At 45.2% G+C, this 71354-nt stretch overlaps 2 protein-coding genes and 1 non-coding gene across 4 annotated transcripts; all 3 read right to left on the bottom strand.

Annotated features, from left to right (window-relative positions):
• Positions 1-8725: 8725 nt before the first annotated feature.
• On the bottom strand, positions 8726-8888 carry LOC114691120. Its single transcript, XR_003734173.1, has one exon. It is a non-coding gene; the product is annotated as a U1 spliceosomal RNA (small nuclear RNA).
• A 7785-nt stretch (positions 8889-16673) lies between these two features.
• Positions 16674-49645, bottom strand: Rbm28 (RNA binding motif protein 28). The gene is made up of 19 exons (XM_028866229.2): positions 49152-49645; positions 46676-46834; positions 46328-46422; positions 44793-44868; positions 44294-44386; positions 42528-42599; positions 40944-41133; positions 40642-40781; positions 37696-37768; positions 34826-34935; positions 30889-30962; positions 30071-30206; positions 29092-29156; positions 26937-27095; positions 24203-24352; positions 23855-23929; positions 20147-20400; positions 19471-19573; positions 16674-17157 (listed from the first exon to the last, which is right to left on the bottom strand). The coding sequence occupies exons 1-19, from the start codon at positions 49267-49269 to the stop codon at positions 17023-17025; spliced, it is 2277 nt and encodes a 758-aa protein (XP_028722062.1). The 5' UTR covers positions 49270-49645; the 3' UTR covers positions 16674-17022.
• A 4028-nt stretch (positions 49646-53673) lies between these two features.
• On the bottom strand, positions 53674-64933 carry Prrt4 (proline rich transmembrane protein 4). 2 transcript variants are annotated; one of them, XM_028866228.2, is made up of 5 exons: positions 64570-64933; positions 62633-63355; positions 62423-62527; positions 61946-62071; positions 53674-56006 (listed from the first exon to the last, which is right to left on the bottom strand). In XM_028866228.2, the coding sequence occupies exons 2-5, from the start codon at positions 63282-63284 to the stop codon at positions 54178-54180; spliced, it is 2712 nt and encodes a 903-aa protein (XP_028722061.1). In that variant the 5' UTR covers positions 63285-63355; positions 64570-64933; the 3' UTR covers positions 53674-54177. The 2 variants fall into 2 exon arrangements, with proteins under 2 accessions (XP_028722061.1, XP_037059592.1); XM_037203697.1 differs by lacking the exon at positions 64570-64933 and having other exon boundaries at positions 62633-64243.
• Positions 64934-71354: the final 6421 nt, after the last annotated feature.

Below are 71354 nucleotides of genomic sequence, written 5' to 3'. Positions count from 1 at the left end.
GGCATTAAAGGTGTGTACCACCACTGCCTGGCTCCATGGCAAGTCTCATAAAGGAAAACATTTAATTGGGACTAGTTTACAGCTCAGAGGTTTAGTCCAATTGTCATCATGGCAGAAAACATGGCAGCTTACAGGCAGACATGGTGCTAGAGGAGTAGCCTAGAGTTCTAAATCTAGATCATCAGGAAGAGAGTGTCACACTGGGCCTGGCTTGAGCTTCTGACACCTCAAAGCCCACCCCCAGTGACACACTTCCTCCAACAAGGCCACACCTACTTTCACAAGGCCACACCTCCTGAGAGTGCCACTCCCTGTGAGCCTATAGGGGCCATTTTTATTCAAACCACCACACACACTATAAACCCAAATAAATAAATCCTAAGTGAATTGTGTCATTCCCCCAATGTTGAAGAGCTAACCCAGCGCTTGTGGATGTGACCTTACTTGAAACAAGGTTGTTGTAGATGTAGTAAGTGAAACTAAGATGAGACCATCCCAGATTAAAATAATGGGAATCCATTTAAGAAGAGGGCATATGGGGCTGGAGAGATGGCTCAGTGAGTAAGAGCACTGACTGCTCTTCCAGAGGACCCGGGTTCAATCCCCAGCACCCACAGGGCAGCTCACGACTATCTGTAACTCCAGTTCTAGGGAATCTGACACCTTCACACCAATGTGAGCAAAATAAAGTTATATAAAAAAAGAGGACATATTAGGTTGATATGTAGCTCAGTTGGTAGAGTGCTTGCTTAGCATGTGTCTTAGTCAGTGTTCTATTGCTGTGAAGAGACACCATGACTTCAGCAACTCTTATAAGCATTTAGTTGAGGCTTGAATATATATGATGTTGTATAATCAGAAAAAAATAAACATCTTTTTTTTTCAAATGCCTTTTTTTTTTTTTCTGCCTGTTTTTGCAGACCAGAGGAGGACACGGGGTGTTCTGCTCTATTACTTGAAATAGGGCCTCTCACTGAACCTTGAAGGAGGTTGGTAGCCAGCAAGCCCAGAAGCACTAGAATTACAGGCCTATGCACACCCACGTCCTGCTTTCTATGGGGATGCTGTGGATTTGAACTCAGGGCCCCACACTTGTGCGACAAGCACTGTCACCCACTGGCCATTGCCCTAGGTCCTCCCATTTCATCCTTGCTTGCTTTCTTTTCCTTCTTTCCTTCCTTCTCTCTCTCTCTCTCTCTCTCTCTCTCTCTCTCTCTCTCTCTCTCTCTCTCTCTCTCTCTCTCTCTCTCTCTCTCTCTCAGAGATTCATGGTGTAGCCCAGGCTGGAAGAGCTCCTGCCTGAGCGCCCTGAGTGCTGAAATGACAGGGTTAAGCCAACACAGGCAATGTGCCTCCCACTGCTTTCCTTTAGTATTTCTACGTATCCTAAGACATGGTTCCCGTGGAGCCAAGCAACAGGCCACTCATTTCTGTCGTTCAGTTTGGGGATTTTGTTTGTTGGGAAGGTCTTCCTCAAAAGTCCTGATTGGCTCAAAACTCACTACATAGACCAGGCTGTACTTGAACTCAACAATAATACTCTTGCTTCTGCCTCCCGAGTGTCAAGATTACAGACAGACATCATCATGAATGGCAAAATGACTGTGTTGGCATGCACCCAGGATTTGTTTTGATTAGCTAAGATGACAAAGATGACTCTGTCCTTTTGAAGAGAAAAAAAATCTTTCCAGATCTCGGGTCTTCAGGGCCCTCTCTTGGCCCCGCCTTTTAGGCGTAACAGTTACCAAAGCCTCACTGGGGGTTGGAACTTCCCGATCAAAGCTGGAATGGCTACCCACTACATCTCCCCCTTTTGTCTAAATAAGAAGGGTCTAACCTAATACAAGACTATATACAAAGGAATGGTTATCAAATATTGTCCAAGAATAATGAGGGATAATGACCTAGGTAAGATGGAACTACAACCAATGCGAACAATATCAAGAAGAAACATATACTAAAATCCAGAGAAGTCTAGAATGTAGGTAAATGGCATGTTAGAAAGATCATTCAAAGGTGTCCTATCCTAAAGAACCTGAATCTAATACTTAATATGTTCTATTTAAGAATATATATACTAAGTTGTAACTATAACTGCTAGTCTTCAATCCCATCAAAGACCTGAGAAGGAACATAATGGTACCTGAGAAATGGTAGATGGATGCAAGCAACTTTCGGGAATCTTGCAAGAGTAGACCGAGACAGCTGGCAGCCTGGACAGTCACCTAACGTTTCTCAGCATTGTTGGTACATTCAAATTGGCTACAGGCCTAGAGTATTTGACAGACCATTTTCAGAAGCAGGAATTCTGAAAGACCGTCTTACCCTGTCTTGGCAGAGTACAGTGGTCGCTTTCCTTGTGTCCCGCTTGTCCAGAAGGACAGCACTCGTACTGTCAGCAGTCAAGGCAAGGGCAGTTCTTTTCCCAGTAGGCCATTTTGTGCCAAGAAGACAAACTTCCAAATGGAAATGTCTTAGAAGCCCAACATTCTCTCGGGATCAATTGGTGCAGCCAGGAGCAATTGTGTCTCATGTCAACAGAATTCTAAGTTATTTAAATGCCATATCCTCTAGGTCTATGAAGTGTTTGAAGATTACCTGTCCATCCAACCTATGTATCTGTAAATCTGGATAACCTAACTGACGTAACTATAGAGATGACAAGCATAGGTGACTATAAATCTGTAAGTCTTATCTACCAAAATAACCTAAGGACTAAGGCTTCGTGTAAACAAGGTAAACAGTCTGTAAGCAAATGTACGGTAAAGGACGATGACTTCAAAATTGTGACAATACACAAGATATTTATAACAGAGGTAGGAATGTATAGTGCAATATGCAATATGACAATAATCTTAAATATATATAAATATACAGAATATTCTAAACAGAAGTAGAACATACATACAGTATGACAGATATAAATTTACATTTGTATCAATATACAAATATTTCAAATAAGAGTAGAAATATATGTACATTATAACAAATATAGTTCTGTATTTGTATCAATATACAAATTATCTTAAACAGGAATATAAAAATAGTTTATATTTGTATCAACATATAAGAATCTGTAACAGTGCAAATTATCTAAGGCTGCTATTTTACTAAATTTGTTTACTAGCATATACAATAATCTACCATAATATCTTTTTTTTTTTTTTTTTTTGTTTTTTTGAGACAGGGTTTCTCTGTGTAGCTTTGCACCTTTCCTGGAGCTCACTTGGTAGCCCAGGCTGGCCTCGAACTCACAGAGATCCGCCTGGCTCTGCCTTCTGAGTGCTGGGATTAAAGGCGTGCGCCACCATGCCTGGCTCTACCATAATATCTTTTTTTTTTTTTTTTTTTTTTTTTTTTTGATTTTTCGAGACAGGGTTTCTCTGTGTAGCTTTGCGCCTTTCCTGGAACTCACTTGGTAGCCCAGGCTGGCCTCGAACTCACAGAGATCCGCCTGCCTCTGCCTCCCGAGTGCTGGGATTAAAGGCGTGCGCCACCACCGCCCGGCTCTACCATAATATCTTATACCTATCCATTCCATTTCTTCTTTTCTCTTTTTTTTTGAGACACTTTTTCTTTTCTTAAGGAGAATACTGGAGTTAGCAAGAAGCCTGCCATGGCCTTACAGTTTGTAAGCAATATAAGTCTCTGTGTTTACTTGGTTGGGTCTGAGCGGCTGTGGGACTGGCGGGTGAGAGAGATTTGTCCTGACTGTGGGCCAGGCAGGAAAACTCTAGCTACAGATGACCACTGAAATTTGCTTGGCAAAATGGTCCTTCAGGCTCCTGCTTCACGGAGGAAACTGCCAGACACTGAGAAAAATGACAGAGAGACTCTAGCCCTGTGGGCTGAAGACAGATGCCCCAACTTTACAAAGGAACTTTAGGTGACTGTCCAGGCTGCCAGATGTCTCTGTCTATCCTACAAGACTCCCTAAAGATACTTGCATCCGCCTCCCATTTCTCAGGTAATATTATATCCTTCTGAGGTCTTTGATGTAGTTGAAGACTAGATAGTTATAATTTTCTTTAGTTATGATAAAAGATAAGTTAGATATGAAACCTTAGACTCACAAATATAGGATAGATAGGATATCTTCTTTAATTTTGCCATATACAAATAGACTAGTTATAAATAGACTAGATATTATAACTGTAATTCTTGATAATTGTTTTGTTATATGTAATTTTACTATGTAAAAGTTAAAACCTTCCTTTTTGAAAAAAAAGAAAAGGGGAAGTACTGTGGATATCGCTCTATATAAATCAAATGCTAATTGGCCAGTAGCCAGGCAGGAAGTATAGGCGGGACAAACAGAGAAGAGAATTCTGGGAAGTGGAAGGCTGAGGCGGAGAGACACTGCCAGCCACCACCATGACAAGGGAGATGTAAGGTACTGGTAAGCCACGAAGCCATGTGGCAAAGTATAGATTAATAGAAATGGGTTAATTTAAGATAGAAGTAGATAACAAGAAGCCTGCCAAGGCCATACAGTTTATAAGTAATATAAGTGTCTGTGTGTTTATTTTATACATGGGTTGCGGGACTGCGGGGCTTGGTGGGACCTGGAGAGAAGCCCTCCAGCTACATATGTGCATGTGAGTACAGGTGCCTGAGGAGGCCAGAAGAATGGATCCTCCAGATCTGGAGTCAGAAGTGGTTGTACATCACCGGATGTGGGTGCTCAAAACCAAACTGGGTCCTCTGCAAACGCAGTGCACACTCTCAACTGTAGAGCCATCTCTCTAGGCCCACGGCTGTGTCTTTGAAATGAAGACTCTATTATTTACAATTTCCAAGAAAAGGGACAGTGCAGGGCCATATGGGGACACAGGAAACAGATAGAGTAAGAGAAGGTATAAACCAGAGCCTTTATTGCAATTTCCATGAGCAAGTAGACACACACACACCTCATAATAACTAGTTGGAATAATTTCAACTGGCTCTAGAACTCTATCCTCTAGAGCAGGATAGCCTCTAGAAGTCCCTACCTAGCCTTGGGCAGGGAGATTTAGGGCCAGGAGAATATTGGCTTAATGTGTGAGTTAAAGGGAGTGACTGAGGATCTGACCTCAGAATAGATTTTTGTATATGAAAGGCAAACTCACAGGCAAGTCATTTAATCTCTCCAGGTCAGCAGGTTCTCTACATGGGGGTCACCTTTGGTGTTGAAAGACCCCTTCATAGGGGTCACCTAAGATCATCAGAAAATATAGATATTTACACTACAATTCATAACAGTAGCAAAATTATAGTTATGATGTAGCAACAAAAATGATTTTATGGTTTGGAGTCACCACAACATGAACTGAATTAAAGGGTTGCAGCATTAGGAAGGTTGAGAACCACCACTCTTGGTGTTAGCTAGCCACTCAGGGGTTGTCTCTCCAGGATCAGGAAGTCACCAGATGTCAAAGCACAGTAAACAAAGACATGTGGTTAATATAAAGATACATGTTCAAGGTCATTTTTCACAGAATTTCTAATACCAAAGGCCCAAAAGTGTGATGGTTGGTGTTGTCAGTTGGGCAAAACCTAGAATCAGCTGAGAAGGTCTCTGTGCATGCCTGTGAAGGATTTTCTTAACAGGGTTAATTGAGATGGGGAAACCCATCCTAATCAGCAACTCTGTTTCATGGAGTGGGTCCAAGACTGAATGAAAAGGAGAAAGTGAGCTGAGCATCGGTGTGCATACATTGCTCTGTGTGACCCTGGCTGTCCTGGAACTCGCTCTGTAGACCAGGCTAGTCTTAAATCCTCAGATATCTGCCTGCCTCTGCCTCCCAAGTACTGGGATCAAAGGTGTGAGCCACCATGCCTGACTTTGTTGGAGTATTTTATCACAACACGAAAAATACGGAGACAGAAACCAAGAAAATGTCTAGCACTTATGGAGCTGGGTAAGTAAATGTTGGTTGTTTTTTCTCTTTTGGGGAGCTTGCTACCCAGCTCTCAAATAAATCACACAGGGCTACTTATTCTTCATTATAAATGCCCACCCTTAGCTTGGCTTGTTTCTTGACAGCTTTCCTTAACTGAAATTAACCAGTCTACATTTTGCCTCCAGACTTTTTCCTTTTCTTACTTCTGTATATCTTACTTTTACTCTTGCCCTGTGTGGTGGCTGTGTGGCTGTATGGCTGGCCCCTAGTGTCCTCTTCTCCTTGTTCTCTTGCTTTTTTTTCTTTTCCTCCCAGATTTCTCCTTCTATTTGTTCTCTCTGCCTGGCAGCCTCGCCTATCCTTTCTCCTGCCTTGCTATTGGCTGTTCAGTTCTTTATTAGACCAATCAGGTGTTTTAGACAGGTAAAGTAACACAGCTTCACAGAGTTAAACAAATGCATCATAAAAGAATGCAACATATATTTGCATCATTAAACAAATGTTCCACCATACCAAAAAAAAACACATCTTAAAATAATATTCTACAACAAGTAATTGATGATATATCAAAGACATCTAGTGTTATGTAGCCATGAAAAACATTTTTTAAGTACCTTTATTTACAACTTTTTTTTTTTCATTCTGAAAAACTGTTACCACATTAGAACACAGTATTTGGAGTAACCAACATCTATGTGCCCAAGGCACTGTTACTCATATTTTGCTCCAGAAAAAAAAACTATGTCTTGAAATGAGAGCTATATTTTTGCATTGACAGTGCTTGGCACCCAATATGGGGCCTCAAGCAGATCCATTTTCATCAGAAGAGTCACCTAAATTATTATCAGGTACCCATGTGGGCCACTGTGCCCAATGGTTCAGCATTGCCTCCTTGAGTGGATGCCGCTGAGTTCTTTCTAGGGTCAGACCATTCTTGGTTTAGCCCATGGTCCATTGGTTTATTCTGGATGGTTATTTGGATCTTATTTGATTTTGATGTATTATTGGTTTTTTTTTTCAGAGCAGTTGGTTTATTTTGTTTTCAAAAAGTTCATTTATTTGCTAGCATTCAATCTTTCTTCTGCCTCTCCTCCAACATACAATTCTGCATTTTAAAAAAGATTTGTTAAAAAAAAAAGTATGCCTATGTGCATGTTTCTATGTATAGGTATATTGCTAGTGAGTAAAAATGCCACAGAGGCCAGGAGAGGGAGTCGGATCCCCTGGAGCTGAAGTTCAGGCAGTTGTGAGCTGCCCAATATAGCTACTGGGAACTGAACTCAGGTATTCTGGAAGAACAGCTAGTGCTTTTAACCACTGAGCCGTCTCTCCAGCCCCACAAGTTTGCATTTTTCTATAGCTTTTCATGATTATTACAACCTTGATGCCTTTAATTTAGTAATTCTGTGATCACCTGATCATAAATCCCAACAATGTGGACGTGTCAAAACACCCTATGTTTTACCTCATAGAGAAGAAGCCCAACAAAATCTGTCTTTCTGGGACTGGAAAGAACTTCATTGGCCCAGTTGGAAAAAGACACACAGGGTTGATCACCCAGTGTCTTGAGCCCTCTCATGTTTCAGGAAATGTGCAGGACAAGTCTGAAACACACTGGGAGGAACTGACCTCAGGATAAAAGCTGAGGAAGTGACTCCTAATGGTAGCATATAAACCAGGCCCTTGGCAGCATGGACAAGCATTTGGCTTTCAGGAGAAAATGAAATACAGAGATTCAAGGAAAGAATGCTTGGAGGAGAACTACCATTTCTTATTTTAACTGGTTTTTTTTGTTTGTTTGTTTGCTTTTGTTTTTGTTTTTCAAGACAGGGTTTCTCTGTGTAGCTTTTCACCTTTCCTGTAACTCACTTGGTAGACCAGGCTCGCCTCGAACTCACAGAGATCCACCTGCCTCTGCCTCCTGAGTGCTGGGATTAAAGGCGTGCGCCACCACCGCCTGGCTTATTTTAACTAGTTTTATGCTTGATAATTGTGTTATTTCAAAGCTCAAGTATTTGGAAAATGAGGAAATGCAACTAAATTAAACCTGTTTTACACTTGCCTCAGTAGGAAACATATGACACCCCTAAATCGAGTTTTTGCATGCTCCATTAAAATCTTGGGCCAGGTGTGGTGGTGCATGCATTTAATCCAAGTAGTTGGGAGGCAGAGGTAAGCAGATCTCTGTGAGTTCAACCACCCTGATCTACAAAGAGAGTTCCAGGACAGCCAGGGCTATTACACAGAGAAACCCTGTCTTGAAAAACCAAAAAACCAAAACCAAACAAACAAACAAACACCAAAAAGCAAACAAAAAACTTAGATAATAGAATTTTTTATTTTTATTTTTGTTTTTGTTTTTTGTTTGTTTGGTTTTTGAGGCAGGGTTTCTCTACATAGTCCTGGCTGTCCTGGAACTCACTGTATAGACCAGACCAGCCCTAAACTCACAGAGATGCTTTTGTCTCTGCCTTCCAAGTGCTAGAATCAAAGGCATGTGTCAGCATACCCAGCAGATAATAGAATTTAAAGACTGTGGATGGGCATTTTACAACACAATGAGAGTTTTATAAAGTATATCTAAGTTAAAAAGCTATGTTAAAAATAAAAATAAATAGATGGCTCAGCAGATAAGCCTGCTGCCAAGCTCGATGACAAGTTCAAGGCCCGGGACCTATGCTGTAGACCAGAACAACCGAACCAACTCCAACTTGTCCTTTGACACCTGCATATGGCGCGCGCGCACACACACACACACACACACTTTTTAAAATAAATAAATGGGAAATTATTTTAAAATGTAGATGTGTCAGAACTATAAACTGAGAAAATTAATTTTTTTTAAGGGAAAAGCTCAAATGCTGTCCCCTACTACCACAAATCATGCAGTTGAATCTCCTGTATTTGGAGAAATCGCAAGAGCCTGCATACCCAGAGTGCAACGGGAGAGCCTCACCCTGGGAAAACCACCTTCTTGATCATGATATCCTCCCTGCTGGTGATTGTAAAAAAATAACTTTCCTAAGCCCCTCTCCCCACCTCATCTATATTCTTTGACCTTGCCTCTTCCTCCTTGTCTCTAAGAACAAAATTTGATTTCAGAGGAAAAGACTGCTTTAGGATACAGTCTAGACGGGGAAGAGATCCCCACTACATTAACATGTTCAGCTGTGAGTGGTGGCTGATGCCTTGAGTCCTAGCATTTGAGAGGCAGAGACAGGTGGATTTCTGTGAGTTGAAGGCCAGCAACCTGGTTTACATAGTAAGATTCAGGCCAGCTAGGGTGACATAATGAGATACTACCAAAAAAAGAAAGAAAGAGAGAGAGAGAGAGAGAGAGGGAGGGAGGGAGGGAGGGAGGGAGGGAGGGAGGGAGGAGGGAGGAGGAAGAAAGAAAGAAAGAAAGAAAGAAAGAAAGAAAGAAAGAAAGAAAGAAAGAAAGAAAGAAAGAAAGAAAGAGAAAGGAAGAAAAAGCCTGCCTAAAAGGGTGTCTTTCTCTCTGCTGCTTTTAAACAGAGGAAACAAAAACAGTTTGAGAGTGTAGCTCAGTAGTAAAGCATTTGCCTTGCGCACACGAGCCCCTGGATGACAGCACACAGCTTTAATCCCAGCACTCAGGAGGCAGAGGCAGGCAGATCCCTGTGAGTTCTGGTTTACACAGCATTCCAGGCCAATCAGGACTATATAGTGAGACCCTGTCTTAAAAAACACACCAGTAAGCAGGGTAATTGCTGCTGTCGTTAGTGACTGTTGAGTTCATAGGGCCTGTCTTCTTGTGAAGAGGGAGAAAGCAGACACAAACAGTTCCTCCAAGAGCTTGTCTCCTTCCCTGGGACTCGCTCCAGTGACTGGGTGCCAGCAACACCTCCACACAGCTGGGGCGGGAGAGCCAGCCTCCCGTCTGGCCAGTGTTGGCAGCTGTCCTGCAGATCTTGCAGTAGGGTTCAGAGATCCGTGATTCCCTGTGTTGGGACTTCAAGCCTGGTATCCTTTAACAGCCCTTGTCAAATGGCCATGGCCCTCCCTGTAGATTTTCATGACTATGGACAACAGCCATTCTCTGACCTCCAGGGGAATGGAGATGTCTTCGGATTCTGGATTCTGGGAAAGAGAGTTATAAGAGTGAGTGGAACCGATCCACACCAGCTGTGTATGAGCAACTCTGTGGTGAGCCAAAGTACAGAGCCTGGCCATGCTGAGGAAAACCTTAAGACAAATGTATCCTGGGCTCAAAGACTTTTTATACATGGCTTCTGAAAGCATAAAAGAATGAGGCAAAAAATGTAAAAATATCTGTAAGTGGTTCCTTTTGACTTAAGGACGGGGACGGGGGAGAGAAGTTGGCCAAGCAGGGGGCTTAATTTTCAAGTTGAGAATTGTAATAAAAACTTTAAATTAATTACACATGGGAGGTTTTCAAAGACTTTACCAGCCAAGGAACTTGACATTGAAAATGCCCTTCCTGAGGCTGAGGGTGTAGTGCAGTTGGTAGTGTTTGCTTGGCATGCATGAGAGTCTGGGCTCCATCCCCAGCACCAAACAAGTCAGATGTGTTGGAGCATGCATACGATCCCAGCACTTGGAAGGATCAGAAGTTCACAAAGTTCAAGAAGTCATTCTTAGCCTTGTGGCCAGTTCAATGCCAATCCAGGATATTAGAGACTTTGTCTCAAAAGAGAAGTGACTTTCTTTTCTTACTACCTAATTTCAAAGAAAAGGCACTTTAACTCTAAAAGCATTTGGAACCTACTAAGACATTCCTAATAGAGACAGCAGCCCTAGAGACAGTGGGCCCATTCTAGCCTGGGTGTCGCAAACAGCTAGGGGATTGTGGGCTCCGACCTCTTCTCTCCTTGCTCTATGACAGGAAGGGAAGGCTTGTCCCCTCAATGTCCTTTGCAAGACATGGGGCAAAGGGCTCCGGAGATGAGCAATGAAGGGCTTTAAACCAGGCAGCCCTACTCAGCCAGGTTTTGTATAGTGGGAGCACTGCTCGGCTCAGCATACACCCCAGGGGCCCTGCCTCTCATGCCAGGGTAAGACTACAGCAAGCCCCACCACTGGCCCTGGGTGTGATCTGAAAAGGGGAAACCTTTCCTGACTGAAGGTTTCTTTTGACATCAAGGCATCTCACTTGAACTTCCTGTAACACTCAGCGCATTAAGAAAAGCCTGTAAGGAAAAGGGTTGAGTCTCCACGGGTTTTACCTGGCAGGGTCAACCTCCCTCTAAACACCCATGCCCATGTCAGGAGCTGACCTCAGAAAGCCAGGGCCCAATCTGAAGCCACAGCTGGCAGATATTTCAGCAGAACAAAGCACTGTTTCCCCTGAGGAGCTGCAGACTGAAGCCAGGAGCTCCATACAAACTAGGGATGCCCAATACCAGAGCCACACCCCAACCTAATAGTCTCGAAGAAAGGATTAAAAACATCTAGAGGGCTAGACAGAACACTACTTGTGTAAAAAATGGAAATGTGACACCCCAAAGCAGTGGGCTGGCCAGCCAGATCCAGTGTGAGCGAGACAAAAGGGTCTACAGGCCAGCCGTGGTGGCACGAGCCTGTGTTCCAGCACGTAGGCTGATGCAGGAGAATCATGTGCTCTAAGCCAGCCTGTCCTACATACGTTCCTAAATAAAATAGGTGGTGTTTCAATGTTTAAAAAGAGAATCTCTGGGATTAAAATGTATGCACATAAATTTATTGTAATTTTAAACATATTTTCATAAAACTTTAATTTTTAAAAGAATATGCTGCATACAATTTACAGATAATATACGTTTTTCATTTAAGTTTGTATAATTTGTCATTTTTTACAGGATGCCTTTGTAATTTGCCACTCTTGTGTCGTCTGCAGGAACCTGTGGATGAAATTCACCCGTGACCTAACACCATCAGACAATTAATGTTTGGTTACTGCTACATTCAGCAGCCACTAGAGTCCCTGAATGGGCGTGGGCTCTCAGTCAGCAGAGAACATATGAAATAGTTCAGAACTAATTTGCCTTCTGGAAGAAAACCCCAGGAGTTTCCTTCCCATTGATAAGTTTGGAATCAGAAGTTCCATCCAGGGGTGCAGCTGGCTTGGAGATGTCCCCTCTCGGCTGCTGTCCCGTGAGGGGCAAGACATGTGCCTCCAGGGGCACTTGCCAGCTCTTAACTTTCTCCTCTTGCTGAATTGGTGAGTTGTTCATTTTCTGGGTGGTAAAGGCCACCTTTGAAATAACTCAAGCCTCCATGTTCCCCAAAGCCCTGGTGCGAAGACGCGACAGTTGGAGGACTACGCAACCTCTGACCAATGCTGCCACATGCATCTTATTAGGAGGGAACACTCTAATGCCATCTTTTGAAAAACTCACAGTCCAGCTGAGGTGTCACAGGCTATGACAGCATCTTCGCCACTTGGACCAGAACACAAAGACAGGGTGCTTCCTGTGGCAGCATCGGAAGCATGGCTTTTGAGTCTCTCATGGCTGAAGTATACGATACAAGTGTTAACCGGCTCAGGGAAGAAGAAAAGGAAAAGGAAGACCTGGGGAGACTGAGACAGACACTCGACAGTCAGTGACTTGGCACTGAGGAGCCTGCACTCAGCCCTCGCCATCCAGCTCTGTACTTAAGGGCTGGCAGGGAGATAGAAACAAGATGAGCATTTCAGACAAATTAAGCAACATCCGAAGGAGTTGCTGGCAGACTGGGGCCCAGACAATGGTGCAGGAGAGGAAGAAAGGAAATGATGTTTTCAAAGTACCTAATACGAGGGGAATGAGGCTGAGTAAAAGAGAAAATACACACATTAGTGTGTGTATGTATATAGACACACCGTGTGTGTGTGTGTGTGTGTGTGTGTGTGTGTGTGTGTGTGTGTGTGAACTATGACTGCACTTCAGTAACCATCCTTAGTGATCTATCACAAAGGACAGCGATGTGCTAGGTGAGTTTTCATGGGACAACAAAAGACAAGCAAGCCACAGTAGCACATGCTGCTGAGTGACAGGCTATCCAGAAGCATGCCAGGACTTAGAGCGACCAATCTTTATGCCCTGGGATAGTGAACTGAACTAGAACAATGCGTGGTATTTGAGAGGAAGCTTGCTGCTGACAATTCATAGCAGAAAGGCTACGGGTAGCCTATTCACTCTGTGAGCAGTAAACCACTATCAGTCACGTTTTTCAGGGCTCTAGGACATGATCCCACTGTCCTTCCCAAGTCCAGCTATGCCTTGGAACGATCGACCTCTAGAGAGCTCACAGGATACACAGCTCCTAGTATGGCTACATCAACGTTGAGTGTGAGTGTCTGTAGGAAAGTATACAATACAACCCTTGCCTCAGGACAATGATGCCCCTATCAGAGTCCAGTGAGTTTTCAGGGTGGCTCCGCAGCAGTGGACTCACTGCTGAGAAAAGGTGGTGGGTGAGCTCTGGGCACAGACTCGTCTTAAGGACGACCAGATTGGATGTTTATCGAGACACTACGTTTGCGATGGACCAAACGGTCTTTTTGGCAACTCAGCCTTTTCCTCAGAACTGGTTCCCAGAGAGTGTCCAAGAGCCTTCCCAGCATATTCCTTCATCAGTTTGGAAGCATCATCAGTCTGTAGCCAATCACCAGTTCAGAATCACAAGTCAAAGGGACTGTAGACTATGTCTTTTTTGTTGTTTTTTGTTTTGTTTTGTTTTGTTTTTTCGAGACAGGGTTTCTCTGTGTAGCTTTGGAGCCTATCCTGGAACTTGCTCTGTAGACCAGGCTGGCCTGGAACTCACAGAGATCCACCTGCCTCTGCCTCCCGAGTGCTGGAATTAAAGGTGTGCGCCACCAGCGCCTGGTGACTATGTCTTAATAGCATCCAAAGTGGACTGCCGTGTCACACCCCATCCAATAAACCATCTATCTCGGGCTCTGCAAAAGACTGGAAACAAGTGGAACCAGGTCAAACTGCAAACAAAATCAAGGTAATCTGTGTGCCCGGCCACTAACCAGATGAGAAACCCAAAAATCTCCATTTGGCCCGAAAGAAATCCCACCCTGGCTCCTAACAAGCCCATTAATGAGTGGAAAGCAGGAGCTCAGACAAACTGGAATCCAAACTTGTCTCAGCAGCCTGCAGTCCTGTGACAATGTGAATTCAAGATGTCCCCCGCTGTATGGGCAGACTGGCTCCCTGTATGACAGAACTGACAGGTGCTTGTCACTCATGTCACAGTGAGTCAAGACAATATTAAGGAGCAAACTGGTTAACTAGGGCAGCTGGAAAGCTGAGATCGCAGATTTGCATTTCCTAAGGTGACACAGTGTCAGTGTTCACTGTGGCACATTTGGCCATCAACCTCCTCAGACAAGTGAAAGCCAAATGGATGAGAAGACGCTCTTTGAAGCCTTGAGGTTCTGGGCTCTGAATTACAGTTAGAAAAACTTATTTTCAAGACAAAAACAGCTGGGTGGTAGTAGCACACACCTTTAATTCCAGCACTCAGGAGGCAGAGGCAGGTGGATCTCTGTGAGTTCCAGGACAGCCTGGTCTACAGAGTGAGTTCCAGGACAGCCAGGGCCACACAGAGAAACCTGTCTCAAAAAAACCAAAACACAAAAACATCCAAGGATGTTTAGAAATAGAGCTGTGTGTCAATGCAGGACCACCCATGCCACCGGTCCCCAAAGACTGTATTACCTAGGATCATCACGGCCATCCTGGTTTGTCTAAGCATGCTCTGTGATGTACATTCAAGTGACAACATGGACTGACGAAGCACACGTCAGGAGCCCCTTTGTTGGGAGACATGTGACTGTCTTTCAAGGAATCACAAGCTCTAGGATTCTAACAGAGGGAACCAGGGTTCTTGTTTCTACAACAGCTGAAGCAATTTTGACTGACTGACTCCAGAGAAACAACCTTAAGACCCCCATCTAACCAAGGAAAAACAAGGCACAGAAAAAGCTACACCCACTTAAGATTCTCTACTTAGAGGTCTTTCTCTGAGCCAGCCTAGTGCCTAATCCTACAAGAAGAGTTAGTGGGACTTGGTCATTCTCACTATGACTTTTAACAAAAATGCTTACCCTTATTAACCAAGCACGTGGAACTTAACTCTCACATTGAGAAACCCCACGTCCTGAAACAGCCGTCTAGAAAGCGACACAGAAGCACAGTCCCCTGCGTTGGCACTCACATGGCAAGGGGTCAAGGAGCTGACTGAGCCCACAGGAAGGTGTCTCAAAGGAAGACACCATATATGGAGTGTGGTCATTGAGAAACAGGAAAATTCGTCCTCATACCACTCATCAAAGAAGTGTGCAATCACTTTCCAAGCAACTGTCTGATGTTTTAACACACAGGGTTGCTAAAGATGTTAGAGAAATCTCTGGATCTAGGAGAATCTGGCAACACTCTCTGAAATAACAGCAATTTTTTGTAATCTTAAATGTTAAGATACATTTTCAAATATTAAGGATATATGTGTACTGGAGGAAAAGTGTCTGGCAAGCCGACGGTCAGCCAAGGGAAAACGGACCAACCGAGTCCAGGTTGTGGCCATTCGGACCCTCGCCATAAGGCTCTTTCTACTGTCTCTTGGACAGATGTATTGAAAGATTGTTCAAAACCCCCGTCACTCTGTCTCGAACTGACCTTAAAGACAGCACCTGTCCTTGGATACTTCCAAAGGGTCTAAACATTTTCAGGATTTCTCCTTCACTACCTCCAAACCCATCAAGTGCACTCTGGAGCACTAACTGGTTTTCCCAAGATGCTGCCATGAAACAGCACCATGCCTGGCTCAGCGGTGGGTCTGGGAAGCGATCTTTAAAGCATTGCATTAGGCCAGGCAACCAGCAAGCTGAGCTGCGTTCCCAGCCATGTTCCTGGAGACAGCTCTATTGTTCCTTGTCCTTTCTTATTCTTTCCCTCAATAGTTACTCCACACCCACTGTGGACCAGAGTCAGGAGAAGGTGCTATCTGAGTAGGGGGAATAAGAGGAAGTCATTTTAAGGAGGACAATTGCAGACAACTATTAGTGCCAGCAGAAAACAAACAGGGAAGGAAAACTCAGCTGGGGGGCGGATGGGGGAGGGAAGAAAAGGCCTACTTCAGACACTCAAGAGCTGCCGGCTCAGTGGAGAGCTGGGACAACAGATCCTAAAGAAATGCTCTCCAGGCCAAGGGGACAGACACGAGGCTCCGAGGTGACAGACCTGATCTGACACAACTTGTATCAGAATTGTGCAGCACCGGGATTTGTTTGCCTGCACTCATCTTCATCTTTTACAGCAGCCCACACTTCACCACCAGGATCCGCGTGGACCTTGACTCTAACATTCACACCCTCCACCCCTAGCTTTCTTTAGAAAAGCGGAAGAAAGTATGGTAAAAAGAATGCTTTAGAAGTATGTAGGGCAGGGAACAACCAGAACATTTAGTTCAACTCCTTATTTAGGATGACTAAACAAGACTCCCCCACCTCCTTGGCACTTTAGGGTAGAGCCTAAGCCTCATGCTCACTACTTTTCCCACATCATCTACAGGCTCTCAGTCCCTGGGACAAGGTGCTCCGTGGGATACACTTGGGCCATCCTTAGTCAGGTAGTGTCTAGCCACTGCAATCTGATTTCTACCAGCCATTACCCCTCCAGGGGCAGACACTTATCAGGTGCTGCTTGGTATCAGGCCCAGGGCCTTCGTTGTCTGCAAGTATCCCCCACATTCAGAGACTACGTTAGCAAACATTTTTTCTCTGTTCTTAGCTCTTGCACACTATGTAGCTGAATTAAAAATGTTCATTTAGGGAAAAAAAACCCTCATAAATAATGTATTTGTGTATATAAAAATGAGACACATCCCAAAGTCACATTTCCTCATTTACAGACTCCATAACAAAATAAGCATCGTAAAAATTCAGTACTCCAAAACACTTTTTTACAATAGTTTCCATGAAAGAAGAAAATAGCAATGAATCACAATTCCACACACAGCTCCAGCAATAATATGGGGAAGATGTAAAAACTCCATGGTGTTTTCAGATGCTGTTCTCCTCCCATACTGGGGAAGGGACCAAGAATGTACATGACCTGCAGAGTCCCCGAGAAAGGGGGTGTCATCTGGGTGCTCTTTCCCTCAGAGACACAGCTTTCTGCAGGCGGCATCAGGTATCAAACCATTTGCTTCTCTTCAGAAGGGGCGATCCTTTAGAAGGGCCTAACAGTTTCTGCTTATATTGCTCCACCAGTCGGTTGAAGTGAGCTTCCGCCTTGTTTTCCTTAGCTTTTTTCTTAGGTGCCTGTGAAAGAAAGGAGACATAAAGCAGTCATCTTTCTTTCTTTCCTTCCTTCCTTTCTTCCTTTCTCTCTCTCTCTCTCTCTCTCCCCCCCCTCCCTCCCTCCCTCTCTGCTTCCTTGCCTACCTGCCTGCATTCTTTTCTGTACACCTGAAACTATGTACTTGAGGATGACCTTGAACTTCTGACCCTTATCTCTCCTCCTTCCAAGTGCCACCACCATGCCTAGTGAATTTCAAACACTAAATATCACCTTACTGTCAAGACACCCACAACAGAAAATGAGTAGGTGCACTAGGAAGACGATTTCCAGAGAGAACCCTGGTTTGGACATCCTTGTTTGCTCTCGCCCTCACAAGAACTCCATCTATGAAATTTCAGAGACTGGATCTCCACAATATAATATGATACAGTTGGAAATTTCCCACAGACAGATTTGAGTAGAACAGGATGCTAGGGACTCTTCTGCTCTTCAAGGGAAGGGAGATAAAAGCTTGACCTCAAATGCACAAGAATCCAGGACTGGAGCTGGAGAGAGGACTCAGAGGTTAAAGGCACTGGCTGCTCTTCCAGAGGATCCAGGCTCTATTTCCAGTACCCATACTGCATCACAAAACCATCTCTAACTCCAGACCTAGGGGATTCAATGCCCTCTTCTGGTTTCTGTGGACCCCACCCATGTCTTTGGTACAGAGACATACATGCAGATAAGAGACCCATACATATAACAGAATGTTTTTAATTATTTAAGAAAAAAGAGCACAGGACCATTATTTTCTATTAAAAAGAACTCCTTGGGAAAATGGCTCTGGCCAGAAACTGGGAAAGAAACATGTATGATGGGCCTAGAACATCTTGCACAAGAAAGCAACACTACCAAACAGAGTCAAGGTCATTTCAGAAGAATGGGTAGCCAACCCAAAGATGCTTCTGTTGTCTTGGACAGGACAAATGACTACATTTGATTGAAACACAGAGCATTATATGAAAATTTGGAATTTCATCACACACACACACACACACACACACACACACACACACACACACACACACACACGTCAGCCTCACAGGCCACATAGAAGGCTGGTAATAGTTCACTACTCTGAAACTGACACACCAAGAGGGGGGGGGGAATCAATCATCTAACCTTATCTTTCCTATCTGTAAGATTCTCATCTCTAGAATTCTTAGAACTCTATTTTTAAGTGCAAAAGGGTTGTCTGAATTGGAAAATCAGCATTCTGTAACCCATAATGAAATAACAGGTCTACATGACAATCCACTGTTTTCAAACCAAAGGTAAGCAGCAGCTAGGGGTATAGCTCAATAGCAGAGTACTTTCTACGAACGAGAAAGGCCTTGGGTTAGATCCTAGCACTGCAAAGCAGAAAACTAAAAACTAATTGAAAGCTGCTAGGGGATTTTCTAAATAGAACAGTAAGTGGACAACTCCGACACCTACTGACTGATCTTGGCATCACTAACAGTGAACAACCAAAATGCAGTCACTAGCAAGGAAACTCTCACTACCTATGAAGTGTTCTTTCCAAGAAAACTAAATCTGTTTACACCTCTAGACCATTATACCAGCTGACAGTCAATACAAGGTGCCACGGAGACAAGTTACATGATACCGTAAGGAAGTAAAGGGCTGAACGCAACATAAAGTACATCCTCAAGGACAAATGCCCTGTTTCTCCAATAAATTAACAACATGGGGAACAAGAATGTACTAAGAAAGAATAAATGCCATAGAATGAAGAAAGGGAGGGACGAATAATGCAAATGTAGTGTGTGGATTTTGCTAGCATCCTAGCTGGTACTAACTAAAAATAACATTTTTGAGGCAATTAGGACAATTTTAATGGGGTTATACATTAGAGAGTCTAAAGAGCTTCTGAATAATCTCAGTAGATATGATAATGACATTGTGTGTGCGTGCACACAGACTTGGTCATTAGAGATGTAGTCTGTTTTTCTATCTCTATTCTATTTCTATTTCTATTTATTCTATTCTAAACAGTGGATTTCTCTTTTCTATTTCTATCTCTCGAGACACATTTACATGTAAAGCAGGATTTGCCTGCAGACATGCAGTGGGGGAACGCAGGTGCAGGGACCAGGAAAGACAGTAACTGCTCAAGTAGACTGACAATCAGTCACTGTCCTCTCCACTTTACCACTGTACCTCACCCCCTGAAGAGCTGCAGCCCTGCATGGAGAAGCCTACTATCCACGCAGCTATCCAGAAAGTTTGCCACCTGCTCAGCCCCACAGAGCCACAGCACCCCAACCCACAGACCCTCTGGGACTCACTTGCAGGGAAGAAGGTAACTGCTGCTTCTTCTGCTTGCGCTGGCCTGTTTGGGGCTTTGGCTTCTTAGGAGGAATGGACTTCACCTTGCCTTTGTCCCGCAACCTGAAATAAAACACCAGGTAGATGCTGCATTAAATTCTTTCTCTGGTTAATATCTTTGGCATCCTTTTCTTTTTTTATTTTTTATTTAATTTATTTTATTTTATGTGCATTGGTGTCAGGTCCCCTAGAACTGGAGTTACAGACAGTTGTAAGTGGCCATGTGGGTGCTGGGAATTGAACCCAAGTCTGCTGGAAGAGCAGTCAGTGCTCTTAACCACTGAGCCATCTCTCCAGCCCCATCCCTGGCATCTCTTAAAGAGTTTGAGAGACAAATTTCTTTTCTATATAGTTGTTTCTTTTGTTCGTTTGTTTTTTTCAAGACAGGTTTCTCTGTGTAGCCCTGGCTGTCCTGGAACTGGCTCTATAGACCAGGCTGTCCTCAAACTCAGAGATCCACCTGCCCCTACTTCCCAAGTTCTGGGATTAAAGGTGTGCACCACCACCACCCAGCTTACATAGCTGTTTCTAAACCTAGAAGTAGTCACTCTTAAATGGAGTCCACAACAGCAATAGTTACCTATTCATTTGTTTGTCTCTGTACTTACTATTTTTGCTAAGCCTCCTGCATCTCACCTAATTTTGGGGCCTCGGTGTGAAGGAAGCGCCAGGACCTTTCTTCTCTTCTTTCCATCAGGCAACTCCACCTGCTCCACTTCAGCCTTGGTCTGGAACCCTGTCCACGAGGTGGGCCGGGCTTTCCCGTTCTGCTCTGCAGAAGCCTGGTTTTGGTCCTGGGTAGGGCTCCCTGCTTGTTGTTGCTTCTCTTTTCCAGGTTTCTTCTGCTCCTTTTGGGGCTTACTGGTTACAGGTTTAGATGCCATTTTTTGCTGCAGAAAACAAGAAATTGCCACCTGATTTCCAGACGAGGTTTCCTTGCTGAAATACTTAAGAGCCTGCTATGAGTGTGCTGAAAGGGGAACTCTTCCCCCACACAGTTGGAAACTTCAGCAAATCAAATACAAGCAGTTCACAGGCACTGCCTGGTAACAGATAGCTACTAGGCAGGACACAAGCATGCACACCTCACGCACACTACACACCACACACACACACACACACACACACACACACCCCAAAACAACACAACCCAGAAACAGTGATCAGTAGCCCAAGATTCAAAAGCCAGTAGGAAGGAACAATTGCCAAAGGTGAAACCTGGGCCAGGCATGACAACACACACCTAGCATCCTAGTCACTGGGAAGGAAGGAATGGGTCTGGGCTACTTGAGAGACCCTGTTTAAAAAAAAAGCCTGCCCCGCCCCCAAGTGTAACACATAAAAAGGGAGATGCCAGCAGCAGAAGCAAAGCAACTTCACATAATACAGCTAGAAATTTTCAAGATAGTGATAGACATTAAGCTAGAGATCTAAGGGCTGAGAGAAAAACCAACAAAATAAACACTCCAAGCTCTACAACTAGATCTATCAGTCACTTGCAATAAATCATGTAGGGAAGAGGAAGATAACATGAGGTAGTTGAAGTCCAAAAGACAAAATTACCAGTCTAGTATTCTCTACCCAATAAAATTACCTTTCACAAAAGTGAGAGACTTTCTCAATTTAAAAAAAAAGAACAGTTGCCAGGAAATCTGCTTCACAAAAAATGCTCAACAAATTCCTCCAGAGAAGGGAAATGGCATGGATTGAAAACCTTGGTCAACATGAAGAAGGAAAAGTGTCAGAGAAGGGGTCAGTGGAGAAAGGAAGGTAAAGGGAGGCTGGAACTTCAAATGCAAGCATAAGGAAAGTAAGTAAGGAAAGTCTACTAGCACTAAGTGGGAAAAAAGATTCTAGTAAAATTGATGTAAAAATAAAAGTAAGTAAGGAAAGTCTACTAGCACTAAGTGGGAAAAAAGATTCTAGTAAAATTGATGTAAAAATAAATATCTGTCATTTTGCCCTTTCGAATTTAATCTAAATAGACATATTGATACAATATTTATTAAATGCCAGCTATGCACCAGTCTGTAAGTGGTAAGATACAGTTACAAACAATAGCCTGGTGGGAATAAAATGTGTGAATGAAAATGTCCCCCCAGACTCGTGTGTTTGAATGGGCCCAAATAACTTCCTTTCCTAAGATGCTTCTGGTCATGGTGATTTATCACAGCAACAGAACACTGACTAAAACAACACACACATAAAAAATAAATAAATAAAAACCAAATAGTCAAGGAAGTTGATGAACACCTAAAGTAATGAGGGCTTATCATTTATCTGTTTGTCATGCTTTTAGTATACATCAAATACTCTCCCCACATGCAAATTGTCGTGTAGTACTGATGAGCACTATAAGAGTTATGGACCTCAAAATAATCTAGCCTTGTATGTTCCAGGGGAATATGGGTAAAAGGGTACTGACTACAAGCTGGCAATGGTATATCTGCTCACTGAATCTAAGATGAGGAATGAAGACACTGTGATTAACCCATTTTACAAACTGAGGCTAGAGAAGTAACTGGCCAGGGAACATGCAGCTAAGCTCTTCCTCCTCCACACTAACTGAAAATGAATGGTCTAAAGCCACCAGGTGTATGCTGAGACTGGAGGACTTTGAGTTCAAGGCAAGCTTGGATGACCAAGGGAGACCCTGTCTCAGATGATGATTCTGAAACTTAACCTGAGCCACTGGTTTTGACACGGCCCCCACATGGTCATACAGGAACTCAGGATGGACTAGAACATTGGTCTGCGTTTCCCTGCTTCCCCTTCCCCTATGCAGCTCTCAGCAGAGGGAGAGCAAAGGAGAAAACACCGGGGGTCTGAGGAAACTGAGTAAAACCCTCCGTGGCAGCACAGATTAAAAAAGGAACTTAACTAAGATCCTTAAACAAAAGGCTGGACATGACCTTTGAGCAGAGGCAGCTCTGAGTTCTGGGTTAGCCAGAGCTACACAGTGAGATTTTGTCAGAAACAACCAAAACCAAACAAACAAGGGCCAGCCAGTAAGAACGCCCAGCCCAGCATGTAAAGGCACTTGCCACCAACCCATTAGTTCTGCTCCTTGTGAGCTGCCTCTTTTTTCTTTATGGTTCTTAGTTGTTCTTTTGCAGAGCTGCCAGCTTAAGTGGTGCTGGGACCAAGAAAAATGGGCCTTGGCAGTTCATGTTCCTAGAGTTCTGCCCATGTCAGTGGATGCTCATATACTCCAGAAGAGAATTTGACATTGCTGCTGCCGTTGTTGCTGTTATAGCAATGGCGGCCACCGCTGCTACTGTTTCTGGGATTGCCATTTCATAATTGGTTACTACTGTAGCTAGCACAGTAGAGACCCTGGCATCAAAAGTAGCTACCACAGTTAGTTAATCTTTCATTCTATTGGGCATGATAAATTTAATTCAATAGTTATATACATTTCGATTGGCTTTGAAAGTTATAAATTTATAAACTCAAGTTCCATTTGCTTTTGGAATACCATCTTACAAGGACTCCAATTTGCAGTAAGGCTCATTAAGGAAGGGAATGGCTCAGTTGCCTTTAGCCTACTGGCTATGGGTGGTTAGGACTTCTGTTAGTCTTTTCTGTGTTGAACACACAGATTGCAAACCCAGCGCCACTTTGAGATCTTTGGCAGCAGTTAACTCTGCAGCTCACACATGATTGAGCCTGTATGATAATGAGTATTCAGGGACGGGTAATGCGGGGGGGGGGGGGGGTACTCACCAACCTAAGACAGAGCACCTGTGTGGCCTGGGCAGGTGTCTCCATGACAGGTAAGGTGACCTGCTGACGCCCCACTCAACCTAAGTCAGAAGCTCATTTTCTAGTAAAAGGGGGGACCTGTAGGGCCCTGGCCCCCATTTTGGGTAACTGTTGCCTTACTTGCTGACCTTGACCTCGATATCCTCTCTATGCTAATTCCCTGCCAGGTTCCACCCTCCTGAATGCTTAAGTGAAGTTCCTTGTCTGTGTATCCTGCATAATGGGCGTTAACAGCTTAGATGCAAGATTGGAAAACATTGGTAGTGAACTTCTGCCCTCCGGGGTTCTCCCATTATGCTGTAAGCCTGTATTTAAGACATCCTCCCTCCTTCAATAAACGGCATTCGGCATTAAAAAAAGAACGCCCAGCATGTAAAGGCACTTGTCACCAACCCTGATGGCCCAAGTTCAACCCCAGGACACACATGGTAGAAAAAGAGTACCAACTTCCCCAAGTTGTCTTCTGACCTCCAGAAGCAATGGCCCAGACACACATGTGCACACATGTACACACACGCACGCACGCACGCACGCACGCACAAAAGCAACGAAATCCAATCAATCAGTCAGGCTCAGTACCAGGCTGCGCTGAATCCTCAGCTCCTTTACTTTGAGTTTCCTTCGGTCTTCTAGAGAGAACTCCACTATCGGTCTCTGTCAGGGAGACAATTTCATTTGTAAGACTTTGTAATCTGGGAGTGCGATAAGCCTAGCTGTCCCTTCCACCACTCCTCTTGGTAAGCCTCAAGGCTGCTTCCCAGGTCTTCTTTAAATGCCTGTCTGCACGAAGTCCATCCAGTCTACATGCTTTATAAGCATCTTCTTGCCTAGAGTCACCATCTATTTTCCCCACCTCCACCCAATCTGCTTCTCTTTCCCACCATTCAACTCTCCGAAAATGGCGTCTCCCTGGAGGATGAGGCTCACCTTCTGAGACCCAAAGATTTCCGGGTTGTTGTTGATATGGCGGAGGGCTCTGAGGGCATGCTCGTGTTTCTGGAACTCTGCAAAGGCATAGCCCAGGGACTGGCCCTTCATTTTTCCATGAGCTGCTTTAAGGTCCCGCATCACTCTGCACTATGAGTAGAAAAAGAAAAAATAAGCAGTAGTTATAAATAAGAAATAAAAACTTCCCAAAAAATTCATTTATTTTTTAAAGCTTGCATATGTGTGTGGCCATGTGTACACATATACACATGAATACAGTGCCCATGGAGTCCAGAAGAGGGCAATGGAGTCCCTGGAGCTGGACTTGGAAGTAGCTGTGGGCTGCCAGATATGAATGTTGGGAACCAAATTCAGGTCCTCTGCCAGAGCAATAAGTGCTCATAACCACTAAGCCATCTCTCCAACAGGAGGAAACTTCTCCTAGTTAACTGCTCAGAACACATGTAACTGAGAGGCACATGACTCTCTAGAATGTCATCAAGTTACTGCTGAGAATGGTGAACTCTCCAAAGAGCAAGCACTGAAGAAAGCCCCTAGGAAGGAAAGAAGACCTGATGGTTCCAGATGAGCAAGACACACTCAACACGGGAAGACCATCGCTTTCCCTCAATGAGCCTCGGAACACAGTGAGTTTCAGCTCTCCTGGCCTGAGTCAGAAACTCTTTTGTGCACGTTTTTCTCTAACTCCCTACACAGGATACATGAAGTACCTTAGGGTCATGAGGAACATAGAAGACAGTTGGAGAAAATTCACCATTTACACACTATTTCTCCCCAGAGCTGTTGTTCTTCTGTAGTGGAGGAGTATGAAAGACATCTGTGTGTGGATACTCCTCTTTCCACAGCAGAGGATGAAGAGAAGAATGAATTCCTTACTTCAAGATACTCACTCATTTAAAATGTCTTTCAAGACATCTTACAGGGACAGTACTGACACAAATATAAGAATTAAGAACAAAAATCAACACAATGCTGCTGTGAGACATGATTCCTGGGGAGACATGAACAAAAACTACTCACCAAAGATAGGGAACCGAAGACAGACCATGGTAATGATCCCACCAAAGTCCAGCTGGTGAACCATGAGTTTACTAGGTGACTTACAGAAACAGAAATGACTCAAAGACAGGTGTCTCCAAAGGCCCGGCCCAGCCTGGGGGACAGCTCACAAGCTGGACACCTGCAGTACACTCACAACCTACACACTGCTCCACAGCTTAGAGTGTCTTTCCCAGGTAGCCTCTTCCAGGTAGCTCATCAGGTCTCTGCCTCTACCAAGTAGTTTGGCTGGTCAGAGCCTCTTTGAGGCACCTCAGCCTGTCTGAGAGTATCTCTCACCAGTCCTTACTTCTTATATATATTTGAGGAGCGAGAGGGCTAGTGTATCTGGTCAATTTCAGGGACTTCCTGAGCCTTTGAGTTGTTCTTCCTAAGCTCACCCACCAACCTTCCCTCCAAAATGGAGGCTTTATCTTGGAGGAAACGGCTATACAAGCAATGCACACACTGTACAGCGTACAGAAGTGCGTTAAACCGTGATGGGCTCGAAATGGACGCACACGAAATACTGTAGGTGTGCATTACTAACAGTGCTGTCAGGCACGCTCTGACCGGTTAACATTCTCAAGTCATTTCCTCAAGACCAAGGAATACATTTTAAAGAGGCTTGTGGGTATTAGGCACACAGTTTATGGCTATGAAACAGCAAAGCACACCTAAAATATTGGCAATGGCATTTTTAAATATAAAGATTAATAGACTACTCTATGCCAAGTGCTACATCCAGAATTGGGGATAATGAGATAATATTTATCCTCAAAGAGCTCAGTCTGTCCAGAGAAACAACCAAGTTTCAGGTCAGTATAAACAGTAAGGGTTTCAAAAGAGACAGAGTTGAACCAAGTACTGGAGTGAACCCAGTTTTCTAATTCAAGTGGAGACATGCATGGTTGTCTGTGTTTACCAGGGGTATTAAGTAAGAGTCTCACATAGTTAAATGCTGTTGTAGGGGCAGGGAGGTGGCAGAATGGGTAAATGTTTGCCATGGGAACATGAGAACTGAGTTCAGATGTCCAGACCCAGGTAAGAGCCAGGCATGGTGGTGTCTGTAGTCTCAGAGCTCCTGTGGTGGGGTGGGAAGACACACTAGAATTCCGTGGAAACGGCAGCTCTAGGAACAGTACGCACGGGTCTGCAGTGAACAAGAGCCTGTCTCCACGAAGGTGGGGTGAGGACCGACCAGACACAGCAGTCCTCTAATATCTGCGCGGGTGCCCTGGCATGCGCGCTCGTGGTCTCTCTCCTCCCCCTCCCTCCCTCTTCCCTTTCTCCTCTCCTCTCCTCTCCCCTCCTCCTTTCCCTCCTCCCTCTCTCTCACACTCATGTGTGCATGCCCCCACACACAAACAACATTCTTTTAGGAAACAAACCACATAAATTGTATTCTCTGCAACAAAATTCACATTACAACACCTATCTATATAATGCCGAGCACACGGCAGGTATTGAATAAATGCTTGCTAAATTAATTCATGGCAGAGATTTCCTCACATTTTGCTATAATTCAATCAGACATGAAAGACAGTTCTCCAAAGAAAAAAAATGAAACCAAGAAAACTGGCAAACTCAACTTTGGATGCCGAGGCATTCAAAAGCAGGCTGGCAGCATGGCCTGAAGTGAATGCTCATGGCTGCATGGCAAGGCATCTCTCACCTCCTTAATGCACACACCCTTCTCCCCTCGAGTGGCATTCAGCAGCAGCCTCCTGAGTTGTTTATCATCCACGGCCTTCGGCAGATTGTGCAGACAAAGCCTGGTCTGGGAGACAAAGATGTTCTGGTTCTTGAGTTTCTGATGTTTCAGTAGCTCAAACTGGGAGAGAAGAGAGACAAACTCTTAACACACAATACACCCACAGGCAGGCTCCCAATCCCTGAAGAGTCCTAACCCCCCCCCCCCCCACACACACACAGAGATGCTCCTGCTGCTGCCTTACAGTGTCAGCAGAGAGAAAGGCAGGCTCAGGGAGGCGATGACCATGAGCTCAAGTCAGACCTGAGCCAACAACGTCAGCCAACTAGAGAAATCAAACAACGTTCTAAGACTCAAATTTTCATCTCTAAAAACGAAACTGCAGATCAATATTTAAGTCTTAGCACTGACATGAGGCCAAATTGGATTTTTTAAAAAAATGCATAGCTCAAAATGTGGCCTGGCACAAATATTCTTTATTTTAAAACGCTTATTTTTATTTTTATTGGTTTTTCAAGACAGGGTTTCTCTATGCAGTCCTGGCTGTCCCGGAATTCACCCTGTAACCAGGTTGGCCTCGAACTCAGAGATCTGCCTCTGCCTCCCAAGTGCTGGGATTAAAAGCCTGCACCACCACCCAGCTTGTACCCAGCTTAGTATAAGTATGCCTATAATACTGAAGTTAGCATCTGTGCTCAGTCCTCACCCACCCAACAACTAGGTCTAAGTACTTCCTCTCTAAAGAAAATAAACTTACTTTTTATAATGCACATAAATAACTTAGCAAGCTTTGGCTAGCAAAATTAATTCTAAAATTCAGTACATCTTATTGCACTACTTCACCAAAAACTATAATATCCAGATGTTCACTACTAAAAAATTTGAGAACACTACTATAAAATCTATGCTGGAAAGACATATTGCTTTGGTAGAGGCAGTATAGTATAGTACATTTACTGCTATATCATTATAGTATATACTACATAATATATAAATATGTATTTATAATGATATATAGACTGTATCAGTATAGTATATTTGCTGCTATATCATTATAGTGGATACTATATAACATAAATATAGATCTATAATGACACATAAATAGACTGTATCAGTATAGTATATTTGCTGCTCACCATCTCCAGAACTTTACGGTTCCACAGCTGCTCTGCATCTTTAATATTCTAAGCTGGCTTTTGATCCTTTAATTTGTAACTTTATTATTAGGTGTGTCTGTGTGTAATGTGTACACACTTGTGCATGAAGTAGGGTCAAAGGACAACTCTGAAGGATACTCAGGTCATCAGGCTTGTTCAGTAGCACTTTACCCATGGAGTCGCCCCACCGGCTCTAGGCTGCCTTTTTTAAGGTGAGCTGCATGAGCTAGATACAGCCCCGCTGGTGAAGAGCCTGCACAGCACACACAGCATCTGAAGTTCAACCCTCAGCACATGTACCTGGGCATGATGGAGCCTGCCTGTGACCCTAGTACTCAGGAGGTGGAGAGGGAGGAGCATCAGAAATCGAGAAATATTCTGCTACACAATGAGGTCAGCCCGAGCTACATGAGACCATCTCAGAACAACAAAAGTAAGCTATATGTACAAAAATAACAACTGTGGAGAACATTACTAAGCAGCAAAGGGGTCAGTTAACAGTAGAAACACCTACAATATGAAGTTGTTCTACAATAACTGCATAATTTGGAGATACTAACCCCTCCCAATGACATCTTGGCTACTCTTTCCAAACCCCACATGTCCTCCTTTTCCTAGTAAGCCCTGCCCACAGAGCTTCCTTCCTGTTGTTCTAAGTTTACCCTAACAATCACACAGAGCCTCTCCTCTCCACCTATTGCACGATCCAGCAGCGTGCTGTTCACCACACACGTGAGTACTACAGAAAGAAAGAGAAGACTGGGTTCTTACACTGGAACAGAACGCTGACACGTTAGGAGTAACGTCCAGTGACTTCTCCTTCCCCTGTGCGCTTCTAACAACGTAAAATATGCTCTTTATACACAGCTCTTCATGAGCAAATGTAGCAGCAATAGTTGCTTCGGATTCATTTACAAAACCATGGAGGGAACCTTGAGGCTGGTGCCTGATCTACCCACCCGCTCTCGTTTGGCCATATCTGCAGCACTCACACCCTCGGCAGCCTTCGTCCCAGCACGGATCACTGCAGAAAGAAGGAAAAAGGCCAAGATGTCACCAAGGGAATGTTCACTGAGCAACAGGAAGAATGTGATTTGAATGATGCAAACTCTTTGAATAGGGCCCTGAGGACTGTGTTGGCCAGTTAGTTAGGTCCAAAAATAGCTACAGGGCTAAGTTCTAGACTTAGACTTGCTCTGAAGACAAACTCTGGACATTTTGTGATTTTGTTCCTTTCTGCCTGCAAAACAGCATTATATTCATGCTGCAAGTAAGACAGAAAGGTGTGGAAGAAGTTCTGAAAGCAGCTACAATCCAGGGATCCACCAACAATCTGCCCTGAAACTTAGCTGCTCCCTGTGCACCTGAGGGCCACCACTCACAATTAGATGAGCCACCATGGAGGAGAGCTATGGTTTCACAGGCCTTAGCGCCAAAGGCTGACGGCCTAACATTACTAGTTGTTATTATGCATCTACATGGGAGTAGGCTGATAAATATCAGAAACTCTAGAATTTTTTTTTAACTTAAAACTAATTTCTCATTCTTTTTTGACATTAAGAGAAAGATACTAAGTAAACATTTAAAGTCTATCAATAATCCAAAAAAGTAATTTTGGTTTTATTTTTCAACATCTTTAAAAAAAAACCTCATAAGAAATGAAGACAAAAAGGAGGTAATGTGAGTTTTTCTCCTTTGAGCTTCTAATCCTATAACGGAAATATCTAAGGCACCCAAACAGAAGAATGGGACTGACTGGTCTGCAAAGTAAATGGGTAACAGGTCCTAACCTCTACTGGAGTGGAATAGCAATAGAACACACTGTAAAGGAGGAAATGTGGGGTTTTATTGGAAACACATCTCATAATTGCTGGCTCACTCGCATGTCCCAGGGCTGACTACTTAGACACCTGGTTCCTATCTTCTTCCACTACTCACAGCCTTCTCGGGCCAGATAGAGGTTCCGGGTTCCAGTTGGCTTCTTCACTTTCTTTGTTTGGAGCTTTGCTGCCTCATCCCGGGTCACAGCCAAGTCAATCCTGAGCAGCCGGCCATCCAGTTTAAGCCCACCACCCTGAAACATATTGCAACCTTCTACTCAAATACTTAGCAAGCAGAAAGTACATAGCAAGGAATATCAAGAAAAGGGAATCAGCACACTGTAATTAAGCTGTGAAAGCCAGGCCACAGGATGCATCTGCCTGGCTGGCCACATGTGGACCCTTGAGAGTCACTCTAGTTTTTACAAGTGTATAAAAGGTCACATGCGTATGTACTTAAGACAATCAGCAGTAAGGAGTTTACAGTAGTTCTAAAGCAGGCCTAAACTGAGGAAAACGTTCTGTAAACAAATGTTCAGTATTCTAAAGCTGGTGAAAGGTAAGAGTATTTACGAGACAATGACAATATAGGATAATATCTCAAAAATTGCATATGTCATGTAAAAAGCACAGAAAAATTCTCAGTATCTACACTTTGTCTGTCAAATGTGCATCTAGTTTCCCAGATGGTACTAATACCTTCTTTCAGTCTTTAATGTTATTAGCTTAGAATAGAGGCTGATAGACAGACAACAATGAATACTACAAATATCAAAACTGTTTCCTCACTTAAGAAATATGAGTAACTGCATTTTCTCAATGGATAAATAATTAAGGCAGTGCATGCAAAGCTCAGTGCTTAAATACACGCTAAGTGCTCGAGTCTTCACTTCAGCTACTATGTCCTAGGCATAGGGGAAGACATACTTTCCTTACCTCAGCCTCTGCAGAGGCAGCTGCAAGGCATTTCTGAGCTGCTTCCTGAGTCATGAACTGTGCGAATGCACATCCTGCACCAAAACACAAAACTTAGTGAGACACTCCTCACTTTCACAGTAAGCAAAAGACGCTGAAAATATCACAGCCTGACACAAATGGAACGACTAAGTAGCATCGACGGGACAGATACTATGTTGAGTGGTGCAGGATTATAGGCAGATACCATAGTATACACATCTGTCCTTAGCATTTGGTCTCATCAATTATCTCCTTAATAATACCCACATGAAATGACAGAGAAACCCACCTAACCACTTAATTCAACATCACGGAAGATGAGGCAGAACTACTGAACCCTAAAATTATATCTCATGGTCTTAGAGTCACCTTGGGGGGGTTCATCAAATAACACCCAGATACGCCTCTTGGGGTTAAAGAGGCTTCTATTATATGAATGTCACAGGAAAACAGCCATGAGATCAACTACCGGCGTCTTCTCTAGACCCTTTATAAAGCATGCCTTTCATTGGTTAGATGTAGGGCCAATTATCTAAATGATTTTCTACTATGAATTAAAAGTAACTTTGTACAAGTTCACCTCACAGCAAATTTCAAAACAGTATGTTTCATAATATTCTGTTGGTATACTTTAAAACTCAAAAAGAACTCTCTCATTGAGAACACTACCATGTCTCCCAGAGCTAGGGCATTATCTTCTGCCCTGTACCGGAATGAATCTACGCAGATTAATCTGAAGTATACATACAATAGGCTAACCCACAGGTCACATCTAAAGACCAAGCATCTAGAGTCAAAACTTTAGACAGGGTCAAGTGTTCTGTGTTCCCAACCCCTCCCATCCTACCTCTATTCGCATCTCTTTAGGCATCGATCAGGTAGCATCTTCCCCAAAACAAGAAGTACTTCAGGAATCTGGACTACCCTCTACAGCACAGAGCACTAACAGAGATAGTCAGAAGAGAAACAGTTCTACGGCAGAACTCATGGGCTATGCATTAGAGGAGTCAACCACACACAGAACAAAAATACTTGGGGGAAAAAACTGACTAAACTGACATGTATGGACTTGCTATTTTCTAAAAACAATGTAACAACAACTTATCTTGTTTCTCAGGGGTGTGTGTATATTGACACATTTTTATGAAAGCATCTCTTGACTCCAAGGAGAAGGAACTTTTCCCAGGCCTTGCCATCAAGTCAGTAATGTGCCTTGAGGTCATCTCAGACTGCGTACTTACCCCTCTCTCTACTGTGCACTTCTTTAAGCTTAACTGACGTGAAGGAAACATGCAACAGACCTTACTGGGCCTTGGATTTCCCACACAGCTTTTACAACCTAAGTTAAATGCATAGCTTTAATCTTAAGTTATATGCCCTTCCATGCCCTTGACCCAAAATAGCGTGTGTGTGTGTGTGTGTGTGTGTGTGTGTGTGTGTGTGTGTGTGAGAGAGAGAGAGAGAGAGAGAGAGAGAGAGAGAGAGAGAGAGAGACAGAGAGAGAGAGAGAGAGAGAGAGAGAGAGAGAGAGAGAACTGTACTAATCATTTGCTGAAAACAGGCTGGAAGCAGCCTTAAACATTATGTTATAAATGTTGAGAGCAACATACAGATGTAGGCTGATAACATCCGTTGCAGTTTTGTTGCTACACTAGGTCAGCTGAAAGGAATAAAGTTACTTCTTCCCCGTCAAAGATTTCTATAAAGAATCACCCATTACTTCCCCCATGCCATGTTTTCTGTGCTGTCCAAAAAATACAAGGCAAAGTCCTTTATTAGGGACTGGCAGCAGATACAGGAGAAGTGGAGAATTCATATTGGGCTTATTCTTGGTCAAACTAACCCAAAGGAAGTTGTTTTAGTTTCATTCCTTAATGCATATTGATCTAGAGATTAAAGTATATGGGAAGAACCAGGTGGTGGTAGCACACATCTTTAATCGCAGCACTTGGAAGGCAGAGGCAGGTGGATCTCCAAATTCAAGTGCTGTGGGATGGTCTTTCTGTACACTGTGAATTGTTGCTACCGATGGTTAATAAAGAAGCTGTTATGGCCTATGGCAAGGTAGAACAGAGCCAGGTGGGGAATCCAAGGAGAGAGACAAGGAAAAGAAAGGCGGGGTCAGAGGAGATGCTGCGAGTCTCCCAAGGAGGAACAAGATGCCAGCAGACTGTTAACGCCATGGCCAAGTGGCAAAACATAGATGAACAGAAATGGCTTAAATTAAGATGAAAGAACTAGCTAGCAAGAAGCCCATAGACCACACAGTACTTAACTGACATAAGCCTCTATGTGTTTATTTGGGACCAAGCAGCTGTAGGACCAGGGAGGGACAGAGAAAAGTGTCCATCTACATTCAAGACCAGCCTGGTCTACAAAGTGAGTTCCAGGACAGCCAGTGCTACTCAGAGAAACTCTATCTGGAAGGTGGGGAAATACTTAAATTATGCTTTTAAAATCAGTAACAATTAAGATGGATAGACCAAGAAAGAAATCTAGCACATCGACTGCAGACTAAATTGTAAAAGTATTAAATACCCTGCTACACTCAAAAGGAGACCAAAGGAAAACAGTATCATGCCTGCACTATGAGCATTCTAAGAAAGTCTGATTGGACATTCTAGAAAAAACAACCAGAAATGAAAAAGGTCCAACAGCTATTAGAGCTGAAGACATTTATTACTCTAGCCATTTTTCAGGTAAAAAACCTAAGCTCACAGTGATTAAGTACTTTCCAAATTGGTATGTGACTAAGGAGTGTTTCATCCCTAATCTCCAAGAAGCTGTTCAGTACTGCCTTAGATTATTTTAACTGAGTAACAGTAAGAATTGATCAAATTTTATTGATCAGTTCTTCTCAGCTGAAGCTTAGAATGGAAGTTCTTAACCATGGATAGAGTCTGGAGACCCCTCAAACCCTCAGAAACAGCATTCTTCTGACGAGTGGGCGTACAGCACTTGCTAGAGCACAGAGGAGTCAAGAGTCCAAACACATGAACGCAATGTTTTTGATGGTTTATCTTTCACCATCAATCGAATTGGATATAGAACCACCTAGGAGACCAAAGCCACACCCTTTGATATTTGTGAAGGTGTCTCCACAAGGGTTGAGGGGAAAGATTCCCCCTGAAGGTGGGTGGTATTCATGGTCTAGGGGCCTTGTAAAATCAAAGAAACGCGAGAGTGAGCAGAGCTCTAGTTTCACCCTTTCTCTGCTGCCAGCCCCACTATGAAAGAGCCAAGCTGCTCTGCCGTGTCCTCACCATAACAGATGAATCCTCTGAACCAAAGCAAAATAAATCCTGCTTCCTTTATGTCAAGTATTTTGGACACAGTAATGGAAAAATTAAGTAATACATAGCTTAAGCAGAATGAATGCAGTCCATGAAGTCAAAGATTACACACGCACTGATGCTATGTATGTGTCTACGTTCACATGCTAACACACAGCAGTGTGCTGGGGAACGCCGGGCCCTTCAGACTCCAGAACAAACAGCACTAGAGGAAACATCTCGGCACCACCCCTGCTGCAGTTGCTCTCCCACTGTTGCCATGCCACTAAGTTCCTGTCAGTTTTCATCTCTAACAAAAGCATCAGAGAAAAAAACAAGTTCTCCATCAATTCTGAGCAATGTAGAATATTAATACCCATGAGATGCTATCACATTTGAAATGCAAAGGAGAACAACAAATGGAATTCATTATCTTAAAGTAAATAAGCAAGAGCTTTAAAGGCTGAGGCAAAATTAAAGCTGGCAAAGCCATTAAACTGCTGACTTTCACATCATGGAAGACAATTTCAGAGCGTCCTTGGGCTTTTACGGAAGCCAAGAAACACTGGACAGATTGTAACACCCAGAACGGAGGAACTGATGCTCTTTCCTAATGCTGGGCTTGATCAGCTGAGGGCAAATACCTTTAGAATGCTCCGTGTCTGGATGCAAGACAATTCGGACATACTTAAGATCACCAAATTGCTGGAGGACCTCCCCAAGATCTTCTTCTTCTGAGTCAAATGAAAGGTTTCTATGGAACAAAAGCAGGCCACAAAAACTTTAATGACAAAGACCTTGAATTGCAATATGAGGTACACGGATTAGACAATCAACTTTGATGGGTCCCTGCTTATAACCATTCTCCCTTGTTCAAAAATAGCACCAGTACACAAGAGTGGCCCCTAGTGGCTAAGCCTCTGCTCTATGATTTTGTCCCTTTGTCCCAACTTACTTACCTTTCAATATCAGATTCTCTCACCTGGGAATTTAAAACTTAATAGACAATAAAGAGACTAAAAGTTGCAGATACAGATTCCTTTCCAATGAGGACCAACACAGCTGAGAGACCCTGGGATGATACAGATATGCTGTATCGTGACCTGGTAGTTACATAAATACACACACAAAAGCTCTGCTTCATATACGAAATATTTTGTGCCTTTCCTTTTTTAAAGATGGTATCATAGAGAAAAGACCCACAACCTCACGACTGCCCAGGGTTTCACCTTGGGTCTGCACCTTGACAGCCTGACTCTGGGAGCAAACCAGAGTTCACCCAACCCGTCCTCTTCTCACAGAATGTGGTGAAAACAGTTTCTCTTTACAACCAGAAATTTTCACAGCAGGCTAGTAAGAAACATGTCTTTCTTCTATTGAATTAGACATAGTTCCCTTCGTGATCATTATGAAATCTAGATTTGAGTTAAAATTTTCCAAGAAAACCCTTCAAAACAATATAAAAGAAAAACATGGTAAAGATGACTAGGCAAATAGAAGGGAAAAGGGGGGAGAGAAGGGCAGAGAGAGAAAGGGAGGGAGGAACAGGAACTACACATGAATAGCTTTAATCTGAGAATCCAAAGCTTTTTTTACACATTTAAAAATTTTAGTGTGTATGTGCACATGCACCACAAAACACATTTGACAATTAGAGGACAATTTGCAAGAATCCAGTTCTCTAATTCTGCCATGTAGGTCCTGAATATCAAACTCAGGTTGTTGTGGGAGCCCATTTTCGGGTTCCTAGTGGCTTTATCCAGCAGGTCTGTATAGAGAGGATGATTGGACCACAGGCCTGAGTGCAGGTGTCTGAGATGGTCTGCACTTGGCTGTGCTGGGGGAAGGTCCACCCCTTGGCATTTCTATAAAAACCCTAGGACAGAGACAGTCAGGGCCTGTTGGAATAGGTTCCAGACCCTCTCGAGACTATCCTGTATTTTTATCTTTTTCTCTCCACACTCTAAACCCTTCTGTCTAATATTTCCTGCTGCTCCCACTCAAGAGCACTCTGGGGAAATATGGGGGTGGTGGGTAGCCCCCCAGCAGGTTGTCAGACTTGGTGGCAAGCACCTTTTCCCACTGAGCCACCTCACTCACCAGCCGGCTTGCATTGTAGTAAGACCAACCCGACCTATGAAGCTATCTATTAGTCAGTAGGGCTGAAATAACAACAGGCCATAACCTATCTCCACCCCGTATATTCCCCTGGAAACAGAAGGCATGACTTTCTGTATTTTGGACATTACTTTAAAAGAGAAGTTAGGGCCTAGGAATGTAGCTCAGTGAGTAGAGTGCTTGCCTAGTACCCTGGTTTGCTTTCTATTACTGTGATAAAGACCATGACCAAAAGCAACTTAGGGAGAAAAAGGTTCATTTCATCTTACAGTCCATCACTGAGGGAAGCCATGGCATAAGCTCATGGCAGGAACCTGGAGCCAGAAACTGAAGCAGAGTCCATGGAGGAGTGCTGTTTACTGGCTTGTTCCCCATGGCTTGCTCAGTTTGCTTTCTTTCTTTTAAATTTATTTATTTTTATTTTATTTGTATGGATGTGTTGCCTGCATGTGTGTCTGTGCACCAGGTGCAAGCAAGTGCCTGTAGAGATCCCCCTGAAACTGGAGTTATAAACTGTTGGGAGTTACCATGTGTGTGCTGGGAATAAAACCCAGGTCCTCTGGAAGAGCTGTCGGTGCCCTTACCACCGAGCCGTCTCTCCAGCCCTGTCAGTTTGCTTTCTTAGCAAGCCACGACCACCGGCCCAGAGGCTGGGCCCTCCCACATCAATCATCAATCAAGAAAATTTCCCACAGACTTGACTATGGGCCAATTTGGAAAGCAATTTCTCAACTGATGTTCCCTCTTCCCAGATGACTCTAGCTTATGTCAACAAACAATTATTCTGCACACCTATTATACACAAAGACCTGAGTGTGATTCCCAGCACCACCTAAACTAGGCATGGTGGTATACATCTGTAGTCCCAATACTCAGGAGGTAGAGGCAGGAGACTTAGAAGTTCAAGGTCATCTTTAGCTACATAACAAGTTTGGAGCCTGGGATACATGAGACCCTGTCTCAAAAATATAAAGAACAAAAAATAGGAAAAGAAAAAGAGAAGTTAGGCATGAAGAGAGAAATTATCCAGGGCAAATGGTATCACCTCAGTATGTCTCCTAAAGAAAAGATTAAGAGCTAAAATGTTTCAAAAGTTGCCACCCCAATTACAAAACATGAAATCTAGAAAGGACAAGGACTCTACCTACTAGTTACCTCCTGTTTTAAGGTCTTGCTCTTAAATTTCTCAGTGGTATGTCCCTCAGATCAGATGTGCTAAACAGTCTCATAGCATCTAATTTTAGTGCTAAAGAAAGGAGAGAGGAAAAGAGAAAGGGGGAACCAGAGATGAAGAGGAGAGAGAGGAAAGGAGAACCAGGGGTGTAAGGGAAAGGCAAGGTAAGCGATGAGACCTGGGAAGGGGATGCATAGCTCTGCAAAAGGAAGGTGTGCATACCTGATGAAAACAGTTTTCCCTTCGTTCACATCGGAGGATAACTTCCTCTTCTTTTTCTTTGAGACTGGGACATCTAATGTAAAAGACAACAACAAAACAAAACAAAACACAAAAAAACAAAAAAACTCAAAAAGACAATGCAAGTCATATGACAAAGGACTAACTTCTTAAATATTTTATAGAAACTAATTCTTAAAATTTTAAATGGACAAAGGATATAACAACTAAATATATTAAAAGTTGCTCAAGCTCAAAGAAAAGCAAAGCAGAGGAACTGAGGGTGTAGCTCAGTGGTAGAATGTGTGTTTAACATAAACAAGGATATAGGTTCAATCCCCAGCTGAGAGAGAAAAACGGGGGAGGAGGGCATAGTTAAAGAAAAAAGATACTACTTTTTACCTAAACTGGCAAAACAAAAATGACCAATAGAATCCAGTATGGTAAAAGTGTGGGAGGAAAAATCCCCATATATTGCTGTGGCCATATAAATTAGAACATCTGAGGAGAAAGCATGTACACACTCACTATATACTATATTGCATGTATATGCACATGTTTCTGCTTATAAATGTGTTAAAATGTTCTCCAAGTACACAAGAAACAGAATATTGATTCTCTCTGGGAATATGGCTTAAGAGGTTGATGATCTGGGTAAAAAGCAAACTCATTGCCTGAAGAATAAACATTAAGGTAGGTGTGATGGCTCATGCTTAGAACCCTAGCACTTGAGAGGCTGAGGTATGAAGATCTCAAGTTCAAAGACAGCATGAACTTCACTGTGAGACCCTATCCAAAAAAAAAAAAAAAATGCAAAAAAACCACTTACATGCTATGTGCATACAAACAAATTTCTGAGAAAAAATGATTACTTTGGAGAATTGTTGGAATGGTGAAGAACTCTGGATTTCTACATTAAGCTCCTTTGTACTATATCCTTTAACTTATTTGAACCCCCTAGGTTTTCAGATTCAAACAAGAAAATGACAGGAGACACATGAATCCAAACTGCAGGTCTCATTACGCTCTCAATATAAAAGCCTTGACTCTATACTCATGAATAAAAAATGTTTATTTCCTCTTTTCTTCTGTGGTCAAACCAAAACACCAGACAACAGAAAGGGAGAAAAACGCCCACTCCAACAAGCAGTTATTGGCCATTTCCCACTGTCTAGTGACCCCCAATAAAGAGAGCAACATAGATTGGTAATAGTTCTACAAAATGCTCCCTGAAGTCCTTGTCAGGAACCGAACTGTGTCTCTCCAAAGCTCATACAAACAGCCTTAACGCCTCATGCCATTATACTTGGAGATGGAGACTTCAGAGAGGTGATTACGGCTAAGTGGAGTCACGCGAGTTGGAGGACTAGTTTCCTTATCAGAGAAGACAGACCAGAGTCCTGCGGTATTTTGTTTCTCCTTGACCCAACACGTGGGGAAAAACTATGTGAAGACACTGAGCAGGGAAAGTCTGTAAGGCAGAAACAGGGCGCCTTGGTCTGGGAACATCTAGCCTCCAGAACTATAAGGAAACAATGCTGTGGGATGTTCTGTATGGCAAATGTGTTGCTCTGATTGGTTAATAAATAAAACACTGATTGGCCAGTAGTTAGGCAGGAGGAAGTATAGGCAGGACAAGGAGGAGAAGAATTCTGGGAAGTAGAAGGCTGAGTCAGAGACACTGCCAGCCGCCACCATGACAAGCCGTGTGTGAAGACGCCGGTAAGCCACGAGCCATGTGGCAAGGTATAGATTTATAGAAATGGGTTAATTTAAGATATAAGAATAGTTATCAAGAAGCCTGCCACGGGCATACAGTTTGTAAGCAATATAAGTCTCTGTGTTTACCTGGTTGGGTCTGAGCGGCTGTGGGACTGGTGGATGAGAGAGATTTGTCCTGACTGTGGGCCAGGCAGGAAAACTCTAGCTACAAAACAAGTCTGTCTTATTTGAGCCACATGTCTGTATAATTTTGGTATGGAAGCCCAAATTGAATTTATAGCTCTTTATCTCATCTCAAACTCAAAATTGTTTGTTTTTAACTCATCTACATCTCAAGTCAAAAGGCTTTTCTCAATCTATTTGTATTTAATCTGTTTATCCAGTTATTCATTCAACTTAGACAATTAGAAGTGGTAGCGCCCTCAATATTAAGGCTAGGTTTTGAATTTCCTAATAAAGACTCTAAATTCTCAAATATCATTCCAAACATCTTTAAAACAGATAGGGGTTGGGGATTTAGCTCAGTGGTAGAGCGCTTGCCCAGCAAGCACAAGGCCCTGGGTTCGGTCCTCAGCTCCAGGAGGTGGGAGGAAAACAAAGAAAACAAATAAAGAAATAAAAAGACTCAGAATGTAGCTCAGTTGGTAAATGCTGGCCCAGCATGCATGAAGCCCTGGGTTCAAACCCCAACATGGCATAAACCAGATACAGTGGTGCACACCTGTAATGCTTGAATTCATGGGGATGGATTCAAGATCATTCTCATCTACATACTGGGTTTGAGGCCAGCCTAGGTTATAGGAGACCTGGCTCAAAGGGGCAGAGGGGGCCGGGATACAGCACGGTTAGAGTGCTTGCCTTGCATACACAAGGTCCTGTGTTTGATCTCCAGCACCACACAAACTAGGAGTGGTGGTGCATGCCCATCACTCAGGAGGTAGAGGCAAGAGGATCACAAGTTCAAGCTCATCACCTCCTACACAGCATCATCAAAGTCAGCCTGGGCTACATGAGATCCTGTCTCAAAAGAGAGGAGCGTGGGAAGGAAAAGGGGGAGACAGGGATGGGGAGAAAAGCATTGGAAAAAGGGAAAATAAAGGTTGCCTTTTTAGTAGTTAACAAAAATTTGATAGAAAAACTATTTGAAAAGAGGCCTGGGCAGAACTGGTATACATTTCTCAGTAATTTATTCAAAGCTGAAAGGCATTTATGAAGATCCCAGCAAACCTTCATCCTCTTGTTCTTCAGCACTGCTACCACTCTGCACTGTTCCTTCACCATCAAGGCTGCCTCCTCCCTCCAGGTCACTGTCCTCATCAGAATGGTCTTCCTCGAGGCTTTCTTCAGGAGCTGCTCTCTTGACTGCTCTGCAACAGCACAGTTCAGATCTCATCATCTGGGCTGACACATAAGCTACTGAGCTTTATGACACACACCAAGTTGGCAGGGAAGTAGGAGCAGGAAAGGCAAGAGGATTTCCTCTTAGGAAAAATGCTATGTCTTCCCCTAGTGTCTCAGAGTGGACCTACCTCTTCTGCATTTTCACACGAGTGGTCACTGTTGACTTTCTACTTTCCTCTTCTTCATCATCATCTTCTTCATCACCATCTTCATCACCATCATCATCATCACCATCATCATCATCATCTTCTTGCTCTTCCATCCTGCCATTCTTTTTCCCTGATTCCTTATGCTTGTGTTCACTGCTCTCCTTTTCATCTGTGGAAAAAGGTAAAGGAGTTCACTGACTATCTAAAACAAGGTCACTGTAACAGGAATAACTAGTAACTCAAGTCCTCTTCAGGATTTCCTCTTGTTTTTCTTACCATACAGTCAGGCTTCTATTTCTGTCAGTTCCTCATCCTCAGATCCAATCAACCACAGACCAACAAAGATTGTTTAAAACCCTGTATCTGTACTGAATATCTATTTTTTGTCAATATTCCCTGGACAATGCAGTACAACAACTATTACATAGTTTTGTATTATATTAGGTTTACAACTAATCTAGAGAGGATCTAAAGTGTATGGAACGATTGCGTTAATTCTATAAGAAATTTGAGCACCCAAGGATTCAGGTATCTGAGCATAGTCTGTGAATCAGTTCCTCAGAGACCCCAAAAGACGACAGCATATAATATCAGCAAATAAGAGAGAAAACAAAAAAGCAAGGCAGTCACCACCTACATCAGATTCCTCTTTTTCTAAGTTAACCCTGAAGGTGAACCTGCCCCAGAAAGAGAGAAACAGCAACCAAACTCTTCAGACAAGCCACCATTTACACACCACAGCAAACACATTGCTCACTCTGGCCCTCCATGAACTTTCATTTCAATATTTAATGCTCTGACACTCTGGTAACTTAAAAGCATTGTAAGTTTTCTCTCTTGTTTTTAAATTTTTTTAATTAAAAAATACTATTTTATGCCTATGAGAATGTTCTGACTGCTTATGTACCTATGCATGAGCATGCAGTGCCCTCAGAGGGCAGAAAAAGCTATCAAATCCCCTGGACCTGGAGTTAAAGACAGTTGTGAGCTACCATGCGGTGCTCAGATCCCCTAGAAGAGAAAGCAGTGCTCTTAACCAATGAGCCCCCTCCAGCCCTGCTCTTTCTTCTTAATGACTCATTAATATGGGATGGTGAGAAAAGAGTAAGTAAAGGGAAGAATGAACAAACTTAGGCCCCTACTCACTCACACCCACATCTCAGAAGTGACTTTAGACTCAAAACATAGATCCTATGTTTGGGGATCAGCTCACCAGACAGTCCAGTGCAAATCAACAAGCAGACCTGAGCCCACAGGGATTTGGAGATTTTCCAGGATACTTTTTTTTTTTTTTTTTTTGGCTAATATTATACTTTGGGGAATCTCCAGCTCAATATTCCCACTATCCAGGAAAGCTCCAATATGTGTCGGGCACAGTGGCGTGCACACTTTTAATCCAGCACTTGGGAGGCAGAGGTAGGCAGATTTCTGTGAGTTTGAGGGCAGACTGGTCTACATCACAAGTCCCAGGACCAACCAGAGAAACTCTATCTCAAAAACAAAAAACCCACAAGAACTGTTTCCACCCTCACAACCCTCCTACCTCACACTAACACAGCTTACCTGGGGCAGAAGCAGGCTGGGTGTCTTTGTATTTGTCCTTTGCCACGGCCCAATCCACAGCCACAGTCCGCCCTGTCAGACAGAGAGGTGGGATCAAAGGGACTTCCTTCTCTTTAATATCCCTACTTCCCACCCATTAAAAGACAGTCACAGTATTAGTGGAGACAAAGAAATGCCAATTCTGAGACTATTGGTGTTTCTGTGAGCCTAGCCTTTAGCTGCTGAACCATCTCTCTAGCCTGAATACTGGTTCTTAAAGATAGAGGCAAGAAGATCTTGAGTTCCAGGCCAGCCGGGACTACCTTGTAAGATACTGTTTCAAAACAAAAACAAAACTAAAAATGCTCTCAACAGCTTGCTATGGAACAATCTTTTTGTACACTATGAATATTTTTGCTCTCATTGGTCTAATAAAGGGCTAAATGGCCAATAGCTGGGCAGGTAGAGGGTAGGCACAACAAAAGAGAGGTGGAAAGGACGGCAGAGTCACCAGCCAGACACAGAGGAAGCAGGATGTAATAGAAAATGAGGTCACAAGCCATGAGCCACATAGCAGCACATAAATTAACAGAAATGGGTTAATTTAAGTTGTAAGAGCTGGTTAGTAACAAGCCTGAGCTGTCAGCCAAGCTCTCATAATTAAGTCTCTGTGTGGTTATTTGGGAGCTAGTGGTCTGACCAAAAACCCCACCTTTTAATCTTAACCCTTTAACAACAGAAATTCAGCTCCTTTTAATCTTAACCCTTTAACAACAGAAATTCAGCTTTTTTTACACAGCCACTACACTTTGACAATACGAGGTAAACAAAGAATTGTGTTTCCAGTTACATTGCCAAGAAGCAAAATAGACATTCTGGGAAAATGGAAATCCTGCTCGGAAGTTAAGTAGGAACTAAGCTAATCCCTTTCCATTGGCCTGGTACCTGATGATACCAAGAACAGACTGTCAGGTTAATAACCCATGGGTATTGATAAAGAGTGGTCCAACTTGGCCGGGCGGTGGTGGCACACACCCTTAATCCCAGTACTCAGGAACTCAGGAGGCAGAGCCAGGCGGATCTCTGTGAGTTTGAGGCCAGCCTGGTCTACAGAGTGAATTCCAGGACAGGATCCAAAGCTACACAGAGAAACCCTGTCTCAGGGGGAAAAAAAAGAGTGATCCAACCAAAACAGAGGAATGTAGGCACTGATGTGCATTTATCAGCAGTTCTGTCCAGGATAGTCATTAGGAACTTCCAAAAGACACTCAAACCAAATGAAGGGAAGGCTCCTGGCATGAGTTCTTTCAAGTTTAGCCTAAAATCATACACTAAAAAATTTTCACCAGGGTTGGAGAGATGGCTCAGAGATTAAGAGCACTGACTGCTCTTCCAGAGGTCCTGAGTTCAATTCCCAGCAACCACATGGTGGCTCACAACCATCTGTAGTGAGATCTGGTGCCCTCTTCTGGCCTGCAGTCATATATGCTGTATACATAATAAATAAATAAAACTTTAAAAAAAATTTTTTTTCACCAAATATTTTAAGTGTGGCGACACATGCTTGTAATCCCAGAACCAGGACGTGGAGGCAGAAAGGTCAGATGTTCCTTGGCGACTTAGGGAACTCATGGCTACCCTGGGCTACACGAGCTACCATTTTAGCAATGAGTTCAAAAGTGGTAGAAACATCTTTTGAACATTAAAAAAAAAAAAGGGCGGTTACTGTGCTAATTCACTCAAGTACCAGGAATAACTAGGTCATGGTATGAGTGTTGAAGACTCACCTTTTATCTCTTTCATATTCATGCCTTTGAGAGCTTTTCCTGCTTCAAGGAGGTTTTTGAACTGAATAAAAGCAAAACCACGCATCTTTCCATCTGTGAGCAAATGTAGAAAAAGTTAGTGGCAGCAGTGGGGTAGCCCAGAACAGAACAGGAAGATCACAGTCGTCAGGCTGACGAGACAGTCCACAGTCTGCCAATCAGCCAAGAGGTCCCTGCCCCCAAACAACAGTTTTATATCCTCCTGAACTCTGGCTTTAGGAAAGTGATAATCAAGACCAGCAGTACTGACAATGAGCGACCTAAAGACATCTTCAGGGCAATGACACTAGGACCTGGGCCTGACACCCTGTTGAGTACTACGACAGGTACTGTGCAAATATCGTAGTGTCTAGGGCCACAGAGAACATGACACAAGGTTTTATTTTCCATTCAATAATATGGAAAAATTCACATTAAACTGTCTTCATCAAATCCACACCAAAAGAATGTGCACATGTACCTGGCTTCCTTGGGATATTCACCTCCAGAACAGTTCCATAGGGAGTAAATACCGTTTTCAAGTCATCTTCTGAACACTAAAGCCAAAAGAAAAATGAGAAATATTATCACAGCAAATAAATATGAAACATCAACTACTAAGTTCATTGTTTAGAAAGAGTCTGAATATTTCCTTTTTTTTTAAACCTTCAAGACTAGAAAAGTGAACATCTGTGAAAAGATGACAGCTTACTTTGTATCTAAGAAGCCAAAAAGGAAAAGAAAAAAAGCCAGACATGGTGTCCCACACCTGTAATCCCAGCACTCATGAGACGGAGTCAGGAGGATCAGGAGCTAAAAGCTAGCCTTGGCTAAAACATTTGAGGTGCACATGAGCTACAAGAGACCCTGTCTCAAAAAGGGAAGGAAAGAGAAGTTGAACACACAAACCTCTTTCTCGGTGGTAGTTTCCTCTAAAGGAAAGCATCTTCACATTAGTGGACTTAATAAGTTCTTTTAAAATTATATTTATTTATTTATTTAATTTGGGAAGAGGGCAATGCATGCTCGTGTGTGTGGGAGGCCAACTCCCACTTTTTTTGGTTTTTTGAGACAGGGTTTCTCTGTGTGGCTTTGGTGCCTGTCCTGGATCTCGCTCTACAGACCAGGCTGGCCTCGAACTCACAGAGATCTGCCTGGCTCTGCCTCCCAAGTGCTGGGATTAAAGGCGTGTGCAACCACTGTATGACTCAGCTCCCACCTTTCAAAGGGTTCCTATGAGGAGGAGAGAGGAATAAGAAACTTTTAGATAGAAAGATAGTGGAGAGGAGACAGAAACAGGGTAGCTTCAGGAGGACCTGGATCAAAATCTGCTGGCCTCTTCAAAAGGACTTTTATTTTATTTTATTTTTTGGTTTTCCGAGACAGGTTTCTCTGTGTAGCCTTGCACCTTTCCTGGAACTCACTTTGTAGACCAGGCTAGCCTCGAGCTCACAGAGATCCACCTAGCTCTGCCTCCGGAGTGCTGGGATTAAGTCATGCGCCACCACCGCCCGGCTCAAAAGGGCTTTTTATAACAACGCCAAGGGAGAGGGGCAAAAGACTTCCCCTTGCCAGATCAAAGCACACCCAAGTACAGCCATGTGTAGACCCTTCCAAACACCTGGTAAACACACCTGTGGTCAAATCATCCCCTTATGCAGCCCTGCTGGGTGAAGCAAGCTCAGATTCTCGAACCCTGAGTAAGTTCTCACTAGGAAGCCTCTGTAGGTCTCTACATATGTGTGTGGAAATCAGAGGACAACTTCCAAGAATTGGTTTTTTTCTTCTTCCACGATGTGGGACCCAGGGATCAAACTTGAGTCATAAGGCTTGGCAGCAAGAATCTTTACCCATTGATCTATCTTGCTTGCCCCTTGACAAAGAGGCCCATTTTCCCAATTCAAAAGGCTAAGGTTTATTTTCCAGTAATAAATACCATTTTGGTGAGGAGTTCCACTAATGAGCACACCTTGGTTCAAGCATCCTTCAAAACATGCACTTAGTTCAATCGCTTACCTTAAAGCTGAGGTTCCGGATAATTAATCTGGCTTTCTTATCTGCCACTTTGGCTTTTTTGGGCTTTGGCTCCTTCTTTGGGGACTCTGAATTTTCTAAAAGATAAGAGACATGGGATCATAAGTCTGCAACCCACTTCTAGGTTAGACATAGGTGAAAAAGGTAGCAATACGGGCAGCATCTGCCAGGGGTCAAGTGTGCACTATCCAGGAATACCTGAGATGCATGTGACTGACTATCAGAGCACAGCACAAAGAAAACTAGGGAGCCCTGGTTCCCGAAGTACCTCCCGGCTCTCGCCCACCTCTCATCTTCACTGTCTCCCTCTTGGAGAATCTAGAAACTCACCATGTTTCCTCTTTTCCTTGGATTTGTTCCTCAGTTTTTTCTTGGCAACAGTCACATTGATCTTGCAACCTTCAAAGGTAGTGATCTCCTTGAGTGCCCTCTGAACATCCTCCAGCATGGAGAACGTGACATAGCCAAAGCCTCGGCATGCCTTACTCCCTAGAACAAGGCAAGACGGGAGGGGCTGAGAGCAAAGGCCTGTGAGTAATCTATATCTATCAAAGATTGAAAAGAAGGAAAAGAAAGAAGGCCAGCACTTTACTCGGGACCATGAGGCTTTCCTCTCCCTTCCAATTTGATATCTTTATGTTATTGTGTTATTGCCTCTTCTTACCCCAGCCTTGATAATCTTTTTTTTTTTTTTTTTTTTTTTTTTTTTTTTTTTTTTTTTTGGTTTTTGAGAAAGGGTTTCTCTGTGTAGCTTTGGAGCCTGTTCTGGAACTCACTCTGTACACCAGGCTGGCCTTGAACACACAGAGATCTGCCTGCCTCTGCCTCCCAAGTGCTGGGATTAAAGACGTGCACCACCACCACCCAGCGCCTTGATAATCTTAAGAATATGAAGGACTCATGACACGCATTAGACCCTTGAAGAATTCCATATCAAACAATGAAAGATCAACAGAGGGTAGGAAAAATACATATGGTAGATTTGAAAAATCAGATTATAATAATGCAGTCTTAGAAGATACTAGCAATAAATGAGTAAGGCCCTAAAAAAAAACCATTAAGTCATCAAGACCTTGGCATTTCAGTATCAAATTAAATATTTCCAAAGAAGGTGTAAATCACTGGCCTCACTTTAGCTTCAGAACACTACAAGCTAGGTAACGTGAACACCACTCCTTTCCAAGGAGTGGTTTGAGAAAGAGAGAAGTAAGTGAATGTCAAAACAACAAGAACTAAGCTAAGGGGCTGGAGAGACGGCTCAGCGGTTAAGGGTACTGGCTGCTCTTCAGAGGACCGGGGTTCAATTCCCAGCACCCACATAGTGGCCTACAACCATCTGTAACTCTAGACTCAGGGGATGTAACAACTTCTTCTGGCCTCCAAGGGCACCAGGACACCAGGCACACACTTGATGCACAAAAACCCAGGCACATAAAATTAAGAAATCATTTTTAAAAGAACTATGTTTATGCCTCCTTGCCAGCCTCACAGTCTTTCATGAGACTCCACACAGAAGAGTATCAGGACCAAAAAGATGGATAATTACTTAAGATTACTCACCATGGCCCTTGGGGGTGGGGAGTTGTTAACAGTAAAACTGTAATTAATTTCTTGCACAAAAAAAGAAGGGGGAAAAAAAAAAACCAATGGTGATGTCTGCCCACAACCTGCAGAAGAAACAACTCTTGTGTGCTGCTTCCCTTTAAATACTCTTAAATCTCCTCCAGAGCACATACAATAGAGCACAGGGTAGTAATCTACATACACTGTTTGCAGAGCTGACATGTGGCACCAGAAAAAAGCAAACTGTGACAAGGAGACTGATTTCTTTTCTCTTGGAACATGCTGTCACTAAAGTCTAGCACTCATCTTTCAGAAAATAAAAACAAAAAAAAAAAAATATAAGACCCTCCTCTCAATCAATACAACCAAAAACAAAGCTGCTCAAACGTGAAGTTCAGCTGAGTCAGATTAGTGATTTAGTGTCACACGTTTGCAGTATCCCAAGGACGACCAACAATGTTGCGGAACATAGTTGGCATTCAAGAAGTATTTGCCAAATGAACAGATGAATACTAAGCATACTAAGAGCTCCACATGTGCTGATCAAATTGAGTCCTCTATTTACCATACAAACTTCAAATCATTAAATGTCCTTGAAGTTTATATTCCTGTATTTAAAAAATGGGATTAAGACTCTCTGCCATGTAAGATTGTTGAGAACATTAAATAAGTTAACCTATGTCAAGCTAAACATCCTCCCTGCCTGGCAATCATTTGACTCAATAGGCCACACTGGTGCTTTATTAAATGTTAGTTTGGGTTGTTCGTTTGAGACAGGGTCTCACTATGTAATCCAAGCTGGCCTGACGAGGCTATTATAGACGAGGCTGTCCTTGAATTCCCAGCAATCCTCCTGCCACAGCCTCCCAAATGCGGGGATTACGCCAGGCTAATGGGTTAGCCTTTGAACATTTGAACACGTGTAACAAAGGGGAAAACGCAACAGAAACGTTAAGTGGGTGTTTTGCCTTTCATAAATTGACTCTATTGGCCAACCTACAGCAGAGTCAGTTTAGAAAAGAAACTTAGTTCCCGGTCCCGTACCTTCAGAGAAGGGGAAGAACTGGATGCTTACAGCCGGGATGGCTCACGTCATTTAATCAGAGGATTCAGAAGGCTGAGGCAGGAGGGCTACAGAGTGAGATCCTTGTCTCAAAACAAACTATAACTACATAGCTCCCTGAAATTCGGTGTGTTCTAGCTCCCAGGGGCACCCAGCCCTCTCCGCCATCCCACTCCTTACCTTTCTCAGTCACCACGAAGCACTGCTTCACCGGACCCACCTGACTAAACAGCTCTTCCAGCTGCTCACTGCGAGCCGAGGGCGGGAGACGGCCCACAAATAGAGTCAGACCCGCCATGAGACCGGGAAACAAGCCTGTGAGGCCACGAGCGGACCTCACCGGCGCGAGCGAGTCCGGGGATGAGTTCGGGCAGGAAGACCACGCCAAGTTGCCGGGCGACCCCGGAAGTACCCGTTGCTCAAAAGAGTCCGGGGAGGAAGCGCAGTGGGGAAGGGAAGAAAAGTTCCGGAATGAAAGAGAAAAATGACGTCCTGGGGGCGGAGCTTCCTGAGCGACGGTCTACGTGCTGTCTTAGCGCCGTCCCTGCCACTAAGTGAAACGACATCAACAATTTACCCTCTCTTAAAATCCTTCATTCAAGAGATCGACCCCAAATTCATCAAAACAGGCAGAAGTCATTTTCCCTCTAAGCCTTGCCCACATCTGACATAGAGTGAGCAATAAATTTTCTGAAGGGTCTCCACACATTCCCAAATTACGCGCAAAAACCTCGGCCAAAACGTCATAGACACAAGGATGTGACATACATTATTTGAACAACTTTCATATCCTCAAAAAACATGAGACAAAGTGTCACCTGGCCTCGGAGACAAATTGTATCTACTAAAATTCGCATAGAACAAGTACTACAAAGTTATATTTTCAGTAATTATTTATTGAACTCCTACTATATGCCAGGCATTAGGGATAAAACTGGTTGCCTGGAAAAAAGGCAGGAACCCTGCCTTCATATAAAATAGTAAGGAGCGAGAGACAATTTTTTTTAATCTTACAAAAAAATGTCTGCAAGATCACATCAGAGCACACCCAAGCCAAACATAACACCCAGCTATATGCACAGACCTAGAACACACTGCTGCCCAGAGAAAGAACATCTTCCTTCGTGTCTGTTCATCAGACAGACTCTGGGCTAACCACGGTATTTGACTATCAATGGGATCACTGTCTGTCCTACATAGAAAACTGCTGCACTTGGAAATACCTAGCTGCAAAAAGTACCTGAGGCACTTTTAAAATCGTTACTTTTCAATTACAGCCACATGGTGGGTAGAAAACACCACAAAGGATGAAAGGTCCAGTGAAAATTCCCAAGAGCCATCCACTTCCAGCATATTTGGAATAGATGAATGGATGACTTGTTGTAAGTAATGGGGGTGGGGACCGCTAAGCATGAAATTTATGAAGCCCTAGCTAACTTCAAATAAATAGTATGTGCTTTTGGAAAAAAGAACCCATACCACAGTTATATTTAAATAGATAAATCAGGAGAAAGAGCACTGAAATAGAAAAATAGATTGTCAAGGCTACCACTAAGTCAACCCTATCCAGCATAAACAGTAAAATGGGCAAAAGGAGTTAAGTAGAATCTTTTAAATAAAATTGGTTTGTGGTTCCATATTCTTTCCTCCACCCCACAACCACCTTAAGAATCAAAATGCTGCCGGGCGGTGGTGATGCACACCTTTAATCCCAGCACTCCGGATGCAGAGGCAGGCAGATCTCTGTGAGTTCAAGGCCAGCCTGGTCTGCAGAGCGAGTTCCAGGACAGGCTCCAAAGCTACACAAAGAAACCCGGTCTCAAAAAAAAAAGAATCAAAATTCTATCCTCAAATACTAAGTTGTAAGTTTGGGGAGCCTAGTCATAGCTGCAGTAGATATAGGGGAGTTCAATATACATTTGTAACACCCCCCCACCCCTCACCCCCACCCCCGCCGCCCAAAAAAAGTTCTAAATACCCTAAATTCAATTTTTCATTAAAGGACAAAGACTAAACTCCCTATGTCCATCAGGGGGCAGCAAATACCCATAGTGCAGGGTTCTGTGTCCCTAGTCGAATACACAGTAAAATTGACCCTTTCTATCTTCCCCTTTATTCAGATGTAGATCCCCCATCTGTTTCCTGCCCCATCCCCTTCTAGCCATTCATATTAGTTAGGGCACATGGTTCTTCAGTCAAGAATATTTGCTCATCCATCTACTCAGGACACATGCAGTGTTCTTTATTAAATAGTGGGAGCCACGGGACCCTGTGAGATGGCTTCCAAGGGAAATAAACTGCCAGCCTATCCCTCATCCATCAATGTGCTGAAGCCTGGAAAGGAAGGAGGAGACGCCTGGGTTGTTCTTAGGCAGCCTTTCTCAGGCCCCATCCCTATGGCTCCACTCCTCACTCTCCCCATAAGCCAAACCGTCCATAAGATTAGGTAGCTCTTATTCTTTCCACTTCTCACAACTGTAATAATTGCTTGTATTACTAATGACTCTTTCTGTAACTGGTGATTGCATTTCCTCCACAAGACCTAGTATCACATATTCATGACTTATGCCCTTTTATCCTCATCACCTGACATATTATGAGCATTTGATAAATATTTTTAATAGAGTGGATGAAATCATGAATGAATGGAAGTTGGTCTCTCAGTCCCTTCCAGTACAAAGATTTGGAACTGCAAGATGTATGTATTAGGATCGACCTATATTCCTTCTGAGAAGTCTGCTTTGGGCTAGGGGATAAGGCCTGAGGTGAAAGAGTGGAGCTAACTGAACTCTTGGCTTCTTTGTAAGTGAAAGGGGTAGGGATAATCTCTTTAGGATTTATTTTTATTTTATTCATGTGAGTGTAGGGGTGTGTGTGCATGGCATGTGAGATGGCGAGGTGCCCATGAAGGACAGAAGAGAGCATCAGATGGCCTAGAGCTGAAGTCACTTTCGACTGTGAGCAGCCCAGTGCAGGTGCTGGGAACTGAACTCAGGTCCTCTGGAATAAAGGAAGTTTCTCCTAATTCCCGAGCCATCTCTCCAGCCCTAGAAGTAGTTCTTATTAAGGAAAATCAACCAAGTGTTGGTGAGTAATGAGAACTATTCCTTTGGCCTCTTTTCTCATCAGCTGCATTCAGAGCTTTCAGACAGAAAACAAGTGTCTGTGAGAGATAAACAGAGACAGACTGAACACGGGAAGCTCCAGATTTGGGCTGCTGTGCTCAGGGGAGGGGAGCACATGAAGCCAATGTGCTTGGTTCACTGAGGAGAATGAGCATAAGAGCAGCTGGAAGAGGATGAGCGTGAGGAAGAGAGGACAGAGGATTGGGTGCAAGCAGATGCAGATGAGCAGCAGCTGAAAGGGAAACCGGGGCTAAGAAAAAGAGCAGTTTCGCAGAGCTGCGAGCATTCCTTGCATGACACAATGCGGTGCCAGTGCTGAGCCCCACTGCAGCCGCTGCGACACCAGTGAGAAATGCCTGTAATTAGGAAGCTGGCAGTTCTCTGGGCCTTCGCCCAGAGTGGGGATGCAGCAAGAATTTCTGAGCCACGCTGAACCAGGTGATGGAGGAGGCATGGTCAGGACCACTCCAGGTCCATCCCTCAGCCTCACCTGCACCACTGCCTCCCATTTCTCTCCTCCGCTAGGACTCTTATTCTCCCCCAGATGTCCCGTCTTCCTTCCTCCCTCTGAGGTCTGGATGCTCTTCTCAATCAAGGCAGATCTTCATTTGCAGGGGAGAAGGGCCTCGGCCCCTCCTCACCTCCCTTTCTGCTTCTCTCTTGGCTCCTTGCCTCCTTTCTCCAATCCCCATTAGCTGATGATCCAAGTGTGGGATGGGGGGGGGGCATGCACACGAGTGTGCACGCGTGTGGAATCACTAAAATTCCTGGCTTTTTTCCGTGTTGAGCCTAATGTGGATGCCTCTGCAGGTCCCTCTGTGATATACAGGACATCTGCCAAACACGGCCAGCTTTTCATTTTCAAACCTGTTCCAAGACCCTGCTTTTATGTCGCTATGAACCACTACATCTTGGGCAAATGACAAAGACAGAGTATATATAACTGGAGGCTAAATGCTCCGGGGAGGGGAAGGCGACTCCCTTCTGGTGGCTGGATATCTGCATTGTGAGCTCTACTTTGACAGCTAAGCTGTGCCTGTGGCAAGAGGTGGGCAGTGGAGACAGACTTTCACCATTTCGAGGAGCCCTGTGGAAAAGGGGGCTGGGGTCCTTGTGAGCCCAGCTCAAAGAGGCCTGTGGATGAGAAAAGGCAGTTTCTTCTCTGTAAATTCCCATGGGAACTTGGCAGGCAGGTCGTTGGATAGCCCAACCTGAGGCGATCAGGCCCTTTAACATGTGTGTCCATCTTTCAGTAAAGATCTTTATTATTAACTAGCTCCCAGGAAGCTGTCTCCCAAGACCTGATGCCAGGCTCTGAGGAACAAAAGCATTTCACCAGGGGTTAAAGTGTCCTGCCCCCACCTCTCTGGACTGTGTCCCCTCTAGGAAAAGACACTTACCAGGCAGTCAGATGGGCCGCTTCCAGGGGTGGCCCTCAAGACTCACTCACCACAAGAATCCTCACTTTTGTGTGAAGGTCCTCGGGAGTCTGAAGCAGACCCACTCCATTTCCGCCTCTGGTGGGACTGCTCAAGTTGTAGCCCCCTTTAAGCTTTTCCAAGAAGGTCGGAACATTCTCCTCTGAAAATATTTTATTGGTACATTGAGTCTGAAAACGCCCATTTCCCAACCAGCTGCTGTAAAGTCTCTTGGATAGGCCACAGGTCCATCTTCAGGGAATGGCTCGGTGAAGGAGATGGCGGAAGTGGGTACGGAGCCCAGACAGGGCCCTAGGTCTTCTGAAGAGAGCTGTCTCACTCAGCACCAGGGTAAGGGTGGGGGTGGTCAGGAGTGGAGCACCTTGGAGCCTTATTGCTGGTGAAAGCCAAGGAAAGTGAGACCCTGCCAGCCTAGAATTGCAGCTGGGGGCATCGGCACCCACGGCTCCAGAGAAGTTGGCACTGATTCCCAATCCACAGAGCCTGGTTGCTGATCCACCCACCCAGGGGCCCCTGGATGAGGAGGAATCAAAAAGAGGTATCTGGACCAGGCAGAATTGGGAATGATTACAGTGTGCAGGTCTTGGGCAGGTTAGAAGCCAGAAAAGGGGCAAGCGGTTTGGCTGTGAGACAGCCGCCTCTTCACAGGTCTATGGTGTCGCTGCCCACGCTCAGCTCGTCAATCTGTCGGCAGGCATCTAGGAATTGCTCTTGCAGCAATGCCTCCTCAGCCTGCAGCTCTGAAGAATGTTCAGGGGAGTCGCGGGAAGGTGGGGATAGGGCCTGGTAGGATCCTGAGGCTGGGAGGTTGGGGCTGCTCCCTGAGGGCCGCGGGGGACTGAGGACGCAGACTAGCGGACAGCGCGGAGGCCTGTCGGGGCTGGAACACAGAAGCATGGACGAGCTGTCGCGTGAGAGTCCGCACAGAGAGCCAGATGAGGCGCTGCTGCCTGCGGGCCAGGCCCCAGGAGAAGGGAGCTCAGCAGGCGCTGGAGATCCAGGGACCTTCTCTGACCTCTCACTGGATCCTGTCCCTGTCTTGTTCCCCAGTGAGATGGTGCGGTAGAGGCCGAGCCCAGGAAGGGCTTCCCCAAATGCAGTGCCCTGAAAGAGACCTGGAGCCAGCAGCGCCTCGCTACAGAGGGCCTCCTCGATGCTGCGCCGCAAGTTGATGGGTGAAGGCGGGCGGAAGTCCACCGTGCAATCGCTGCTAGGGGAGGAAGCTGGTGACCGCGTTGGGTTGGCCCCGGCACCTTCGAAGCCCCGGCAGCCGCCACCCTGGAGTAGGAGGTCGGGACCTGGGCCCGCTAGGGCGCACAGCTGCAGCAGCTCCGCGTCACCACGCGAGATCGCGCTACCCGGGGGCTCCTTGTCCCGGGTTCCAGGGACCCAGCCTCCTGGCAGCAGCGGGGCAGCGTGTCCCGGCGACAGTCGGAAGAGCTTGGCCCAGCAGCGCCTTGGCACACGAGCGCTGCAGAGCGCCGGGTAGAGACCCAGCAGCGCCAAGGGGAGCGCGACACCCACCTCGCCCAGACGCAGCCCTAGCTGGAAGGCCCACCAGGGCCAGGGCCCCTCCAAGCCGGCTTGGGCGCCGTAGCCCAAGGCGTGAAGCACCTCGTAGCCCTGCAGGGCTCCGCTCAGCAGCCCAAAGGTACCGGCCACCGGGGCAGTGCGCGCCGCGCGCCTCCAGGACTCCCGCGGGGCGAAGGGGCTGCGCACTTGCGGGACAGGCGTAGAGCCCTTGAAGCCAGACCCTCCCAGGGGTGCTCCGGCTCGCCGCCGCCGGCCACCCCAGCAAGAGAGCGCCAGAAGGAGCGCCGACAGGAAGGCAGCGAGGAGGGCGTGCAGCCCGCGGGAGGCGAGCCGCAGCGGCCGCAGCGGGTGGTGCACGGCGCTCCCCAGGGTGGCCGCGGCCGCCAACCCCAGCCCCAGCAGCAGCAGCAGCGCAGCCAAGCTGGCGGGGCACCGCGGCGTGCGCGGCCGGGCCAGCAGCAGGCAAGCCAGCCCCAAGCCTGCGGCTAGGCAGGGCTGCGGAAGGTCCTGCAGCAGCAGCCAGGCGAGGGTGGGCAGCCGGTCGCGGTGCCCGTAGGCGTCGTAGAAGAGCGGGAAGGCCCGAGTGGTCCCGGCCAAGAGCAGCAGCAGATCCAGTAACGCCAGGCAGGGGGCGCCCGGAGGGCAACGCCAGGGCAAGAGGGCCAGAGCCAACAGAGCCAGCAGGGCCACCAGGCCAAAGAGCGCTCCTGCCCCATAGACATGGGCTTCCCAAGCCAGGCCCCAACGAGCCTTGGCCTCTGCCCAGTCGGCCTCCAGGGTCAAGAAGAAGAGAGGCAGCGGGGAGGCAGGAGGCTGCCCCAAGTCGTCGGGCAACTCTGGCTTACTACACGAATCTGGGTCACATTCAGGCTGTACTGAAGGGTTCCCGAAACTGGCAGGAAAGGGTTCATATGGACCAGAAGTGGAGACAGTGGGGTCTGTGGACAGAAAACATTTGGCTGAAGTGGTTAGCAGCCTGCCCCCGCTGCCACCCTTTCCCCCCCCCACCCCCACCCCCACACTGACAGCCCTCAGCTAGAAATCTGAGTGCATCTTTAAGGAGCCTGTTTTTCATCTTTTCCCTTCTCCTCCCAGAACCCCACCCTCCAGGCTGAAGCTTTCAGCGATCACTCTGCTCCCATCTATCCACTGTTCACCACCCCACCTCCTCACCCCACCCCCATCGCTCTTTGATTTTGCTGGGTTGGGGGAGGGGTTTTCTTAAGAAGTTACTGAACTTTGCAACTGGAAGGAACTATGTGGCTGTCCCCTGCAGACCAATCCCCACACCAGAGAAGAAGTTTTATGAGAACAATTTTTTCGTTTCCTTTGCACACATATGATCTCCGTGCTTAAATGGTTTGTGGCATGTGTGAGGCACTGGGTAGTTTTCACTGAATAAACGAAGCCTCTTATTTATCAGAAGAAGAAATTGAGGTTCTTCAAAAGGACTTTCACAAGGTCACAAATAGTCATAGTACTAGGACCCAGATCTGAGCACTAATCTGCATCCCTTTCCCACAATAAACCATCCCACAGTACCAATATGTTTATACACACACACACACACCACATGCACACAAATACACACACCTGACTGTTGTGGAATATTATTTTAAGATGTGTTACATTTATTTATGCTATGGAATATTTGTTTAATGATGCAAGGATATGTTGCATTTTTTACGTTGCATTTTGTTTAACTCTGTGAAGCTGTGTTACTGTGCCTGGCTAAAACAGCTGATTGGTCTAATAAAGAGCTGAATGGCCAACAGCGAGGCAGAAGAAAGGATAGGTGGGGCTGATAGCCAGAGTGAACAAATAGAAGGACAAATCTGGGAGGAGAAGATCAAGGAAGAAGCAAGAAGAGAAGAAGAGGAAGATGTCAGGGGCCAGCTACACAGCCACACAGCTCCACAGCAAGCCATGGAGTAAGAGTGAAAGTAAGATATACAGAATTAAGAAAAGGAAAAAGCACAGAGACAAAAGGTAGATGGGATAATTTAAGAAAAGCTGGCTAGAGACAAACCAAGCTAAGGCTGGGCATTTATAAGGAAAAGTAAACCTCCATGTGTATTTATTTGAGAGCTGGGTGGTGGGCACCCCAAAGAGCAAAGAACAAAGAGGCAAAGAGTCAAAAGAGAGAAAAACAACCCACAACCCCTGACTCCTAGCCATGTCTAGGACTAGAATAGTCCTTCACCTGTCCCTTTGCAACACTCTCTTGTTCCTAGTCACAGAGCTTACACGAACACATGCATGCGAACACACGCATGCTCATGAAGAGCAGGGAAAGAGATGAGATTCTCCTGCCCTAGCATTCTAAGAACACACTTGCTGGGCGGTGGTGGCGCACGCCTTTAATCCCAGCACTCGGAGGCAGAGCCAGGTGGATCTCTGTGAGTTCGAGGCCAGCCTGGGCTACCAAGTGAGCTCCAGGAAAGGCGCAAAGCTACACAGAGAAACCCTGTCTCGAAAAACCAAAAAAAAAAAAAAAAACACACTTTCTTATTAAGTGTTCTTCCTACAGGCTATACCCCAATGCTTAGCCAATGAATGGCAGTAACCCCCATCCTGATTGATCCACAAAGCTGTTAGTCTAGGGCTTTTCATTGTTTGTTTTGTTATGTTTATGAGATAGGGTCTCACTTTGTAGACCAGGCTGCCCTCTTAACTCAAAACAATCATTGTGCCTCAGCTACCTAGGTGCTATGGCTACAGTGTAAGCTTCTAGGCCAGGCTCACACTAAATACTCTCTCCCTTGACCCCCCCCCATGCTCTACCACACAGCCACATCTCCACCCTCTAGTATGACTGTTGCTATAGGTGTCTCTTTACACTACTCCCATTTTATACAAAATAGTATTAGTATAGGCTCCCCTGGGTCTCAGAGGGTGGCCTTGAGCTCCCTCAAAGGAACAATCAGGGAGATCATAGTCGGGTAACATGCTATCTAAATAAGTGAGCCCCTCACGTCTGCTGGGGTCTGCTAACTTAGGCTCTAGCCTGATCCTATGCTCCCAACATCTTCCACATCCCTTAGGAGAAGGGAAGTCAGTGAAGAGTGGGAAGGATTGAGACCCTTGGTTCTGCTCTCCTGGAGCACGAGGAGCTCAAGAAAGTTAGACTCAGAGATCCTCCCACAGTAAACAGAATGGGAGGTGATAGAAGTTGATGTCTTCCTGCACCCTGAAGGTTCAGCGGGCAGCGGCAGGCAAGAACAGAGGGAGAAAAGGTGGTAGTGAAGGCTAGAGACAGCCAGGTGGGGATGGAGGAACAGGAGACAGGTGTGTGCTGAAGAGTAAGGGATTTCTGGTGGTTACACTCTTACCCCAGTTGTGTGCTCATCCCCCAGCCATGCCCCAGCCATGCCCCAGCCATGCCCCAGCTGGATGATGGAGGAAAACCCAGGAACACCCACCCTAGACAGTTCTCCCTCATGCTAGGAACTGCAAAACCCTAACAGAAGTACAAAGAATGAAGTCCGGGGCAGCTCAATAGAGAGAAGGGAAGAAGTATTGGCCAACTAGGAAAGTCATGGAAGTAGCCACCCAGAAAATTAAGCACACAGCTCCCTGCCAGCTACAGTGGCAGCATGCACTCTGGTTCCCATTCCAGCCCATTCCTCAAATCTGAACTGGGTAAGACTATTACACAGAACAGTCGTGGAAGATAAATGAGATGTGTATGTGCCTAGTATGGAAAAAGATCATTCAATATATAATTCTGGACAGTATCATGACTAGTTAATGTTCACCTCTGATCGACCATCAGTTTATATTTGTGTGCGATCAGTTCTGATCTCAAATCAGTTCTTTTTTAGAGATCTATTTTATTTGTAATTATGTGTGTTGGGGGTGGGTATTGACAGATGAGTACAGGTGCCCACAAAAGCTGGAAGAGGGTGTTGCATCCCCTGAAGCTAGAGTGATAGATGGTTGTGAGCTATCTATGGATAGCTCACACTAAAGGAACTAAAGGAACCCACCTGGGTCCTTTACAAGAGCAGTATGTGCTTTTAACTGCTGGGTTGTGCCTCCAGCTCCATAGATTACTAGTTCTTGGTTTGACAACCTAAGGCTATGATCTGTGTAGAAAGTCCTCACACATCCTAAACTTGTTTAGGAAGACAAGGGGTCCAGTGAGTGAATATCAACCTACTATCTCAGTTTGAGTTGTTTGAAGGACACTAGGTTGAGGACCTAAACTCTCCCCAACACCCATTCAGTTAGAAACAGGTATCCTGCTGGTCAGAGGAGACATCAGCCTTATGTCAGCACATCAAACTAATACACCCCTCTCCTCATTTTCTGGCCCCCTTTGATGGCCTGGTCTAACCTCCTGCTACTAAGTTACTGGATTACCTTGGTTTCGTTTGGCTTTTTCCTGCCCCGGATCCCATAGTCTGCCCCAGCCTGTCATTTCTCAGCCTCTCCTCTGCTTACCATACAGACAAGTGCTCCCAGAGACCACATCCACTTCTCACTTATGGGCCATACGAAACCCCGTTTCTCAACTCTGTCCCCAAGCATGATGGCCGATAGAGCAAATTTCAACATTTATAAAAATCCAGCACAGAAAATGGGCAGAGCACAAGAGATACCTCAAGTATCAAACACAGACTTCACAGTTTGGAGCCATGAGAACCAAACTGAGGACCATAGTTTGCCCAGCCAGAGAGGCCCACTGAGCCGAGCATGGATGGAGGCAAATAGGAGCCTGTAGAGGAACAGTCTTATTAAAGCTTCTGCCTGTGAAGGGTCCACTTGACCTCATCTCTTGTCCTTTCATGTGTAGCTTCCTCAGAAACAAACTGCCTTGAGTTTTCCCTAGGAGACAGTTGTCCTATACTCCCTATATTCCCAGGAGATGGATCCTGAGCAGGCCACCCCTTCAGGGAGGTTCCACCCTATCCTTGTGGCCCCTTGACCTCAGGGGTGAAAGAAAAGATGGGATGTCAACATGAGTAATTGGTGAGGCAGGACTGGCTGAGGAGGGGGATGGGAAAGGATAATCTAGGTCCAGGAAAAGCCAGGTCTGATTATCCACCAGCCACCAAGATCAAAGGGCTGAAGAATCCACTCTGGATGCTGAAAGCTGCAACCCATTTAATGGTTTGGCTGCATCCTTCTCCCTACCCCCAACTCCAGCACTGTGGAGACTGATACTCTGTAACAGTGACATTGGAAATATTTAACAACTAGATGGGCCAGGTATTGGACATTCATAGTCCAGGCCTGCTAGTATGGTCAGGAACAGCAGTGAGGACTTATCAATGGGCCTGAAATCCTTGGATATGGTAGAAGCCGTTATAAATTGTCAGTGTGTAAATGGGTTGGACACAAGCTATGGTCCAAGAAAAGGGGACCCAGTGCACAGCAGACCTATGTGTGGCACAATGTAAATGACACCAGTTAGAAAGATCCTAGGATACTCGGTATGGTAGGACACACACAATACCAGCACTTGTGAGGCAGGGGCAGGAGGATCAGGAGTTCAAAGCAAACCTCAGCTACAAAGCCAGTTTGAGGTCAGCCTGGGCTACATAAGACCCTATCTTAAAACAAAACAAAAAAATGGAAAAAAATGTATTTGTTATAAATCCACCCCCCCACCCCCGAGTAAGGATTGACCCAGGCTTCCAGGTTTATGTAAGAGAAGCAGCAAGAAGAGTCTGGGTTCCTGCAGCCCCCAGGGAGGCGGGAGTGGAGAGAGGGGGGTTGTGAGGCTGGGCTGCCTCTGATACTGTCCAGACTCATTAAACCTGCCTGGCCAGCACTGTCACCCAGGCTGACAGAATGCCAGCCAGCATCTATCCCCTGAGGCACACAACTGCCCCCCACCCACAGCAGATCCTGCCGCTGCTGTACATAACTGGACAGGGCAGTGGCCACTCCTTATACACCACAGAGGGACCACTACGATGAGAGCTGAAGAAAGCCATAAAATACAGAGCATTGTCAGGCTGGGGCTGGAAGAAGCCAGGGTATCCACCGCTGAGCACAGTAGAGGGCAGCTTAGATGCTTCACAAGCATAGGAAGTCTTTAGCAGAGCAAAGCTGGGCTGGGAGTCTCTCCCCATGGTGCCCATGGCCTCATCTAGCAAAGCCTCTCTTTGGGCACCTGTACCCCCTGGGAACTCTGTCATGCCATCACCAGGTGGGGCCAAGGCCAGGGTGTCTGAAAGGCTGAGTCTGAATGTGTATTTGGGGTACAGTGCAATTAAGAAACAAGGTTAAGAAGCTACTGGTTAATGAGTTTCTACTTGGTATCCAGCAAGGGTTCACACGATCTGGAGACATTAGGGTTTCTACCAATACCAGACCCTAGATAAGGGAGAAGACTTCAACGCAAAGAGGTCAAATGTTTCCCCTGCACCATCCACCTGTCTAGGTGCATGTTCTGAAACACAGGTGCCATCTGTCTGTTCATGGTCCCCTCTTTAATGTTTTTTTCTGTGAAGGGCTCAACCTTGCCCAGGTCTGACATCATGTCATGGCAGATCAAATGGCAGAGGAGAAAACCCCAAGGCTGGGTGGAGTGATGGCAGGAAGGAAGGCCAGGCACCCAGTGTGGAGGATGGGATGAGTGGAAATGTTGTAGAAATCATGAAGTAGCTCTTGCACTAGTTGGCTCTGGCTTATCTCTTTCTGTCCTACTCTGTCTATGGCAGCAAACATCTCAGAGAACCCTTACCTAACACCACATGGCACCTTCCTAGCCAATACTTGTTAGATCACTAATGTATACTTTCTCCATAGTGATGGGTGAAGTGACAGGTGGTATGGTTATGAGGACAGTGACGTAGAAAGGTCCCAGGACACTGCTGGGTGTGTGACATGTAGTGTGCCTGTTTCAAATGACTTGTATGCTTACCATGTTGCGCTGGTGTTGTCTTGATTGAGGCAGGGCTTGGGGAAGCCACTGAGTCTAACAGGCTTGAACTTGAGAACTCTCTTTCCAGGAGAGGTGGGGGTAGGGACCGAGTGGTACCGAAGAGCCCTGTAACAGGAGCATATAGGCCCCAAATGTCATCCTACCCACTGGCAGTGGCTTGGGAGGGTTTGAAGAAAATTCTATCCTTCCCCAGAGCTTGTCCCGAGGAAGCCACTGCCCCTAACAACTGTAGCCACATGTACACCATGAATTAAACCACAGGCACCATATCAGAGTCAATATGGCAAACAGATTGCTTCCCCAAGGAGCACTAGCCCTTGTCCTGTAGCAGTGGTTCTCAACCTATGGGCCTCGACCCCCTTGGGGATTTGATTGACCCTTTCACCGGGGTCACCTAAGACCGTCGGAAAACATAGGTATGCACATTACAATTCATAACAGTAACACAGTTCTCACCTGGAGAATCTGACACTTCAGAGGCAGAGCTTGGATGTGCTGTGGTGCCTGATGAACTCGGGCCTGAGAAGTTCCGGAGTGGAGACAGGGTAGTGCCAAAGAACCCTGCAAAACAAGCCTGGCTGAAGCTGCCTCATGTCTACTAGTGGACAGGGAGATTTATTAACTGATGCCCCGTAGGGATTCATCCCAAACGGGGTGGCTACTTACCAAAGGGTCCCAGGCGCCCAGCAATCTCTGCCAGGCTGGCCCGCAGGCTGGGCAGCAGAGGCAGGGACCGATGCCCGAGAGTCGGGGCCGCACCTGCTCTCAAAGCCACACCAAACTTCAGCTCAAGCTCGCTCTGATGAGGCCTGGGGGCACTGGTTGGAGGTGCTGTAGCTGTCAGAGCAGTAGCCCAGGTCACAGTGCCCATCCTAGGCTGAGAGGGAGCGGTGGGCTGCTTGGTGGGCCCAGAGAGGGGGTGTGTGGACTCGGGAGGCAGGGAGGAGGCCCAGGGTGTAGAGCTGCCCTCAGCAGAGCCCCACTCTGAGAGGTAATTCCCAGGGGAACCCACCAGTAGTTCCCAAAGGGCATCAGTCCTCAGATCACCTTCCACCTCCTCCTCAGACTCCTGGCCTAGCCCAGGAGAGAGAGGATGGGTCTCTGTGACGGGGCTCCCCCAGACAGCAGCAGGTCCCCGAAGATGGAATTTGAAGTTTAGTCCCAGGTTGAGAGACAGCATGGAGGCCTCACTCTGAGGTGCTGGGGTCAGAGTGGTAAGAGGGGCACCTGGGGCAGAGGAAGCTGGCTGGGGACCCACAGGAACAGCCAGCAGCACCCAACAGAACAGCCCCAGCTCCAGGCAGCCGAGGCCGGCCATGGCCCCTCCTGGCTCAGCAGTCTGAGTGGGCAGGAGGCTCACTTCTTCAGCACCTTGTGAGCTCAAGGGTCCTAGAGGGAGGAGAAGTCCTGTGAGTTCGGGCCTCTACCACCCTCATCCCTTTCCCAACATCGGAGGCCCGAGGCAGAAGCTCTAATCACAGAGAAGCAGGAGCAAGAGCAAGAGGCGAAATGTTCTGCCCGAGAGAGGCACAACTCTTCTTGCCTGCCCCTTCCACTACCTGCAGGCTCCAGGCCAAATCTCTTCGCAGCACCCCCACCCCCCACACACACACCTAACCTTCTCACAAGGGGGACTGAGATCTGACTACAAGCAGTAGCCTCATCCTTAACTAGAGAATCGACTTGGCCTCCCAGATGCAGATTCTACACACACACACACACACACACACACACACACACACACACACACGCCCCTGCCCAGCTTCCTCCCTCCCTCAAACATCCACAGAGGTCCACTGTGTGTCAAGCACTGTTCCAATAATACAGCAGCAGAAAAGCAAACCCTCCGGGTTGAATCCCCCACTTCCAGTCCCAGAGAGAGAAACGGCTGGAGCCCAAGGCCCTCCGGCAGGGTAGAGACACAAGCCTGAGTGATCTGAGCTGGAGGGTTACCCAGGCTATGCCGGAGAAGCAGGGTCGCTGGCCTGGCTCGGCTCTGTGGAGCCTTTCCCCTCTTTCTGGGGGCTTGGCCTGCTGCTACCCTCCCCCTGACCCTAACAGCGGTTGAGGGAGGGACCAATTAACGCTTTCTGGCTTCCCGGGAGGGGAGGTCAGGCAGGCAAGCTGGGCAAGGGGCAGCTGCAGAAGGTTATCGCCCCCTCCCCAGAACACATCTGGTGGGGGGAAGGGAGGGTGAACCAGGGACACACGTGCACCCAGTACCCTTACATCACACACACAGCCGCACCTAGCACCCGTGACACACTCACCCACGCACCCTTCACACACTCCTGCACACACCACACACACACACACACACACACACACACACACACACACACCACCCTGCTGAGCCCCTCTCCCTCCTACGTGGGCTCTCTCTCTCTCTCTCTCTCTCTCTCTCTCTCTCTCTCTCTCTCTCTCTCTCTCTCTCTCTCTGCTGTCAGAAGCTCAAAAGCACAAACAACCCCAACACACTGTACAGACACACACCACACACCATCATCCCCCCCACGCCCCTTACACACCCACCCCTTGCAGGCACACATGCACACGCGCGTGCGCACACCACATTCCCGCTCCCCCAGTCCGGACTGACGGACCTGCTCCTCTCGCTCCGGCGGGTCCCGGGGGTCAACTGCCGGGAGAAGGGGAGCCCTGTCTCAGCGGGCCCCAGCTGGGCAAGGCTTTGCAAGTCTAGCCTGATCTCCGCTACGCCCAGTGCCGGGGCTCAAGCTCAGAGCCCCCACTCCGCTCGGCTGGCAGGGCGATCACAGCTTAGGCGACTCGAAGCTCCGGGTCTGCCCCCGGCCGGGTCTACGACCCGCAGCCAGCGCTCTCAGCAGGCGGTGGACGGCCGGGCTCCGCTCGCGCTCCGCACTCCGCTCCTCCCCACGGCGCCGCCTCCTGGCTGTGAGCCCGGCTCCCCGGCCCAGCACCCGCGCCGGGGCCCCGCGGCAGCCGGGCTTGCACAGCTCTCCCCGCCGCCTCCCGCGCCCGCCCTCCTCTCCCTCCTCCCAGCTCTCCCGCCGCCCGCTGCCCGCGGTCCGCCCCTACCCCGGTCGGCAGGCGGGCGCGCACGGCAACGCTGAGCCACCGCCACCTTGCTGCCCGGGCCCCACGCGCACTCATTCACCCAGCGCTGCCAATCAGCGGCGCGAGAGCGGGCGCCTCGTTCTCAGCCTGGCGCTGGCAACCACACGCTCCGAGGGCCGCCCAGCGCACATACCCACAAGCACGCCATTCCCGGGAAACACCCTCTGGCGAGGGCACTGGGCGCGCTCGCGTGCGCGCACTCACATACACACCACATGCACACGCACAGACATACACACATGCACACGTGTGCATACACACATGCAACGGTAGCCTTGCATAGATAGCATCCCAGGCAATCAAATCCACTCCGTTAAGCCTTTACGATGGGTAAAAGACACTGCGTCACAACACTACATTCCCATTTTAGAGACAGGTAAAGTAAGTCCCCAGAACTTACCAAACTGCTCAAGATTGCTCAGCTCTGTGCTTGCCTTCTCCACCACCTGGTGGTTTGCAAACATAATACAACCACTGAAGAGGGCCTCCTACGCTTCGCAGACCAACTGCCAAATGTCAGTTCCCATTCATAACATCTCTTTTTGCTAAAATCTCTCCAAAATACTCAGCTTCAGAAACGTCTGTGGGAAAGAATAGTGAGACAGGCTGCTGTGCGAGGTGGATCACAACTTGTCTCCGGTAAGACATGAATGGAGAATGGAAAATCAAAGAAAGAGCTCCTAGCCACACAGGAATGCAGGAGAAGCCAGCAGAGGCTAGCTCAGCATGGGGACCAAGAGGACCGAGCAGTCACTACGGCTGCTGCACTGTCTAAAGGCTGTAGCGCTCACTGACTGACTGAAGGATTGGGGCTTGTTCACTTGTCTGGAGTCTTTAAATCCCTTCATGTTTTCCTTCTTCCAGAATGCTGTATTTAATAGCATCAGGAAACTGGCACATGCCTGTGAGCCTAGCCTTAAGGAGGTAGAGGCTGAAGATTAGAGTTCAAGGATAGCCTCTGCTACATAGGAAGTTCAAGGCCAGTCTGTACTATATGCACTATCCAAAGCTTCTGCCAGAACTGCAGACATCAGTCCTACTGTGTGCCAGGCACCACTGAGGACACTAAGTCTCTTCCCTTATCAGGAATGACAAGTAACAGAGGAAAAAGTATTGTGGGGTTGCAGTCCTGAGTGTGACCCCTAAACCTCCCTTCCATTTGCCACTTACTCTGCTTTAGGCTGGGCGAGGTGTCTAAGGAACTATTTAGGCAGCAAGAACTTGCATGGACATTAAGTAATCTTAGCTTCTCAAGAGGGTAAAAGAAGGAGGACCCCAAGTTCAAGACCAAATCAGACAAACACACACACACACACACACACACACACACACACACACACACACAATGTGTGTGTGTGAGAGAGACAGACAGACTTGATAGCAAATGCCTGTAATTCCATCACTTGGGAGGCAGAAAGATTCAAAGTTTGAGATCATCCAGGTCTACAGATTGAGAATCTCTCAAAAAAAAAAAAAAAAAAAAAATGAACCAGCCAACCAACCAGACAGACAGACAGACAAAACCACTAAAGAATTCCCCATCCTGCTGGGTATGATAATAAAAGCCTGTCACCCTGCCCTTTAGGAGGTAAAGGCAAGAGGATCCAAGTTCAAGGCTAGCCTTGGTTGGGGACATATGGATTTTGAGGCCAGCCCATGTTACATGAGAACCAGTCTCAATAAACAGACAGACAAGAAGTATCTAGTCCTGCCCCAGGAAGCGGAGAGCTAGCATAGTAATTTGGCCGGGGGAGGGGGGGGGCAATGTGCTGCATTTCAGAAAAGCATCTGAGGCTCATTTCTGATCACAGAACTTATCCCACCAACTGATGTAAGATCAAAGCAGGCCTCCAAACACGCTCTCACAGTCAGTCAATGATGGAGTCTGGGATTTATTCTGAGTCCCCAAACAAAACACTATAAAAGACATGCCGTAGGTGTCCCTAAGGGAAGTCAGTCCCCCAGTCCACTAGAGGCAGCATACTAGGATTCTGTCTCTATGTTTTTATATGCTTAATAAAAGTTGTCCCACTGGAGACATTTCTTTAAATTTCCCTCATAGAAAGCCTCATTTCTTGCTAATCATGTTCCCTTAACAACTTCTAAGTGAAAAGACAGAAATCAACATATCCCAGAACATTAAAATTGCAATCCTCCATGACCAAGTAGGGTTAGTCCCAAGAATTATATTTTTACAAAGATATTAAAAAGGGAAGTTAGGGCTCTTGGTTACGATGGTGACTGAATTCATATCTCTAATTTCACTTCCTCCCAGAGCCCTATTAAAACTTCAATAAGAAGACTCTAAAGTCAAGTGGTAACTCTGCAGGGATGGAGAGAGCAAGAAAGGAGACAAAAGCCACAGAACTCTTGAGGTAGGATGGCAGACAGTCATGCCGTGACTGACTTAACCGCCCTGAGCAAAAAGCTGTCTCTAACTGGCAGAAAGGAAACTTAGAGTCAAGTTGATTTACATCACATTGTTCTATGAAGATACAGAAAGTGGCAATCCAAAAGCCACAGGAACTGTGGAAGCCTAAGTTAAAGGAAAGAACAATCAAACCACAATTAGATCCCTAGGTCTCTTCCCTAACTCTGAACCACCAGGGAACAGTCCGTCCTTCCTATAACCAGTAAGGTCTGTGGGATTTTCCTCTGAAAAGATGTGCTGGACTGGCAGAGCCTTGGGCATCCTCTGAACTAAGACATCATACTGAAAACAAAGGGATTTAGTGCTTAGGTGCCATTAGAATGCTGAATGCAGAGGTCCTGGACCTTCTCATACAACCAGATCCTTTTTTGCTTTTTGGGCTACAGATGAAAACTCTGGGGTACTCCACAAGCCCAAGAAGAAAGACTCAATGAAGCTGACATAGGAGCTCTTCAAAGACAGCCCAGCTGGAGCACCATACAGTACCAAACTCAACCTGGGGGCTCAGAGGGCTTTTGTTTTTGCTTTGTCTTTTAGAGACAAGGTCTTTCTATGTAGCCCTGGCTGTCCTGGAATTCATTCTGTAGACAAGGCTGGCCTCAAACTCACAGAGATCCACCTGCCTCTGCCTCCTAAGTGCTGGCCATATTTATGAATATGATACAGGTCCTCAAAGAGGAAATGAATAAATCCCTTAAAGAAATCTATGAAACACAAACAATGGAAGGAAATGAATAAAAACAGATCAAGATCTGAAAGTGGAAATAGAATCAACCCAAACTGATGGAAATCTGGCAATGAAAATTTCAGGAACTAAAACAGGAATCTCGGAGGTAAGCTTTACAAATAGAATGCAAGAGATGGAAGAAAGATCCTCAGGCATTGAAGACACAATAGAAGAAATCGATAATTCCATAAAAGAAAATGTTAAAACTTAAGAAAAATCCCAGCACAAAGCATCCAGGAAATATGAGACATTATGAAAAGATAAAATATAAGAATACTAGGAATAGAGGAAGGAGAAGAAACCCAGGTCAAAGGCCCAGAAAATATTTTCAACAAAATCATAGAGGAAAATTTCCCTAACCTGAAGGAGGAGATGAGTATCAAGGTACAAGAAGCATACAATACACCAAATAGATTAGACCAGAAAAGAAAGTCCCCTCAGCACAAAGTAATCAAAATACTAAACATACAGAACAAAGAAAGAATATTAAAAGCTGTAAGGGGAAAAAGACCAAGTAACATATAAAGACAGGCCTATTAGAATAACACCTGACTTCTCAATGGAGAGTCTAAAAGCCAGAAGGACCCTGACAGATATTCTACAGACTCTAAGAGACCACAGATGCCACCCCAGACTACTATACCCAGCAAAACTTTCAATTATAATAGATGGAGAAAATAAGACATTCCACGATAAAACTAAATTTAAGCAATATCTATCTACAAATCCAGCCCTACAGAAAGTATTAGAAGGAAAACTCCAACCTAAAGAGGTTAACCACATCTAAGAAAACACAGGGAATAAATAGTCCCAGACCAGCAAATCAATAGAGATAACACACACACACACACACACACACACACACACACACACACACACACACACCAACCTCCACAACAACAATAACAAAATACAAAATAACAGGAATCAACAAACACTGCTCATTGATATCTCTCAGCATCAATGGTCTTAATTCCCCCAATAAAAAGACACAGACTAAAAGAATGGATTAGAAGACAGGATTCATCCTACTGCATCCAAGAATCATATCTTAACATCAAGGATAGACATCACCTCAGGGTAAAAGGATAGGAAAAAATATTTCAAGCAAAGAACCTAAAAAGCAAGCTGGTATAGTCATTTTAATATCTGACAAAACAAACTTCAAACCAAAAATAATCATAAGAGATAGGAAAGGACACTACATAATCATCAAAGAACAAATCTACCAAGAGAGGATACTGCAATTCTTAACATCTATGCAACAAACACAAGGGTACTCAAGTTTGTAAAAGAAACACTGCTGTACCTTAAATCGCATATTGACCTTCACACACTGATAATGAGAGCCTTCAATACCCCACTCTTGCCAGTAGACAGGGCATCCAGACAAAAACTAAACAGAAATTCTGAAGCTAATGGATATTATAAACCAAATGGCCCTGACAGATATTTACAGAACATTTCACCCAAACACAAAATACTATACGTTCTTCTCAGCACCTCATAGAACTTTCTCCCAAATTGACACATACTCTGACACAAAGCAAATCTCAACAGATACTAGAAAGGTGAAATTACACTGTGCATCCTATCTGATGACCATAGCTTACAGCTGGATCTCAACAGCAGAAAGCTTACAAACTCATGGAAACTGAACATCGATAACGAATGAAAAAGGGCTATCTTTCTTTAATTTATTTTTTTCTTTTCTTTCTTTCAAGGCAGGAATTAAGAAAGAAATTAAAGACTTTCTAGAATTGAATGAAAGTGAATACACAACATCTGTAAACTTATAGGACACAATGAGGGTGTTCTACGAGGCAAGGTCATAGCAATAAGTGCCTACATTTAAAAAAAAAAGTGGAGAGATTTCATACTAGTAACTTAATAGTACACCTGAAAGCTACCGAACAAAAAGAAGTCACACCCAAAAGGAGTAAATGGCAAGAAATAATCAAACTTGGGACTGAAATCAATAAAATAGAAACAGACAAACAAATGAAAACCAATACAAACAGCCAATGAAACAAATAGTTAGTTCTTTGAGAAAATCAATAAGATTATCCACCCATTTCCACATTAACTACAAGGAGAAGAGAAAAGACCCAAATTTACAAAATTAGAAATGAAAATGGAGACATAATAACAGACACTGAGGAAATCCAGAGAATCATAAGGACATACTTTAAAAAACTACAGTCCACTAAATTTGAAAATCAAAAAGAAATTGATAATTTTCTCTGTATATACCACTTACCAAAGTTAAATCAAGATCAGATAGGAAATTTAAACAGATCTATTTAAAATAACCCCTGTGAAATGGAAGTCATTAAAAGTCTCCCAACAACAACAACAACAAAGCTAAGGCCAGATGGTTTTGATGCAGAATTCTACAAGAATGTCAAAGAGTAATTAACATCAATGTTCCTTAAATTATTCCACAAAATAGAAACAGAAGAAACATTGCCCAATTCATTTTATGAGCCTACAGTTACCTTAATACCCAAACCCTATCATAAAAACCCAACAAAGAAAAAGAATTAAAGACCAATTTCCCTTATGAGCATAGATGCAAAAATTCTCAATAAAATACTTAGAAACCAAATCCAAAAACACATCAAATAGTTCATCTACCATGATCAAGTAGACTTCATCCCAGAGATCCAGGCATAGTTCAACATACATAAATTGATACATGTAATCCACCACATAAACCAGCTGAAAGACAAAAACCACATGGTCATCCTATTAGATACAGAAAAAGTCTTTGACAAATCTTCATGATAAAGTCCTAGAGAGAGGAGGGATACAAAAGACATACCTCATCATAATAAAGGCAGTTTACAGCAAGCCTATAGCCAACATCAATTTAAATAGAAACTCAAAGAATTCCACTAAAATCAGGAGAAAGATAAGGTTGTCCATTCTTTCCATACCTATTCAATATAGTACTTGAAACCTTAGGTAGAGCAATGAGGCAACTGAAGGAGATCAAGGGGGTACAAATTGGAAAGGAAAAAGTCAAAGTATCTTTATCTGTATATGATATGATAGTACACATAGGTGATCCTAAAAATCTCACTGGGAAACTCTTACAGCTGATAAACACTTTCAGCAAGGCAGCTGAATAT

Source organism: Peromyscus leucopus, chromosome 3 (genome assembly GCF_004664715.2).
Source record: "Peromyscus leucopus breed LL Stock chromosome 3, UCI_PerLeu_2.1, whole genome shotgun sequence".
NCBI classification, from domain to species: domain Eukaryota; kingdom Metazoa; phylum Chordata; class Mammalia; order Rodentia; family Cricetidae; genus Peromyscus; species Peromyscus leucopus.
This window is presented reverse-complemented; position numbering and strand designations above follow the sequence as displayed.

Excerpts from the sequence above, each read along its gene's own strand:
- Rbm28 (XM_028866229.2), bottom strand. The coding sequence starts at position 49,269 with ATGGCGGGTCTGACTCTATTTGTGGGCCGTCTCCCGCCCTCGGCTCGC. Across the intron at positions 46,423-46,675 it reads CAAGGAAAAGAGGAAACATG|AAAATTCAGAGTCCCCAAAG; the intron begins GTGAGTTTCTAG and ends CTTATCTTTTAG. Across the intron at positions 30,963-34,825 it reads AGACACGGAGCATTCTAAAG|GATGTGCATTCGCACAGTTC; the intron begins GTATTTGCCCTC and ends GTTTTGGTGCAG.
- Prrt4 (XM_028866228.2), bottom strand. The coding sequence starts at position 63,284 with ATGGCCGGCCTCGGCTGCCTGGAGCTGGGGCTGTTCTGTTGGGTGCTG. Across the intron at positions 62,528-62,632 it reads TGGGCGCCTGGGACCCTTTG|GGTTCTTTGGCACTACCCTG; the intron begins GTAAGTAGCCAC and ends CTTGTTTTGCAG. Across the intron at positions 62,072-62,422 it reads TGAAGTGTCAGATTCTCCAG|GGCTCTTCGGTACCACTCGG; the intron begins GTGAGAACTGTG and ends CTCCTGTTACAG.